The sequence below is a fragment of the Bos mutus genome, chromosome 26 (genome assembly GCF_027580195.1).
Source record: "Bos mutus isolate GX-2022 chromosome 26, NWIPB_WYAK_1.1, whole genome shotgun sequence".
NCBI classification, from domain to species: domain Eukaryota; kingdom Metazoa; phylum Chordata; class Mammalia; order Artiodactyla; family Bovidae; genus Bos; species Bos mutus.
In genome coordinates this window covers 49,142,861-49,214,949 of record NC_091642.1, presented here as the reverse complement: position 1 = coordinate 49,214,949, position 72,089 = coordinate 49,142,861, and the positions used below count along the sequence as shown (strand labels likewise).

The window sequence follows — 72,089 nt, the reverse complement described above, 5'->3', positions numbered from 1 at the left end:
TCCTGGGCAACGGGTCCCCGTACTGGACAGCATGCCTGGTACAGACAGTTAAATTTGTTGAGCCAGACCGCTTTGGCCCTGTCCTGGGAAATTACACAGGCATCTCCCAGTGTGTCTCATCAGCGGACTCTCCCACACTAGCCCACCAGCCAGAGGACGAGGCTAAGGAGTCAGTGTATTCAGGGGAATTAGCAATCCTGTTTAGGATCCAGAAGGACCCTGGCAGCCTGATTTGTCCTCCACAAGGCTCCACTTGTGCCCACTCTATCACTACATGGTCCAGACAGGGATATTGGATGCTAAATTGTCAAGGTAAGTGCATGCGCTCTCTCTTCCATGCACCTTCCCGGGTTGTCATATCTGTCTGTCAGATAACCACACCTCCTTGCCCACCAGTCAGTCTTCATGAGGCTAATGTTTCACTCCTCAAACCCCATGTGCCATTGATGAGGTTGGAATGATGGTAAACATCAGATGACTTGGTATGGTGGTTCTGTCCTTAAGAGATTTGGGGTGATCTAAAAAACCAAAACTATTTTTAAGACCTGTTTTAGATTCACAATGAAGTAGAGTGGAAAATAAAGAGTTCCAATATGCCCTCTACCCACACAGAAACACAAACTCTTCCACTGCCTTTTATTTTATTCCATTTTTGCAGCAGTAAAATGGTAGAAATTTGCATAGAAATCCTGAGAAACTATACAAAAATTATTGCATCATTAGAAGAAATATCAGGCTATAAAAATCCAATGAAACTCTGTGGTGACTAACTTGAACAGAGAAAAATGAAGTAGAAAAGAAATGAGCAAGACACTAAAGGACTATTGATTTATTTTTTGTTGATATATCATTGATATACAATGTTGTGTTCATTTCTGGTATAGAGCAAAGTGATTCAGTTATACACACACATATATATTATTTTACATATTCTTTCCATTATGGTTTATCACAGAATATTTAATATAGTTCCTGTGCTATGCAATAGGATGCAGTTGTTTATCCAATCTATATATGATAGTTTGCATCTGCTAATCTCAAACGGCCAATTCATTCCTCCCCACCCTGTTCCCTATGTTTGAAGACATTAAAGGACTGTATAAACAGAATTACTGGATGCAAACACTTTTAAATCACAGGGAAAAAATATAAAAATAGGAAAAATTTTACAATTATGTGCACTGAAATGAACTTGGATGTGCTTTTTCAGCTGCAAGTAGCTTTCTTTTCATTTGTTTAATTATATCCCTCACAGTCGAAAGGCAATAGTCCCAAAATTGATTTTTAACACCTGTAACAAGCTATGGGTACATGTTTTGATTAAGTATCCTTTGGCAGATTCAGGCTGCAGTATTTAGTCAGATAACATGTTGCTCTGAAGATTTTGATCATTGGGTGGTTTGATCATAAGGTTTTTGTTTATTAAAAATAAGTATTTTTAGTGTTTTATTAATAACTAACAACACTTAGAATATTGTTTTTTAGTAAACAGAAACAAATTTCCAATAACTACATAAATATGTCAAATTATAATCTATAAATTAATTCTATACCTAAGGAATTTATACATTAATTTATAACTAGTTTAATATCAAATGTGTGACCAGAGTCTTAAATTGAATGTTCATGAGGTTGTATCCTTGTAGAGTTGCAATCTTTAGAGATGTTATGAAATAAAAACACTAGCCTTGATTTCTTACACTATTCAGTTCAGTTGCTCAGTCGTGTCTGATTCTTTGCAACCCCATGAACCACAGCACGCCAGGCCTCCCTGTCCATCACCAACTCCCGGAGTCTACTCAAACTCATATCCACTGAGTCGATGATGCCATGCAGCCATCTCATCCTCTGTCGTCCCCTTCTCCTCCTACCCCCAATCCCTCCCAGCATCAGGGTCTTTTTCCAATGAGTCAACTCTTCACATCAGGTGGCCAAAGTATTGGAGTTTCAGCTTTAGCATCAGTCCTTCCAATGAACACCCAGGACTGATCTCCTTTAGGATGGACTGATTGGATCTCCGTGCAGTCCGAGGGACTTGTAAGAGTCTTCTCCAACATCACAGTTCAAAAGCATGGATTCTTGGGTGCTCAGCTTTCTTCACAGTCCAACTCTCACATCCATACATGACCACTGGAAAAACCATAGCCTTGACTAGACGGACCTTTGTTGGCAAAGTAATGTCTCTGCTTTTGAATATGCTATCTAGGTTGGTCATAACTTTCCTTCCAAGGAGTAAGCATCTTTTAATTTCATGGCTGCAATCACTATCTGCAGTGATTTTGGAGCCCGAAAAAATAAAGTCTGACACTGTTTCCACTGTTTCCCCATCTATTTGGCATGAACTGATGGGACCAGATGCCATGATCTTAGTTTTCTGAATGTTGAGCTTTAAGCCAACTTTTTCACTCTGCTCTTTCACTTTCATCAAGAGGCTCTTTAGTTCTTCACTTTCTGCCATAATTGTGGTATCATCTGCATATCTGAGGTTATTGATATTTCTCCAGACAATCTTTATTCCAGCTTGTGCTTCTTCCAGCCCAGAATTTCTCATGATGTACTCTGCATAGAAGTTAAATAAGCAGGGTGACAATATACAGACTTGACATCCTCCTTTTTCTATTTGGAACCAGTCTATTGTCCCATGTCCAGTTCTAACTGTTGCTTCCTGACCTGCATATAGGTTTCTCAAGAGGAAGGTCTCTATTAACTTAGGACAAATGAAGTTTTGGAATCTAAAGGCTACCATTTTTTTTTCCCCCAGTTGAAATGAGAAAATATCAATTGATTTATATTTAAATTTAAGTAGATGGTAATTGAATTTTGGCTAACTGCTTTATTGATAAAAGCTAATTACATATGCTGTTAGATATACAAGCATATTCTAACTCTATCCTTTGTTTCTTTTATTTCTTTTATTAGACAGAAATGACAACGGTATACTAAAGAAACCCCTGCAAAAATCTCAGTGGCTTCATACAAGTTTGTTTGTTTGTTTTCTTACTATATTTCGGAGAAGGCAATGACAACCCAATCCAGTACTCTTGTCTGGAAAATCCCATGGATGGAGGAACCTGGTAAGCTGAAGTCCATGGGGTCACGAAGAGTTGGACACGACTGAAGAGACTTAGCAGCAGCAGCAGCAGCAACACTACATTTGGAACATGAGTCAGCAGGGGGCTCTGCTCATCTCCAGTTTAATTAGGAAGAAAAATGTCAATGTCACCAAAGCAAGAGCAGATGCCCATAATTGTTCCACACAGGGGTTCACTGCTGAGTGTAATCTTGGTGCTCTGAGACTAATGAAAGGGTCAAATCAGTTGTGTGAAATGATTAGTGCAGTTGAATTTGGACTAAAAGTTGAATTAACTCAGAGGAGGAGGATTGATATTGGGCAGTCAGAATAAGACAGGACTTATTGGACTACCTGGCTGATGAGGAATGAGAATACCCACAGGAACCCTGAGCATCTGGGACACTGGAACAAGTAAGGTGTAGTCATCTGGGTGGTGTTGACAGAAGTCAAGTAGAAGAACAAGCCACACTAAATCTGACAAATACAAATTGTGCAATTCCCAAAGTGCAGCTTATGCAATTGAAGATTTGCTGTTCAAATGGTGTATTTGAAAGGGGTACTTAGTAATCAACTAGTACATAATACTCTGTGTGGGATATTTTAGCTTTTCAGGATATAGTCATTAAGGCAAAGGATGTTTTTCTGTTTGTTTTGGTTTTGCATGAGTTTCTTTTTGTTTTTGCATGAGTTTCTTACTGGAGCTCATTAAATTTGACTCAAGCAGAAACATAGCCTTAAGGTGAATAAGGAACTTCCTTGGGAGGTGAATAGGAGTTGAGTCTTTCAAATTACTGGGGATGTGCTCATGGGAATGGCATTTGTTTGGATCTAAAACACTAGATATATGTCAGAGAGTGTTTTGCCTATGTTCTCCTCTAGGAGTTTTATAGTTTCTGGTCTTACGTTTAGATCTTTAATCCATTTTGAGTTTATTTTTGTGTATGGTGTTAGAAAGTGGTCTAGTTTCATTCTTTTACAAGTGGTTGACCAGATTTCCCAGCTCCACTTGTTAAAGAGATTGTCTTTAATCCATTGTATATTCTTGCCTCCTTTGTCAAAGATAAGGTGTCCATATGTGCGTGGATTTATCTCTGGGCTTTCTATTTTGTTCCATTGATCTATATTTCTGTCTTTGTGCCAGTACCATACTGTCTTGATAACTGTGGCTTTGTAGTAGAGCCTGAAGTCAGGTAGGTTGATTCCTCCAGTTCCATTCTTCTTTCTCAAGATCGCTTTGGCTATTCGAGGTTTTTTTGTTTTTCCATACAAATTGTGAAATTATTTGTTCTAGCTCTGTGAAGAATACTGTTGGTAGCTTGATAGGGATTGCGTTGAATCTATAAATTGCTTTGGGTAGTATACTCATTTTCACTATATTGATTCTTCCAATCCATGAACATGGTATATTTCTCCATCTATTAGTGTCCTCTTTGATTTCTTTCACCAGTGTTTTATAGTTTTCTATATATAGGTCTTTAGTTTCTTTAGGTAGATATATTCCTAAGTATTTTATTCTTTTCGTTGCAATGGTGAATGGAATTGTTTCCTTAATTTCTCTTTCTGTTTTCTCATTATTAGTGTATAGGAATGCAAGGGATTTCTGTGTGTTGATTTTATATCCTGCAATTTTACTATAGCCATTGATTATTTCTAGTAATTTTCTGGTGGAATCTTTAGGGTTTTCTATGTAGAGGATCATGTCATCTGCAAATAGTGAGAGTTTTACTTCTTCTTTTCCAATTTGGATTCCTTTTATTTCTTTTTCTGCTCTGATTGCTGTGGCTAAAACTTCCAAAACTATGTTGAATAGTAATGGTGAAAGTGGGCACCCTTGTCTTGTTCCTGACTTTAGAGGAAATGCTTTCAATTTTTCACCATTGAGGATAATGTTTGCTGTGGGTTTGTCATATATAGCTTTTATTATGTTGAGGTATGTTCCTTCTATTCCTGCTTTCTGGAGAGTTTTTATCATAAATGGATGTTGAATTTTGTCAAAGGCTTTCTCTGCATCTATTGAGATAATCATATGGTTGTTTTTTTTTTTTTTTTAATTTTACTTTATTTTTAAACTTTACATAATGGTATTAGTTTTGCCAAACATCAAAATGAATCCATCACAGGTATACATGTGCTCCCCATCCTGAACCCTCCTCCCTCTTCCCTCCCCATAGCATCCCTCTGGGTCGTCCGAGTACACCAGCCCCAAGCATCCAGTATCGTGCATCGAACCCGGACTGGCATCTCGTTTCATACATGATATTTTACATGTTTCAATGCCATTCTTCCAAATCTTCCCACCCTCTCCCTCTCCCACAGAGTCCATAAGACTGTTCCATACATCAGTGTCTCTTTTGCTGTCTCGAACACAGGGTTATTGTTATCATCTTTCTAAATTCCATATATATGCGTTAGTATACTGTATTGCTGTTTTTCCTTCTGGCTTACTTCACTCTGTATAATAGGCTCCAGTTTCAATTTGTTAATGTGGTGTATTACATTGATTGATTTGCGGATATTGAAGAATCATTGCATCCCTGGGATAAAGCCCACTTGATCATGGTGTATGATCATTTTAATGTGTTGTTGGATTCTTATTGCTAGAATTTTGTTAAGGATTTTTGCATCTATGTTCATCAGTGATATTGGCCTGTAGTTTTCTTTTTTTGTGGCATCTTTGTCAGGTTTTGGTATTAGGGTGATGGTGGCCTCATAGAATGAGTTTGGAAGTTTACCTTCCTCTCCAATTTTTTGGAAGAGTTTGAGCAGGATAGGTGTCAGCTCTTCTCTAAATTTTTGGTAGAATTCAGCTGTGAAGCCGTCTGGACCTGGGCTTTTGTTTGCTGGAAGATTTTTTATTACAGTTTCAATTTCCATGCTTGTGATGGGTCTGTTAAGATTTTCTATTTCTTCCTGGTCGAGTTTTGGAAAGTTGTACTTTTCTAAGAATTTGTCCATTTCTTCCACGTTGTCCATTTTATTGGCATATAATTGTTGATAGTAGTCTCTTATGATCCTTTGTATTTCTGTGTTGTCTGTTGTGATCTCTCCATTTTCATTTCTAATTTTGTTGATTTGAATTCTCTCCCTTTATTTATTGATGAGTCTGGCTAATGGTTTGTCAATTTTATTTATCCTTTCAAAGAACCAACTTTTGGCTTTGTTGATTTTTGCTATGGTCTCTTTTGTTTCTTTTGCATTTATTTCTGCTCTAATTTTTAAGATTTCTTTCCTTCTACTAACCCTGGGGTTCAGGGTTAGTAGAAGGAAAGAAATCTTAAAAATTAGAGCAGGATCCTCTATGACCCACCTCCCAGAATATTGGAAATAAAATCAAAAATAAACAAATGGGACCTAATTAACCTTAAAAGCTTCTGCACATCAAAGGAAACTATTAGCAAGGTGAAAAGACAGCCTTCAGAATGGGAGAAAATAATAGCAAATGAAGCAACTGACAAACAACTAATCTCAAAAATATACAAGCAACTCCTCCAGCTCAACTCCAGAAAAATAAACGACCCAATCAAAAAATGGGCCAAAGAACTAAATAGACATTTCTCCAAAGAAGACATATAGATGGCTAACAAACACATGAAAAGATGCTCAACATCACTCATTATCAGAGAAATGCAAATCAAAACCACTATGAGGTACCATTTCACACCAGTCAGAATGGCTGCAATCCAAAAGTCTACAAATAATAAATGCTGGAGAGGGTGTGGAGAAAAGGGAACCCTCTTACACTGTTGGTGGGAATGCAAACTAGTACAGCCACTATGGAGAACAGTGTGGAGATTCCTTAAAAAACTGGAAACAGAGCTGCCTTATGATCCAGCAATCCCACTGCTGGGCATACACACTGAGGAAACCAGAAGGGAAAGAGACACGTGTACCCCAATGTTCATCGCAGCACTGTTTATAATAGCCAGGACATGGAAGCAACCTAGATGCCCATCAGCAGATGAATGGATAAGAAAGCAGTGGTACATATACACAATGGAGTATTACTCAGCCATTAAAAAGAATACATTTGAATCAGTTCTAATGAGGTGGATGAAACTGGAGCCTATTGTACAGAGTGAAGTAAGCCAGAAGGAAAAACATAAATACAGTATACTAACGCATATATATGGAATTTAGAAAGATGGTAACAATAACCTGGTGTACGAGACAGCAAAAGAGACACTGATGATAGAACAGTCTTATGGACTCTGTGGGAGAGGGAGAGGGTGGGAAGATTTGGGAGAATGACATTGAAACATGTAAAATATCATATAAGAAACGAGTTGCCAGTCCAGGTTCGATGCACGATACTGGATGCTTGGGGCTAGTGCACTGGGACGACCCAGAGGGATGGTATGGGGAGGGAGGAGGGAGGACGGTTCAGGATGGGGAACACATGTATACCTGTGGCAGATTCATTTCGATATTTGGCAAAACTAATACAATTATGTAAAGTTTAAAAATAAAATAAAATTAAAAAAAATAAAAAGAAAAAAAAAACCCTTTGATTTTCAAATATCTAGCTATAGGGAAAATTTTAGTTTTCTCCTCTTATAAAACAAATAATAGACTAGGTCCAGGTTTTCTAGCCTCATTTCTTTTTTTAATTAGCAAAGGTTGAATTTTACCAAATGCCTTTTCAGCTTGTATTGAGAGTATCGTTTGTTGTTGCTTTAAACTATTAAAATGGTACTTCAGGATCAAAAAAAAAAAAAACACTAGATAAAATTGAGAGACTTAGTAAGGTGAAGTGGAGTTGAAGGCATAAATTTATCTTATAGAAGACGCATTTTGTTAATATCTGAATTGATACTTAAAAACAAATGAGAGACATCTCTGACAGACTGGGTCAAAGCAATTACTTCAGTTAAGGTGAGACATTACACAGTCTATCTTTTCAAATTGTAAGTTTTTGTTGTTTGTTTTTTTCCTCTTTGGTTTGTCTTATTACATATGAAAGTGAATAAAGAGCTTTGTATTATATACATATTATATAGCATTATATAAGAACACTAAGTGTGAAAATGGTGGCTTACTGTTGTTTTTTCCAACTGTCTATGCCTAAACTTGTGTAAGTACTAATTTTTTCAAACCATGTGATAATCAATTGGAAACAGAAGAGAGGATAGCAGAACCATTGGAGAACATTCACTTTCTCTTGAGAGAATAGAACACAACTTTCACTTTACAGTACTGATGGAAACAACACCAGTATTGCTCTTTTGCAACTTGTAAAATGGAGGCTTTAATTCTTAAGAAATGTTTTAAATATCCTACTATTTAAGTGTCCTGTTTCTCACAAAACTGGGGATTTCCTTAGTTATATTAAACTGTTTGAAAAGTTCTACCAGTAATGTTTTAACAGATAGTTAAATCTATTTTATTTTCAAACATGGAGCACAAATCATTTTCATGTTATTTAAACATTTAATAAATACCAAAAACCTCCATATCTATGACTAATATGTTTTTGGGGAAGGCCAGTGTTACATGAAATAACTTGCACCTGTGCTGTCAACTGAGACCATTTCTTGTTTAACTCTATGAAGATTGGAGAAACATGATTCCATGACCCAGAGACCTCATTGCAGGCTCATTTACTGCCTCCATCCAGACAAATGATTCAATCAATCTTTTAAGAAACTGCAGAGAACGGTTCCAAAATTATAGTCCTTCATGCATGAAAAACCTGAGTATTTTCAGCATCATATATTTCAGTTTTTCAGAGAATACGAATGTGATGGTAAAGAAGAATTGTAAAACTGGCAGTAAAATAAAGTTATTTCCAATAATTTTAAGTCTGTGTTGTAGGGACTTTATACTTTTTTCATTGTTATGACTAGTATTATCTCACCACTTAGAACAGAAATTGAAATATGAGAAAAAGAGTATAGGGAGAATAAGAAGGTAATGGATGTGAAGGAGATAGGCACAACTGTTGAATTGGGATTTGTCTAGAGTTCCATTATATGTAATGCTTTCAGTTGTAACTGAAAGCTAGGTTCTGCTGCTCTCTATTCAAAAGCTGTTATAGAGGCAAAGTTGGTGGAAAGAAATGTTTGCCTTACTTTAGATGCCAGCAACATGGCAAAGGATAGGGGTTGGCAAGCAGGGTGGACTCCTGTTCAAAGGCCAACTCCTTCTCCCCAGATAATCAGTGGGCAAAATCTTTTATGGATGGAGAGGGGGAGCTACATTCAGAAACAACATAGTCAACTCTGACAGTCGTCTTGAAATTGGTCATATGGTGGTCTGATCAGCATCATCTTGATTGTTTTAAATTCAGTTAATCTTTAGTTCCAGAATCAGTTTGTTCCCATTTCTTTGAGGCCAGTTCTCAGAATTGTGGCAGCTTATGTCATGGCTACAGTCTGGTCATCTTGTAGTTAACTTCTTTCATGTGGTAAGGGTCCAGTATTTACAAAGCTCACAGGACATGGCTCAGAATGTATCTATGCCTCTGAAGAGGAACTAAAACGGCCTTGACTATGCTTAATGACTAAATACTATTATTTAGAATTCTTGGACTCTTTTTCTTTGATTCTGCATTTTCTCATGTTTCCAATTAAACTTATTCAGCTAAAGTTTGTCCACAGATAAAAGTCAGGCAGAGGACTAAGGGTGGGGGGAAGGACCATTTTATCTGGATATCATCTATATATTTTGAAGAATAACTTCAGGACACATCTTCCAGGAAGCCTTTTATGAACTTCAAGACTGCGTTAGGGTTGTGATTATGTAAAACCATAAGTATTTTGTATTTCCCCATACTGCACAGCTCTTCACACTCTATGGTATGTTATGATTTCTTGCTTTACAGATGTGTGCTTCCTTAGACAGGAATTGTGTCTGACTCACTAGTGCTAACTTCATGGTAGTTTTGTAATAATTGATTAATGAAAGAATGATTATCGTTCAACCTGGAAAAACTGATTCAACTATATGTATATTCAACTGCAGTATATTTGGCTTTAGTGTGTATGTGTTTACAATTTTTTAAATTTATTTTTTAATTGGAGTATAATCGCTTTACAATGTTGTGTTAGCACAACGACATGAATCAGCTAGGTGTATACCCTCTGTCTTGAGCCTCCCTCCTACCCCACCCCATCCCACCACTCCAGATCACCACTGAGTACAAGCTGAGCTCCTTGTGCCATACAGCAGTTTCCCACTAGCTCTTTTACATATGGTGGTGTGTATATGTGAATGCTACTGTCTTAATTCAGCCCACTCTCTTCAACCTCCACTCCAGTCCACAAGATCATACTCAGTGTCTATGTCTGCACCTCTATTACTGCCCTGTAGATAGGTTCATAAGTACCATTGTTCTAGATTCATTATATATGCATTAATATACAATATTTTGCTCTTTCGGAATTCACTCTCTATGAGTGACTCTAGGTTCATCCACATCACTACAAATGATGCAATTTCATTCCTTTCTACAGCTGTGTAATATTTCATTGTCTATATGCACCACATCTTTATCCATTCATCTGTTAATGGATATTTAAGTGGCCTCCATGTACTGGCTATTGGAAATAGCGCTGTATGGTTTTCTCAGGGTATATGCCCAGGAATGCTATCACTGTTTAATACATGGTGGTTCTAGTTTAAGGTTTTAAGGAGCCTCCATTCTGTTCTCCACAGTGACTATATCAATTTATATTCCCACCAGCAGTGCAAGAGAGTTCCCTTTTCTCCACACGCTCTCCAGCATTTATTTGTAGATTCTTTGATCAGTATTTGAGTTCTAATTCTTAGATCTAATTCTTAGAAGTTGAATTAGGTATAACTGCTACTATAACAAAGAGAACCAATAGAAGTTACTAGTAAAAAGCAAATACAGTCCTACCTCAATATACCAAAATCTGTGGATGCTCAAGTCTCACAGTTGGCCCTCAGTATCATGGATCTTCATCCAGATATTCAATCAACAGCAAATTGTAAGGAGGCACAACCTGTGGATAGCCAGGGCCACTGTACATTATTTTCTTTCCCTCACAGTCTTCCTAGAATGGTACAGGAAAGTTTTCTTCCACTAAGTCATTCAGGGGATCAGGTTTCTTTCAAGTCAGCGCACTATTCTAGAGTATGATCTGTTTTTTGGTTCAACTGAGACATGTGTGGGATGGGATGTGGTTGGGGAGAGATGAATGCAGTGAAGCACATGTGCAATGCTTTAAAGCCAAGGTCTGATTATATTTAACACTTAGAATCAAGGGGAATTGAAAAATGTAGCTAGTCCCCAACTTCTTGGTTTTCAGGAAGAAGGGGAGAATGGACTTTTGATAACTTAAAAACTATACCAGCTTTTAGAAAAGACCCTAATGCTGGGAAAGATCAAAGGCAGGAGGAGAAGGGAATGACAGAGGATGAGATGGTTGGATGGCATCACTGACTTGATGGACATGAGTTTGAGCAAGCTCCAGGAATTGGTATGGACAGGGAAGCTTGGTGTGCTGCAGTCCATGGGGTTGCAAAGAGTCAGACACGACTGAACTGAACTGATACCAGTTTTGACTTTCAATAATTAGGAGTGAAATGGTCATATGGCTTAAAGATGCAATTTGAATCATCATTGTACTTTTTTTTTATAACATAGCTATCATTAAATTAAAAAATATATAATTCATGGTTAAATATTTTAATAACACACCCATATGGTAGAATGCTAAGTAGTTTTTAAAATTCTTTTGTAAATGAATAGTTAATGTAATGGAAACCGGTATAGCATATGTAGCTATTTTAAACTAGCAAGATATGGGAAAAAGTTATACAATAAAATAACTAATGTTTATAAAAATATTGTTTGGATAAGTAAAGCAAAGAAATTAGAAAAAATTCAAAATGTTAGTGTCATCTTTTTTTGAGGCTTAAGCGATTTTATTTTGTATAGACTTATTAAACTTAACTGAATATTTTTTCAAATATTTTATTAGTCTTTAAGACATGGCAATGATTATAACCCTATAGCAGCAGAGAGTTTATTTTTATAAGTAAGAAACTTTTTATGAATTTGTCAAGAAATAACCTTGTCTTCATCTACTTGTAAGATCTAGTATGTTGGATGGAGCACTAAGTGTGGAAACAGATCTCATTTTGAACCTTGACTCTGTTACTTGATAGCTATACATTTTTTTGAAAAAAATTCCTTAACCTCACTAATGGCCAATTTTCACATGAGATCAATTCAGTGGGGCTAAAAGTTTGTACCCTATGGAGTTCTTAAGAGCACTAAGTAAGATAATAGGTATGAAATAATTTTATAAATGGTTAATCATTATGTTAGATATTGACACTAATACTCTTAGAAATTAAACTGAAGCAAGTATTTAAATGGCAATGGATTCTGAATTTGACTGATTCATATTGGCTTACATGCCTTGATTAACTATAAGGCAATAAATAACATTATTCTGCTAGATTCAAATAACTACAAGATAACTTGCTTAGGCTGATGGTGGGATCTTTTCAACCTCTTCCAGTAACATTTTTGTGTCCAACTTCAAAGAAATGACTAATGGTCCTAAAGTTCACTTTTCATATAAAAATTAATATTATTCTGAAAAGATTTTCTATATATGGTTTTAAGGTAAACTTTAAAAAAAATTGTAAATAACATGAAAGCAAACTAAAGTGGCATAAGTCATTTTGCCCTCTTGGAAAATTCGTAACAGCATCATGTTTTTAATTAAAATATAATTCACATGTAATGAATTGCACAGAAAGTATGAAATCTGATAAGATTTACAAATGCATAGAGCCATGTGACCCACATCTTATAAAGTAAAGAATATTTTCATTTTCATTATTTCAAAAAGTTCCTGTGCCACCTTCTAGTCAATATATGCATTTGTAGTCACTGTAATTTTTCTCATTATAATAGATGATTTTACTTGATAAAAATTAAATCATACAATATGTACTTTTTGTGTCTAGCTTCTTATGCTTAACAATGTTTTGGTGATTCATCAATATAGTTTTATAAATGTGTTTATTCACTGTTATCTTTGGTAGAATGTTCCATAGTTATTTGCCTTTTTTTTTCTATTTATATTTCCATATTTTCTAAATCTCCTCCACTGAATATATATTTATTTGAGTAATAAGCAAAATTCAATGAACATTAACATGTAAGAATTTTATAATGACTCAGAAAAAGTTAAATTTATCCATACTTTATTTCAGCTGTTCATTCTGATAGAAATAGTGATCTAGTTGATCAATAACCAGTTAGACAAATGGTCTCTCAAAGAAAATAACCCAGAAAACTTGGCATGTAGAAAGGAATGGTAATTGTGACTTATGGTCCTCTTTCAAGATGTAAGAGCTGTTCTAACAGTAAAGCAAATGCATATTGTAACATTTTTGTATAAAATCTTATCACACAGCTCATAAAAGCACATAAATTTCTTATTTCCCCAAATCACTGAAGCAAAATGTCTGAAATGAGTGCAGCATTTAAAAGATAAGCCCACTTTTCTTATCTAAACAGTTCAATAGGTTAAAAAAAAAAAAAAAAAAAGCTCAGCGATTCATTATTTATCTGCCCTGAGTTTGATTCCAGATTACTACTGGTCACAACTAAATTAAAAAAAAGAGAGCACATTTTTATCATGGGAACTGCTCACATTTTCCCAATAATGGGATATTTTACTTTTAGAGGACATTTTTTCTGCATAATTATGATAAGTAGCCATTTTAACACATTTACATTTTTTAATCAAGTTCATTTTCATTTATAAACCAAAATTTAAAAAAAATTTAAAGGGAAGCTTTGATATCATCATCAGTATTCTCTTCTTTTATTGCCAGGTTGTGATATATGTCCATTGGGAATGTATATAGAAACATGGGGTATATGTAGAAATACATATGGCAGTCACCTTATAATTAAGATAATCTGATCTGTAACTCAGTTACTTATTGGCACTTCTCTTGTTAAAGGAAACTGTCCTTTAACCTGTGGGTATAACTGGAAGATTTGTTGTGGATTCTTTCTTGCCCATGTAATCCCTGGAATATCCTCATGGTGCACTGCCACTGGGCATTAGCTGTGGTTCACCTCCAATAGTGCTGATCACCCCCCAGGGATCTGAGTCATTACTTAACTAAATACTGTAGGTAACTGCCTGTTCTTTGCCAGATCCAGGAGATAGTGTGGACCAGCCTTTCCCATAGTGTTGGTTCCTGATTGCTTTAGTCTCCCAGAACCAATTTTGGTGGTGGTGTTTATTCGCTCAGTTTTGTTTGACTCTTTGGAACCCCATGGACTGTGGGACACTAGGCTTCCCTGTCCTTCACTATCTTTTGGAATTTGCTTAGACTCATGTCCATTGAGTTGATGATGCCATCCAACCATCTCATCTTCTTTTGCCCCCTTCTCCTCCTGCCCACAATCTTTTCTAACATCAGGGTCTTTTCCAGTGAGTTGGCTCTTCACATCAGGTAGTCAAAATATTGGAGTTTCAGCTTCAGCATCAGTCCTTCCAATGAATGAATATTTGGGGTTGATTTCCATTAGGATTGACTAGTTTGATCCCTTTGTTGTCCAAGGGATGCTCAGGAGTCCTCCCCAGCACCACAGTTCGAAGGCATCAATTCTTTGAAGTTGATGGACCATAAAATAAAGCTGAGTCTTTATTGTGGTCCAACTCTCACATCCGTAATTGACTACTATAAAAAACTATGACTTTGACTGGATGAACCTTTGCCGGTAAAGTGATGTCTCCGCTTTTCAATACGCTGTCTCAGTTTGTCATTTGCTTCCAGGGAGCAAATGTCTTTTTAATTTCGTGGCTGCAGTCACCATCCACAGTGATTTTGGAGCCCAAGAAAATAACATCTATCACTATTCCCATCTTTTTCCCCGTTAATTTGCCATGAAGTGATGGGACCAGATGCCATGATCTTTGTTTTTTGAATGTCGAGTTTTAAGCCAGCTTTTTCACTCTCCTCTTTCACCTTCATCGAGAGGCTCTTAAGTTCCTCTTCACTTTCTGCAATAAAGGTGGTGTCATTTGCATATCTGAGGTTATTGATATTTTTCTCAGCAATCTTAATTCCAGCTTGAGCTTCATCAAGCCTGGCATTTCTTATAATGTACACAACATGTAAGTTAATAAGCAGACTAACAATACACAGCCTTGATAGACTCCTTTTACGATTTTGAACCAGTCCATTGTGCCATGTTCTGTCCTCATTGTTGTTTCTTCTTGTCCTACTTACAGGTTTCTCAGGAGGCAGGTAAGGCGGTCTGGTATTCCCACCTCTTTAAGCATTTTCCAGTTTGCTGTTATCCACACAGTCAAAGGCTTTAGCACAGTCAATGAAGCAGAATTAGATGGTTTTTTTTTTCCTGGAATTCTCTTGTTTTTTCTATGATTCACAGATGTCAGCAGTTTAATATCTGGTCCCTCTAACTTTTATAAATCCAGCTTGAACATCTGGAATTTCTCAGTTAACGTACTCTTGAAGCCTAGCTTGCAGGATTTTGAATATTAAGTTGCTAGCATGTGAAGTGAGTGAAATTGTATGGTAATTTGAACATTCTTTGGCACTGCCCTCCTTGGGATCAAAATGAAAACTGATATTTTACAGTCTGTGGCTACTGCAGTTTTCCAAATTTGCTGGCATATTGAGTGCAGCACTTTCACAGCATCATCTCTTAGGATTTGAAATAACTCAGCTGGAATTCCATCCCTTCCACTAGCTTTGTTTGTAGTAATGGAGGAGAAGGGGACGACCAAGGATGAGGTGGTTTGATGGCATCACTGACTCAATGGACATGAGTTTGGGTAAACTCTGGAGTTGGTGATGGACAGGGAGGCCTGGTGTGCTGCAGTTCATGGGGTTGCAAAGAGTCAGACACGACTAAGCAACTGAACTGAAACTGAATGCTTCCTAAGGCTCACTTGACTTTGCACTCCAGAATGTCTGGCTCTAGGTGAGTGATCACACTGCTATGGTTATCTGGTCATTACAACCTTTTTTGTATAGTTCTTCCATATATTCTTGCCAACTCTTCTTAATCTCTTCTGCTTCTATTAGATCCATACTATTTCTGTGTTTTATTGTGCCCATCTTTACATGAAATGTTCCCTTGGTATTTCTACTTTTCTTAAAGAGATATCTAGTCTTTCCCATTCTATTGTTTTCTTCTATTTCTTTGCATTGTTCATTTAAGAAAGCTTTTTTTTTTTTTTTTTATCTCTTCTTTGGAAGAGATCTGTTCTTTGGAACTCTGAATTCAGATGGGTATATCTTTTTTTTTTTTCTCTCTCTCTCTTTTGCCTTTGCTTCTCTTCTTTTCTCAGATATTTGTAAGGCCTCCTCAGATAACCATTTTGCCTTGTTGCCTTTCTTTTTCTCGGGGATGGTTTTGGTCACTGCCTCCTGTACAGTGTTATGAACCTCCATCCATAGTTCTTCAGGTACTCTAGCATATCTAATCCCTTGAATCCATTTGTAACCTCCACTGTATAATCATTTAGATCATACCTTTGTTGGAACCCACCAAAAAAGATACCCCACATCCAGGGACAAAGGAGAAGCCTTAATAAGGTGGTAAGAGTTAAAATCAAACTCCATTCAAGCCATAGACTCTTGGAGGGCAGAAATAAAACCTTGTGCACATCAGGGCCCAGGGGAAAGAGCAGTAACCCATCAAGAGACTGAGCCAGATCTGTCTGTGAGTGTTTGATGGTCTCCCATGGTGACATGGGTCAGCAGTGGCCTGCCATGGGGACAGGGGCACTAGCAGTAGCAGTTCTGGGAGGCATGGCATGTGGCATAAGTCCTCTTGGAGGAGGTCACCATTAGATCTACCATAGAACTGCCAGGTGAATGACCCACAAACTGGAGAACGATTATACCAAGGAAGTTCTTGCAATGTTGCAAAGGTTCTAAGCTCCACATCAGACTTCCCAACTTGAGGATCCAGTAAAGGGACTGGGAATCCCCAGAAAATCTGACTTTGAATGTCCGCAGAATTTGATTACAGAATTTTCACAAGACTGGGGAAACAGAGACTCTTGCAGGGCACAAACAAAACCTTGTATGCACCAGGACCCAGGGGAAAGGAACAGGGATCCCACAAGAGACTGAGACTTGCCTGTGAGTATTTGGGAGTCTCTGGTCGTGAAGGCATGTCAACAGTGGCCTGCTGTGAGGTAAGGTGCACTGGCAGCAGCAGTCCTGGGAGGTTGATGCACTGACATGAGTCATCTTGGAGGACTTTAGCCTTACCATAGAGCCTGCAGACTCCAGGACTGGGCTGCTTCAGGCCAAACCATAGGGAGGGAACACAGCCCACCCATCAGCAGAAAATTGGATTAAAGTTTTACAGAGCAAGACCCAGTTTTCCCCACAGTCAGTCTTTTCCATTAGGAAGCTTGTACAACTTTTGGGATGCACTAAATCCTGGCTTTAGTTTTGTCTCAGTGTTTGCACAAACTTGCTATATGGCTTAGCTTCTGCATATGTATTTTAACATCATAGAAATGTTACTGATGACACATACACATGATGAGGGCTGTGAAGGATACGAGAAGCCCCTCATGTTTATGCATACTTTCAGTTGGGTGTTCAGAAAGAAAATCCAGCATAGAAGATACTCCAGAATTACTGGTTACAGCTAGAGAGTTACTGGACCTCTTTTATTATTATTCTTCAGCCATAGACAAACTGCATGATATGCAGGAAATTTCAGAACTGCCTTGATATTCAAATTATTTGAATTAACTGTAGTTACATGTAAAAAAAAAAACTGCTTGAGAGAGATAGTTTTAATATTGTGCTTTGCAGTTAACATTACTTGTATAGCTATGAACTAATTGATTTACTAATATCAGGATAGAATAATCACCATTTTTACCAGAACTTGATGAAATTTCTTGAAGGAAGGTATTTGTTACAAAATGCTTGCTTGATCCTCCTACTGTTCTACTCTAGGAAAAAAATGGTCGTTGGGTCTATGTACCATGAAAGCTGAATTGCAAGTGGAAATTTGAAGACAATTTAATTAATACTTAGGCTTATATCTCCATTGCTGCATTTTTCTGCTTGAGTTTTAAGAAGTTTTTCTTAAATTTTTAAAAAATCAAGGGGCTGCAAATATATTAGAAATAAAAATAAATTCTTAAATTTGCTTCTAAAAGTAGTGTTTGCTTCTTCAAGCAGAGCACAAAACTTTGGGAACTGCATCAATAAAACCTCAACAACCCTGTATTAGGGTTCTCCAGAAACAGAACCAATAGATCTGTATATAACTCTGTCTGTATCTGTGTCTCTATTTATGTCTATATTCCCTCTCTGTAAATATCTATATGTGGATTTATTGTAAAGAATTGACTTATGATAATGGAGTAGGGAAAATTCCAAGGGCTGCAGTGTGAATAAAAAATTTGGAGACCTGGTAAAGCTGATGGTTCGGTTTCAGTCCAAGCCTGAAGACCAAAGAACCAGGATAGACAGTGGTGGTATTTCTGCTCAGAGACTGGCAGGCTTAAGATCCAGGAACTGCCAACTGTTCAAATCCATGGGCAGGAAAAAAGTTGACATCCCAGTTTGCAGGCAGTCAGGTAAAAGGAATTCAGTGTTACTTGGGGAGGGTCAGCCTTTTTATTCTATTCAGGCCTTCAACTGATTGAGGCCCACCCACATTAGGGAGGGCAATCTGCATCACCTAAACTTCCAATTGAAATATTAACCTTATCCAAAAACATCGTCACAGAAACATCCAGAATAATCTTTGCCAAACATCTGAGGACCCCATGCCTCAGTCAAGTTGATGCATAAAATTAATCAGCATGATCATCATCAGCATTTGGTTCAGGTGGTGAAGAGGAGATACTAGAGGAAAGGAATTTAAGAATTTAGTGCTAACAGCAGCAGCAGCAACAGGAAACAACAGAGGCAGAACTGATATATTTTTCTTTTTCTACCGACTGGTTGGAAGTACTCATTGACTTAGTGTTGTTCAGGGGCTGCAGAAGCAATTAGCTGGTAGTTGTACTGAAGCTTTTTCCCATTTCTCTTTAGCGCTAAATTTTTAAAATCTGAGTGTTATATTTTAAAACAATCAATTGTGTTTTAATGGTAATAGTATAGAATAGCAAATAGGCATATCATTTCACAGTTTGGGAATATAAATTAAAATTTACAGTTGATACTTGAACAACAGGGGTTTTGTTGTGTGGGTCCACTTATATGCTGATTTTTTAAAACAAATTTATTGGAAAATACTTTGGAATTTTTCACAATTTAAAAAACTCACTGATAAACTATGTAGCCTAGAAATATCAAAATAAGTCACGAAAAAGTTATAAGTACATAAAATATATGTAGATACTAGTCTTTTATTTACTGCCATTAAATACACATAAATTTATAATAAAAAGTTAAAAATTTTACATACACTTACAGACCATACATGGTATCATTTGCAGTTGAGAAGCATAAATAAATGTTAAAATGAAGTATTAAATATAACTGCATAAAATGTTCTGTGGTATACACTGTACTACTGTAATTTTGCTGCCACCTTCTCTTACTACTGTGGTGAACTACTGTGGTGTTGCTAGTATTCACTTGATGCTGATAATCACTCCATGAACAGTTCCTCATGTGTCTCGAGTAAATTGTGTATCACTGTAAAAAGTGATCTCTTGAAGATCTCTTGTCCTTTTCATCATGTTTAGTGCAATAGCGTAAACCTGGAATAATATCTTGGGGCCCATGTAAAGTGCCACTAGGAATGCTAGAAGTGCTCCCAAGAAGCAGAGAAAAGTCATGACATTACAAGAAGTTGAACTGCTTGATACGTACCACAGACTGAGATGTGTGCCTGCAGTTGCCTACTGTTTCAAGATAAATGAATCTAGAGAAATGATCACTGTAAATAAATAAATAAATAAATTCATGAAGCTGTTGCTGCAGCTTTGCCAGCGGGTGCAAAAACTTTACACTCGTTGCAAAACATTCTTTTCTCTTGTATTAAAACTGCAGCTTAGCTTTTATGTGGGTGGTATAGGAATGCTGTAATAAAAGAATACCTATAGACTCTAAAATGATTCATGAAAAAGTGGAGTCATTATATAGCAACTTAAAGCAAAAGGTGAAAGGTCTAAAGCTGGGAAATCTAATGCAAGCAAAGGGTGGTTTGCTAATTTTACAAAGCGGTTTGGCTTAAATGTCAGGGTAGTAGGAGAAGCAGCTTCTGCTGACTGAGGCAGCAGATGAGTTCCCAGATGCCATTAATAAAATCGTTGAGAAAGAATATCCGCCTGAACAGGTTTTTAATTCAACAAAAGTAACCCATTCTGGAGGGGGAAAAAAATGAGACAAAGGACATATATTAGTAAGGAAGAGAAGTGACCACCACAATTTAAGGCAGGAAGGAATAGGCTAACTGTACTGCTGCTGCTGCTAAGTCACTTCAGTTGTGTCCGACTCTATGTTACCCCATAGATGGCAGCCCACCAGGCTCCCCCGTTCCTGGGATTCTCCAGGCAAGAACACTGGAGTGGGTTGCCATTTCCTTCTCCAATGTGTGAAAGTGAAAAGTGAAAGTGAAGTCGTTCAGTCGTGTCCGACTCTTATTGACCCCTTGGACTGCAGCTATTTCATGCTAATTCGTTAGGTTTATGGTCCGGACTGCCCGTATATGTAAAGCTGCTAACCCCTGAGGCTTGAGGGGGAAAGAAACATCAGCTGCTGGTCTTTTGATTGTTCAAGAAAGCCTGGATAATAAGAACTTTTATTTTATTATTGCTATTTTTCTTCTGAATTGGTTCTATTGATGCTTTGTTCCTGAAGTCAGGAAGTACCATATCTATAAAGGACTGCCTTTTAAGAATATATATATATATATATTAGACCACCTAGAACCCCAAGAGTTCAACACTGAAAATACTGAAGTGATCTGCAAGCCCCCAAACACAATGTATCTAATTCTAGCCTAAGCACCTTTAAGGTTTACTACACACAGTACTGTTTGGAAAGGATTGTCAATGCTATGGATGAACACCTTGATAGGGAGGACATCTTGAAAGTCTGGAGGGATTACTTCCTCACTGAAGATGCCCTTGTTGTTATACAAAAAACTGTAAAAGTCATGGAACCCCAGACAAGTTTTCAAGCCTGTTGGAAAAAAACTGTGTCCAGAAGTTGTGCATGACTTCACAGGATTTACAACAGAGTCAATCAAGGAAATCATGAAAGAGTTTGTTGCTACGGTAAAAAAGGGGAGCCTGTGTGTGAAAGTTTTCAAGATATGCATCTTGGATAAATTCAAGAAGTAATAAGCACTATACCAGAGGAATTAACAGCAGGACTTGGTGGAGATGAGAACTTCCAAATCCAAACCAGAGGCAGATGATGATGAAGAAGATGTAGACAAAAAACAGTGCCAGAAAACAAATTGACATTAGAGAATCTGGCAGAAGTGTTCTGATTATTCAGGAATGCTTTGACTTCTTTAATGACATGGACTCTACTATGAAACTAAAGGAAATGGTGGAATAAGGATTGGTAAGTATCATGTGGAAACATTTTGAGAGTAATAAAAAACAGCAAAGTCAGTAAAATACAGTATGGATGTGTTTCTTTAAAATGATATTGAGTATGCTGGCCTCTTCTAGCTCTCTTTCTGCCTTCTTCATCTCTTCTGCCTTGACCACCCCTTTTCTACCTCCTCTTCAGCCTACTCAAAATGAAGATGATGGGAATAAAACCTTTCAAGGTTATATGCTTCCACTTAATGAATCATAAATAATTATAATGCATACAGTTAATAAGCTTGTCTTCATATGAAAAGCCAATAACTTTGTGGTGAGAATTGTGTAAGATGTTTTGTGTCTTGTTATCATTATCACCTAAGTATTCATTATGTACAACATGATGTGCAAGACTTGTATTGTTGTGGATAGTCTATGCCTTACTTAGGCATAAGGTGAATGATATTTAATATAAAATCAATGGTGTGTTTTCTCTACCATTTCACTACTTTGCTTTCAAAGAGCTACATTACTGTATAGTATGCCCACTTCTCTCTGCCCCTCTCTCTTGCAATTGGAGAACTGTATATCAGCCTATCATTACTGATGTATTATCTTTTTTTTAAGGGCTTCCCTGAGGACTCAGATGGTAAAGAATCTGCCTGAATGCAGGAGACTGGGTTTTGACCCCTGGGTCAGGAAGATCCTCTGGAGAAGGTAATGGATACCCACTCCAGTATTCTTGCCTGGAGAATTATGTTTTAAATGCTGTATTATACTGCCATTGAATTTTTTGATTCATTAATTAGTGTGTAGGCTAGATTGCCATGAACCAATCATACTGGTTACAGTAGGCTACCATAAAGCAGTCATATTACTGCTTTTTTGTTATCACTGCATGAATTGTTATGCCTGTAAGTAATGTGAGAAAGAAATCCATATATATCTTTTTATTTCTGATGTCCGGTGTTAGCAATGTGTATAATATCTACATTGTCTTGTATCATATGACAATATTGATGTAGGTACTGACAGATGATTCATCTTGTAAACAGATGATGTAAACTTATAGTTGTGTTAGATAGTTAGAATAGGAAAAAGGAGTCCAGAATGGCAGTGGCTAAAAGACAAGGATGGAGAAGGCAATGGCACCCCACTCCAGTACTCTTGCCTGGAAAACCCCATGGATTGGGGAGCCTGGTGGGCTGCAGTCCCCGGGGTCTCGAAGAGTCGGACATGACTGAGGGACTTCACTTTCACTTTTCAATTTGATGCATTAGAGACGGAAATGGCAACTCACTCCAGTGTTCTTGCCTAGAGAATCCCAGGAATGGGGGATCCTGGTGGGCTGCAGTCTATGGGGTTGCACAGAGTCAGAAGGGAAAAGCCTGCAAAAATAGAACAAAGGAAGGTCGGAGGATGGGAGTGAGGACCTCAGGTAGAACAAACAGCACTCCTGGCTAGACCAATTTACATAGGGCAGGCCCAGGGTGAGGAAAGAACATATAAAAAGAGGAGCCAAAGGGCTGGGGGTCTCTCTCCTGTGTGCTCGCTCGCTCTCTTTTCTTCGAGTCTTTTGGGTCAGCATGCCCTCACACCTCAAGGATGTATTTTCCTTTATTTTCTAAATAAACTGAACTGTAACACAGACCTGTAACACTGTCTGAGAGCTGTGACACACCGAGGGCTTTAACATCCATCGCTTCAAACTTTTGTTGTGATGAGACAGAACTGAGAAAATAACACCCCCCTGGGGTTGCTAAGAGTCGGACACAACTGAGCGACTTCACTTTCACTTTTCACTTTCATGCACTGGAGAAGGAAATGGCAACCCACTCCAGTGTTCTTGCCTGGAGAATCCCGGGGGCGGGGGCGGGGGGGGCCTGGTGGGCTGCTGTCTATGGGATTGCACAGAGTCGGACACAACTGAAGTGACTTAGCAGCAGCAATAGTTAGATAAATATAGTACAGTATTATAAATGTATTTTCTCTTCCTTATAATTTTCTTAATACCATTTTAGTTTTTTCTAGTTTATCTTGTAAGAATCCAATGTACAGTATTTGTAACATATGGAACATGTATTGATCAGCTATTTATGTTATCAGTGAGACTTTCAGTCAACAGTAGGTTATTGGTAGTTAAATTTGGGGAAGTTATATGCAGAATTTTGACAGCACAGAGAGTCAGCATCCCTAATCTCTATGGTGTTCAAGAGTCAACTGTACTCTTATATCAGAAGTTATTTTGTGGTGAAGATATTCAGCTTCAGTCTTTGCTTGATTGAAGTTTGATTAAATACTCTATCACTCAGTATTTGACTAAAATGTACTTTTGTTGTACTTGTATACTCTTTTTTTAAAAATGAAGATTAAGGCAATCCCAGACGGGCATTACCTTATGAGAATTTCTAGTAAAAGTCCCAGAAAACTGGGTCTTTCCTTTGGAGCTGGAAACACAGTCTCCAGGGCACTGCCCTCCCTCCTGACCCAGCTCTGTTGCCCCCAGGTTACACAGGTCTCCTGAGTAGGCCTCAACATGTAACTCCACTCTGCTCAACATGTAACTCCAGTTCTCTCCACAGTGAGAAACCTGCTCTGGAAGGAAACTTCCATCCTTTCCCTGACAATTCTACAATTCTGGGCTACACAGACTTAACATATTTTCAGCATTCATGCTGTCTGGCCACATATTTTACAGGCACTGGGGGTTAGAAGAAAGTGAAGGTGAGGTGAGAACGGTGGGTTCCTGTAACCATCTCTTCCAAGGACAAACATTATTTTTTCAAGTTATTTCATATTGAGAGTTATGAAGGTGTTCTTTGCATTGAGACTGTGAGGGTCTCTACTGTATGCTTGAAGTCACTGGATTCCCACTGTTGATCTGAGGGGCTCTGTTTTCTTTACTCTGTTTTCAAGGCCACAGTGAATCATAAAAGGGGTATATTAGTCATTAATGTCCACTTTTACTGGAATCTAAAGGTGGTATTACATTACGTTCTTTTGAGTCAAAGCTTCCAATTGATAGAAATAAGGGAGAGTGGTGATGACTCATGGCTAAGTCACTGTATAGACTATCATTTTTTGGTCACATGGCAAATAATTAACTATGGAGGAAAAGAGAGAGATTAGCCTACTCCAAGTGAGTCTGATTGGGTCATCAGAGAAGGCTGTAGCTAGAGAATCCCTTTCAGGGTGGGATACGGACAGCCTGAGCAAGGACTGGACCTTGTGTGGTTAGTGAAGGCCTGGTTTTCAAGGTTCAGCAAAGATAGAAGGAGGACCTTTCAGGACTCTGGTTCTGCATGTGGGGAGCTTGAAAGTCACTATTCTGTCCCAACAAGCAAAAAGCTGAAAGGACTGAAAGTCACTACTCTGTCCTAACAAGAGTAGTGTTAGGGCTAGACATTGTGTGGTTAGTGAAGGCCTGTTTTTCAAGGTTCAGCAAATATGGACGGAGTAGCTTTCAGGTCTGTGGTTCTGCATGTGAGGAGCTTGAAAGTCACTACTCTGTTCAAACAAGTAAAAAGCTGAACACACTTAAAGTCACTATTATGTCCTAACAGGTAAAAAGCTGAACAAGTTGAAAAGTCAGAAAGTCTGCCTAGATCCTGAAAAAAAGTGAAATCCCAAAGCAAGCCAGTGACCCCAAAATTTGGGAGACTGACAGGTAAATCACAACCCACCAGAGCAGAAAGCTCTACAGGAACCAGTGCCAGGATAGTAAAACCTGACTGGTAATTAACAAATTGCTTGAAGCTCAGTGAGGGAAAGTCTGAAATAAAATCTCCAGGAGAACCCAGTTGTGGGAGAATCTCAATTTTTAAGTGTTTTATTTATTAAAACTCTACTAGGCTCTGATGATGATGAATATCAGAGAACTCTTCCCTTATACCTACAGCAGGGGGAGGGTAAAAGGAATTGTTTTGAAACAATCCAGAACATCTCTGGATTGTGACTCCAAGCATACAGCAGAGACCCTCACAGTCTCAACGCAAAGAACACCTTCATAACTCTCAATATAAAATAACTTGATTTGGGAGAATGGCATTGAAACATGAATATCATGTAAGAAACGAGTTGCCAGTCCAGGTTCGATGCACGATACTGGATGCTTGGGGCTAGTGCACTGGGACGACCCAGAGCGATGGTATGGGGAGGGAGGAGGGAGGAGGGTTCAGGATGGGGAACACATGTATACCTGTGGTGGATTCATTTCGGTATTTGGCAAAACTAATACAATTATGTAAAGTTTAAAAATAAAATAAAATTAGAAAAAAAAAATAACTTGAAACAAGGTCTGCCCTTCAGAAAAACTATTAAACCAAAGCCTAACCTGCTGGAGTTTCATCAGAGTGTAAATAACTTGTGTGCATGGTGTGTTTTCAGTCGTGTCTGACTCTCTGCTACCCCATGGACTGTAAGCTACTAGGCTCCTCTGCCCATGGAGTTTTCCAGGCAAGAATACTGGAGTAGGTTGCCATTTCCTACTCCAGGAGATCTTCCTGACCCAGGAATCAAACCTATGTCTCCTGTATTTGCAGGTGGATTCTTTATCAGTGCGGCCCCCAGGGGAACAGAAATACCTAACTCTAGCTCTCGCTATTCTGTCTCACTTAAGGGTGGTGGAGATAGGCTGAGAAGCATATTTGAAGTTCATAGTCCAAAGACAGGCTTTATGAAAAACCGAGTCCTAATCACAGGACTATAGAATAGTCAACTTCCCACACACCTCAACACTGTAAGACTATAGGCTTATTTATAGCACTTCCTTTTACCTAGTACATCAAGTCTTGCTATTAATAAGAAAAAAATAAGATATACTAAAATGCCAAAAATGCAGGTTGAAGAGACAGAGAAAGCATTAGAACCATACTTAGATGTGGCAGAAATACCGGAATTATCAGACTAGGAATTTAGAACAACAACCTAGATAGCATATTAAAAAGCAGAGATATTACTTTGCCAACAAAGGTCCATCTAGTTGAGGCTATGGTTTTTCCAGTGGTCATGTATGTATGTGAGAGTTGGACTATGAAGAAAGTTGAGTGCTGAAGAATTGATGCTTTTGAACTGTGGTGCTGGAGAAGACTCTTGTGAGTCCCTTGGACTGCAAGGAGATCCAACCAGTCCATCCTAAATGAGACCAGTCCTGGGTGTTCATTGGAAGGACTGATGCTGAGTCTGAAACTCCAGTACTTTGGCCACCTCATGCAAAGAGTTGAGTCACTGGAAAAGACCCTGATCTGCTTGAGGGCAGGAGGAGAAGGGTACGACAGAGGATGAGATGGCTGGATGGCATCACCAACTCGATGCACATGAGTTGGGTGAACTCCTGGAGTTGGTGATGGACAGGGAGGCCTGGCATGCTGCAATTCGTGGGCTCAAAGAGTCAGACATGGCTGAGTGACTGAACTGAACTGACGATTCATATGTAAAGGACTCTAATGGATAAAGTGGACAGCATGAAAAAACAGACTGGTAATGCAAACAGATACATGGAAATACTAAGAAAGAACCAAAAAGATGTGCCAGAGATAAAAACATGAACAGAAATGAAGAATGCCTTTGAGGGGCTCATTAGTAGATTGGATGTGGTTGAGGAAAGAATCTCAATAGAAACCTTCAAAGCTAAAAAGCAATCAGGGGGAAAAAAAAAAAAACTAAGTAAACAAGAATATCCAAGAAATGTGGGACAGCTACAAAAGGTACAACATATACATAAGACAAATACCACCTAGAGAATAAAGAAAGAAAGAAAATGAAGAACTGTTTGAAACAATTATGTCTGAGAATTTTCCTAAATTAATATCACCAACAAGTCCATTCTGAAGGAGATCAGCCCTGGGACTTCTTTGGAGGGAATGATGCTGAAGCTGACACTCCAGTACTTTGGCCACCTCATGGGAAGAGTTGACTCATTGGAAAAGACTCTGCTGCTGGGAGGGGTTGTGGGCAGGAGGAGAAGGGGACAACAGAGGATGAGATCGCTGGATGGCATCACTGACTCGATGGACATGAGTCTGAGTGAGCTCCAGGAGTTGGTGATGGACAGGGAGGCCTGGCGTGCTGTGATTCATGGGATCCCAAAGAGTCGGACACAACTTAGCGACTGAACTGAACTAAACCAGTCTACAGATCCAGGAGCCTCAGAGAACATCAAGTAGGAGGAATCCGCCCCCGCCCCTCAACCAAAAAAAAGCTACACTTTGATGTATCATTTTCAAACTACAAAAATCAAAGATAAAGAAAAGATTCTGAAAGAAGCCAGAACAAATGCTGTTGAAAAAATGTCATGGCTAGATTTGCTCAACATAGGCATAGGTTTACTCATTTAAAAGAGTATGGTGTTCCTCAACTCTTGGTGATGTTTGTCCTTTTTAATGTAGTAGATCAGTGATTAAATTGGGGTCTTTGGAGCATCAGAGTTTAGAATAAAGGTCTTTTAGTGGAAGAGAAAGGGTGTTAGTAGTGGGTTTTATGTGATTCCTTCTCCTAAGAGAAGGACTAGACCAGAGACGGGACATTGACATTGGTGAGAATGACATAACTGTATTTGGAGTCCTAAGTTTGTCTCATATGATGGAAGCAAGTAGCTAAAGGTCTACCAATCTTTCTCCTTACTAACTAAGGTTCAGAGAAAGCTGAGATACATTAGAATGAACCTTAAGTCATTTTCAAGGTTGACTCTGAAAGCAAGCTTTAAAAATTCTGAGGATGCATGTCCAGGGTGATTCTGCATGAGAGAGTAAATAATAGGGCTGACCTTTATGTCCTCCTTGCCATTACTTCAACAAGAATTTGTTTTGTTTTGTTTTGTTTTGTTTTTTTAATGTTTTATACATTGGATTCTTTACATGTTTTGCTTGAAGAAAATATTCTTGAGCTAAAAATATGTTTGAAATCATTAAGCCTAGACTTCTTTTCAAAGAAATTTCTTCCTAAATTTCTTTTGACTTGACTTCTATAATTTTAAAATGCTAGAATTAAAACAACATACATTTGTTTGGGAAGATATGAGGATTGGGTGAGGGGGGTATAGAGCAGAAATTCTCTGCTCAGATGCTTTAGTTCAATCAGATTGCTTTCCTAATATCAATTTTAGGTCCACATGAGTGGGGGCGAGCTTTTTGGAGAAAAGAGATTCCTATCACTGTGGAGTGCATTGGAGCTGAATCTGGCCTCTATACCTTGACACTAAATTAATCTTCAGAAACATAATTTCAGGTGAAGTAGAAAAGAGTAGCTTTATTGCTTTGCCAGGCAAAGGGAGCCACAGCAGGTTAATGCTTTTATACTGTTTGTCCCAACTTGGAGTGCTAAGTGAGAAGTTTTACAGCAGTGCTTCAAAGAGGGCATAATTAGCTTATGGACATTCTTCTGATTGATTGGTAGTGAGGTAAGTGGGGGTCAGCATCATCAACCTTCTGAGGGCATGTCTGTGGGCAGCCTGCTGTTACTTTCTCCCACCTATTGGGGATTTAAATATCTGCAAAATAGCTAAAAAATATTGTTATATATATCCCTTGAGGAGGAACCAGTACCTTGTCCCAAGGCTGCACTATTGTTTATTTTGACTGTTCCTCCCTTGTCTCCACACCCCCTCCCTTCCCTAATTAGCAGCTATTTGAATCTGATCATAGGAAATCAGGAAAGGTCATGGAGACTGAATGAAGCCTTTGTGCCCAGGAGCCCCACAGGGTCCTGCTAGATATCGGTATGACATTAGAAAATAGGGAAGCCCAAGGCACTTGCACTGAGCACAGTTTTGATACCCAAAGGGCAATTTGAAGGCATTTAATTCTTGCAAGTGATTGAGAAGTTAGTAATAATACACAAGTTAAAGGGAATAAAAATTAACTTTAATATTGGGCTTTGTATTGGTTGTTTTCCTTTTTTTTTTTTTTTTTTTTGGTATGCCTAGAGTGGCAGATTTTGAATGAGAAACACAGGGCTATATGTCAGGACTAGGTTCAAGACTAACTGGAAGAGCAATTGAGTGTTTGTGCTACGAAATGTTTGCCTATGCTCATGTGCAACATAAAGAAAGTTATGACTCATGTCCTGAGTTAAAACCATCTGACCAAGTACTTGAGTACAAATTAATTTCCATATTCTATCCTTAGCATTTTTGGAATTTCTTTGGGAAAAAACAAAGACATTATAGGGCTTCCAAGGTGGCAACTAGTGGCAAAGAATCTGCCTGCAATGCATGAGATCCCAGAGATACAAATTCCATCACTGGTTCAGGAAGATCCCCTAGAGGAAGAAATGGCCACCCACTCCAGTATTTTTGCCTGGAAAATTCCATGGATATAGGAGCTGATGGACTATAGCCATGGGGTTGCAAAGAGTCAGACATGACAAAGCATGCACACACACAGATGTTATAAATAAACTAAAATCCCCATGCATATTGCAAAATTGTTGGTTGTAAAAAATAATTATGACCTAATCTCTGTAATATGTATCAGTAGTGTTTGATACATCAGAAAAAATAAACTGGTTAAATTGATTGATTTCTAATTTACTTTCTGTTAGAATTTAGGTTGTACCTGGAAATGAGATTTTGACCCTTTCAGGGTATATGCTACAGAGTGAATATTAGAAGAATATTGATTAATAGAACAACATTTTTTTCCATGCATTCTCTTAACTTATTCAACCTTGGGCAATGTTGAATCCTTGTGCTCAAAGCCATTGTATGCAGATTAGGATAGCAATGCCCACTCTCTGACATACTTCTTAGTTGCTACATATTTATGAAAATCTTTTCTGTTAATATGTTATAATTAAATTCAGTTTCCAACATACATCATCTGTTTAAGGCACAAATTCCGTATTCTATAAATTCATATTGACTTAACTCTTTTTTTAACTTTTAAAAATGTTGTATTGTAGTATAGTCAACCAACAAAGTTGTGATAGTTTCAGGTGCACAGCAGAGCAACTCAGACACACACACACACACACACACACACTCTCCAAACTTCCCCCCATCCAGGCTACCACCTAACATTGAGCAGATTTCCATGTGTTATACAGTCGGTCCTTGGTAGTTATCCATTTAAAATATAATAGTGTATACATATCTATCCCAAACTCCCTAACTATCCCTTCCCAGCTGGTAAACCTAAGTTTATTTCTGTGTGAGTCTGTTTTATAAATAAGTTCATTTGTATCATTTCTTTTTAGATTCCACATAAAAGCAGTATCACATGATATTTCCCATTTTCTGTATAGACTTAGCTCTTGAAGGACTGGCAGGCCAGTGTGGAGTAAACTAAATTTTCTCACACACAGAGGGCAATTATATAACCTCTCTACCAAGGTCTGACAATTAGACTGAATGTGAATGCTGAACTTTGCCCCTAAGAAGTGTATCATCTGAAGAGAAAGCCACTCTGAAAGAGGAGCCATGCAAGAGACACAGTTTATTTAAGCAATTATTTTGGAAAGCCTGTTCATCTCTATCAGGCTGATAAATTTTATCTGACTCATCAAATCAGCAAATGTCTCACCTCTCCAGGAAGCATCACCTTTGCTGAAGCACATGAATGTTTTCTCTCCATCTTTGAGCTCTGTTTCCCCATGAGTGGAATCTTAAAGATACTGAAGCAGTTGAAGCATATCTTTGGCTCCTTCAGCTGATGTGAGATTTTTGTGTAAATTTGAAGATTCAGATTCTTCAGGTGACTCTAACAAATTCTTTTAAACTACATCAAGGAAGAAAAAAAGCTGAGTTTTAACACTTGTCAATCCAATATCCTGCAGGAAAACTTTATCTGTAAAATAATCTATCAGCTTTTTGTTCCTTGGTAAGAAAAAGAAAAACACAGTTCATAGTCTTTACTGAGCACTCTCCACATACCATTTTGCTGTATATGAATCTTAGGTACAGTAATGACATTACTGTTTCTTATAAAAATTGTTTTTAAAGATGAAAATTCCATATTAAGATTTAGGTAAGGAGGCTAAATAAAAACCCCTTCAAGTGAACTTTTTAGTTGGAAGAATTTCTGCTCCAGGCAGGTAAGCTACAGCCCTAGAACTACTTTGGGATTCTGGGACATGTAGTCCAGAAATTCCATGGACTGGATAATAATTTTCAAGAAAATGAGTATGGCCTTTGTAGCCTGGGACTTAAGTAATAATAGCCTCCAGATTCTGAGTGTTTCTTTGTATATTAATATTATGTATAAAGCACTGTGCTATCTGCTTTCCATGTAATCCTCACAAGAATTCCAAATATGAGATTTAAGAGTGTATTTGCATTCTCCAAAGAAACAGAATCAGTAAGATCTATTTGTTGTTGTTCAGTTGCTCAGTCATCTCCATCTCTTTGAGACCCCATGGACTGCATCATTCCAGGCTTCCTGTCCTTAACTATCTCCTGGAGTTTGCGCAAACTCATGTCCATTGAGTCAATGATGCCATCCAACTATTTCATCCTCCGTTGCCCCCTTCTCTTCCTACCCTCAACCTTTTCCAGTATCAGGGTGAGTTTCCCAGTTTCCAATGAGTTGGCTCTTCACATCATGTGACCAAAGTATTGGAGCTTCAACTTTAGTGTCAGTGCTCCCAATGAATATTCAAGGTTGACTTCCTTTAGGATTGACTGGTTGGATCTCCTTACAGTCCAAGAGACTCTCAAGAGTCTTCTCCATCACCACAGTTCAAAAGAATCAGTTCTTCAGCACTCAGTCTTCTTTATGGTTCAACTGTCACATCCATACATGACTACTGGAAAAATCATAGCTTTGAATAGATGGCCTTTGTCAGCAAAGTAATGTCACTGCTTTTTAATATGAAGTCTATGTTTGTCATAGCCTTTCTTCCAAAGAGCAAGCATCTTTTAATTTCATGGCTGCAGTCACCATCTGCAGTGATTTTTGCATCTCATTAATGTAAAGCATTTTATAGAGGGTCATATATGAGACAAAATTCAAAGCCATTGTCCCATGTCACTAATTAAGAGTAACTGAACCATTGCAAATTAAAAGGACATTTTGAGTAAAGGAATATTTGGAAAAAAATTGGGTTCTATAAATTTCTTTCACATCTCTACTTCTATTCAAATCTTCCTATTTAGGCCTTTTTTAATAAAAGATGTTAGGAATGGTTGATAATCTGTACATGAAAACATAAGTCTAAGAATATTGCTGTCACATTTCCAGTATACTGTACATTTTAAGAAATGAAAATAGACAGATTTTAGAAGTGTCAGTTCAGTTCAGTCTCTCAGTCATGTCCGACACTTGGCAACCCCATGAATCACAGCACACCAGGCCTCCCTGTCCATCATCAACTCCCAGAGTTCACTCAAACTCATGTCCATTGAGTCGGTGATGCCATCCAGCCATCTCATCCTCTGTCATCCCCTTCTCCTGCCCCCAATCCCTCCCAGCATCAGGGTCTTTTCCAATGAGTCAACTCTTTGCATCAGGTGGCCAAAGTATTGGAGTTTCAGCTTCAGCATCAGTCCTTCCAATGAACACCTAGGACTGATCTCCTTTAGGATGGACTGGTTGGATATCCTTGCAGTCCAAGGGACTCGCAAGAGTCTTCCCCAATACCACAGTTCAAAACCATCAATTCTTCAGCATTCAACTTTCTTCACAGTCCAACTCTTACACCCATACATGACCACAGGAAAAACCATAGCCTTGACTAGATGGACCTTTGTTGGCAAAGTAATATCTCTGCTTTTCAATATGCTATCTAGGTTGGTAATAACTTTCCTTCCAAGGAGTAAGTGTCTTTTAATTTCATGGCTGCAATCACAATCTGCAGTGATTTGGGAGCCCCCAAAAATAAAGTCTGACACTATTTCCACTGTTTCCCCATCTATTTCCCATGAAGTGATGGGACCAGATGCCATGATCTTAATTTTCTGACTGTTGAGCTTTAAGCCAACTTTTTCACTCTTCTCTTTCACTTTCATCAAGAGGCTTTTTAGTTCCTCTTCACTTTCTGCCATAAGGGTGGTGTCATCTGCGTATCTGAGGTTATTGATATTTCTGCTGGCAATCTTGATTCCAGCTTGTGCTTCTTCCTGCCCAGCATTTCTCATGATGTACTCTGCATAGAAATTAAATAAGCAGGGTGACAATATACAGCCTTGATGTACTCCTTTTCCTATTTGGAACCAGTCTGTTGTTCCATGTCCAGTTCTAACTGTTGCTTCCTGATCTGCCTACAGATTTCTCAAGAGTCAGGTCAGGTGGTCTGGTATTCCTATCTCTTTCAGAATTTTCCAGAGTTTATTGTGATCCACACAGTCAAAGGCTTTGGCATAGTCAATAAAGCAGAAATAGATGTTTTTCTGGAACTCTCTTGCTTTTTCGATGATCCAGCGAATGTTGGCAATGTGATCTCTGGTTCCTTTGCCTTTTCTAAAACCAGCTTGAACATCTGGAAGTTCACAGTTCACGTATTGCTGAAGCCTGGGTTGCAGAATGTTAAGCATTACTTTACTAGCGTGTGAGATGAGTGCAATTGTGCTGTAGTTTGAACATTCTTTGGCATTGCCTTTCTTTGGGATTGGAATGAAAACTGAATTTTTCCAGTCCTGTGGCCACTGCTGAATTTTCCAAATGTGCTGGCATATTAAGTGAAGCACTTTCACAGCATCATCTTCCAGGATTTCAAATAGCTCAACTGGAATTCCGTCACTTCCACTAGCTTTGTTTGTAGTGATACTTTCCAAGGCCCACTTCACTTCACATTCCAGGATGTCTGGCTCTAGGTGAGTGATTACACCATCATGAATATCTGGGTCGTGAAGCTCTTTTTTGTATAGTTCTTCTGTGTATTCTTGCCACCTCTTCTTAATATCTTCTGCTTCTGTTAGGTCCATACCATTTCTGTCCTTTATCAAGCCCATCTTTGTGTGAAATATTCCCTTGGTATCTCTAATTTTCTTGAAGAGATCTCTAGTCTCTCCCATTCTGTTGTTTTCCTCTATTTCTTTGCATTAATTGCTGAGGAAGGCTTTCTTGTCTCTCCTTGTTATTCTTTGGAACTCTGCATTCAGATGCTTATATCTTTCCTTTTCTCCTTTGCTTTTCGCTTCTCTTCTTTTCACAGCTATTGGACTCTGCTAATTTTTACCAGTCCCAAATTATGCCTGTGAATGCCAGTTATTTGACTGTGTGTCAGGTCATATATTTTTTTAGATCAGCTTTGTCTTTTGGTGAGAATAGAAATGGAAGTGAACATCCAACATGGCTGCTAAAACTGCTTTGACTGTGTGTCTGTATTGTTTGTTTTTATTTGCTAAAGAGAATAGAATATGTAATGAGATAGTAATGTTTGCTTCTTATTTTTTTCCAAAGATTTTTTTTAAATGCTTGAACATTATTTGTCCTAAAAAAAAAAAAAAAAAAAAAAACCTTGCCCTGAATATGCTTGATAATACTCTTTTCTCAATAATTTTTTGTTTTCCATTGCCAAGAAAAAAATAAACCACCTACTATGTACAATATCATCAGTTCCATTCTGGCAAAATCAAACTGATGACATTTGACTTCATGTAGCTAATTGCAAGTAAAAGATAGGATCTTTAAACAGAGGAAGATTCTTATTATTTATATGCTTTAATATATTTTGGTTTCTCTGTATGAAAATTCTTTCCTTTCTCTGTCATTGTTGCCACAGGAATATACTCTGAAATTCTCCATGTGGAGGGGAATATTGAAAGACTTGGACTGATCAGTTTTGGAAGTTGTGCTTGTGTTTTTATTGTTCAGTCACTCAGTTGTGTGTGACTCTTTACGGCATCAATTGCAGCATGCCAGGCTTTTCTGTCTTTCAGTATCTCCCAGGGTTTGCCCAAACTCATGTCCATGGAATTAGCAGAGCCATCCACCACCTTATCCTCTGTTACCCTCTTCTTCTCCTGCCCTCAATATTTCCCAGCATTAGGGTCTTTTCCAATGAGTCAGTCTTTACATCAGGTGGCTGAAGTATTGGAGCTTCAGCTTCAGCATCAGTCTTTCCAATAAATATTCAGGGTTGATTTCCTTTAGGATTGATTGCTTTGAACTCCTTGCTGCCCTAGGGACTCTCGAGAATCTTTTCCAGCACCACAGTTCAAAAGCATCAATTCTTCGGTGTTCAGCCTTCTTTAGTGTCCAACTCTCACATTTGTTGACTACTGGAAAAAACATAGCTTTAACTATACAATTTTTGTCAGCAAAGTGATGTCTCTGCTTTTAAACATGCTGTCTAGGTTTGTTATAGCTTTTCTTCTAAGGATCAAGTGTCTTTTAATTTCATGGCTGCAGTCACTGTTTACAGTCATTTTGGAGCCCAAGAAAATAATGTCTGTCACTGTTTCCATTGTTTCCCCATCTATTTGCCATGAAGTGATGGGACCAGATGCCATGATCTTAGTTTTTTGAATGTTGAGTTTTAAGCCAAGTTTTTCACTCTCCTCTTTCACCTTCACCGAGAAGCTCTTTAGTCCCTTTTCACTTTCTGTCATTAAGGTAGTGTCATCTCCAGATCATGATATTTCTCTCAGCAATCTTGATTCCAGATTGAGCTTCATCTAGCCTGGCATGTCACATGATGTACTCTACATATAAGTTGAATAAGCAGGGTGACAATATACAGCCTTGCCATCCTCCTTTCCCAATTTTGAACCAGTCTGTTGTTCCATGTTCTGCATCCAGGTTTCTCAAGAGTCAGTAAGGTGGTCTGGTATTATCATTTCTAAGAATTTTCCAGTTTGTTATGATCCACACAGTCAAAAAGCTTAATGTAGCCAATGAAACAGAAGTGGATGGTTTTCTGGAATTCTCTTGCTTTTTCCATGATCCAGTGGATTTTGGCAATTTAATATCTGGTTCCTCTGCCTTTTCTAAATTCAACTTGCACATCTGGAAGTTCTTGGTTCACATGCTGTTGAAGCCTAGCTTGAAGGATTTTGAACACTACTTTGCTAGCATGTGAAATAAGTGCAATTGTCCTTACTTCTCCATTAACTACTTTACATTGTTCTATTAAAGAATTTATTCTGTTTAAACAACAAGAACAACAAAAGACCCGAGAAGGTTTTAAAAGTAACAACAGAACTCTCTTTCCTTTTCTATCTGCAATGTAAATTGAGTTTGCATAAAGGAGACTGATATGAAAGCGAAGTTTAAATGTTCTTTAACAATCATTTTGGAATAGCTGGCATTTTTTCTTTTTCTTTTCTTTTTTTTTGGTACAGTGTTCTTATACAAAATCCACATGAAGTGTATTGGGAAAAACAGCATCTGTAGAGTATATGTCTCTTCAGGGTTAATGTAAGTAGTCTCAAAATTATTTTTTAAAATTAGTATATAGGATAGAGCATGCTTTGAGTGAGTGCATGTGCGTGTGTGTGTGTGTGTGTGTGTGTGTGTGTGTGTGTGTGTGTGTGTTTTTAAAGAGAAGTCAATGGGAAGGGTAGAGAAAGAAGGCAAAGTGTATGAGTTAGGAGACCAAGTCCCAAGTGCCTCGCAGTCAGGTAGAGATTAAAACACAGAATTCACTTTGTTGCAAATAAAGCCAGACTGGGCTGTGCAGTTAGATCTATAGAATATATGCTTCCCCACCCAGCCAGTTGGAAGATCACAGGCTGCTCATTTTCTGATACAGAAGAAACTGTTCGTTTTTGTTATAAACAAACATTATGAGTTTAAGAATTTGTTGTTGTTATTGGGTTGAACAAGCCAGGAAGAGAGGTTCCTCACCAGTAACCAATTAACCGACACTTTGATCTTGGACTTTCCTTTCTCCAGAACTGTGAGAAATAAATTTCTATTGTTTAAGCCACTCAGGCTAAGGTGCTTTGTTATATCAGCACAAGTTGACTAGTATTAATACAATATATTTGTAAGCCAGATCAGGCTGTGAGTGTTGCCTTAGGGTCTGAATCAGATATCTCTCTTGAGGTAAGGTTTCTAGAATTATGGGTCTGACCCCAGCATTGACACTACCTGGGTTTGTGACATTGAGCAAGTAACTTCATGTCTCTAGCCTTTGTTTTCCTATTTGAAAATGAGAGTCTGATTAAGTTTTCTTCTAAGAAAAATAAGTGTATGTCATCTTGGTAAAGGGAAGCTTACCCTTTTACCAAGGGCTGACAAAATGATTAAAACATTTTCTAATTTGATGTCTAAAGATTTACTGTGTATTGATATAATCTTAAATCTTAATAATATCTTGATAAATGAACGTAAAAAGTAATTAGCATCTGTGTATTTAACACCTATTAGTTTATTCCACCCATTTCAAAATTATTTAAATCAGAACTCATTAGGAGCATCTCAAAACATGATCTTAATGCTGCCTCACATAATTTTAATGAATAATTGTCTTTAAAATAAATTTTATATGCTCCTTACTTGTGTGTGTGTTAAGTCACTTCAGTCATGTCCAACTCTTTGCAACCCTATGGACTGTAGCCCACCAGGCTCCTCTGCCCATGAGTTTCTCCAGGCAAGAATAATGGAGTGGATTGTCCTGCCTTCTTCCAGGGGATCCTCCTGACCCAGGGATTGAATCAGCATCTCTTATGTCTGCTGCATTGGCAAGCAGGTTTTTACCACTAGCACCACATGGGGAGCCCATATCCCCTTACTCATTTATCTTATTTATACATGCAAAAATTGGTACTAAAACTTTTGTTTAAACCATATTTAGAGGCTAACACATTTCTCATTGGTCTCTTCGTTGCTTCAAGCACTGTTGAATGGACGATGGCTACAGAGAATAAAAACTGAATTCTGCCTGAGTGAGAATAGCAACTTTTCTCTCTCAAGGCTGACAGATTTTTGTGTTGGTTTTGATCAATGGATGACAGAGTGCTCTTATTAACATTTTGTGGGTGGCCAGGAGAGCAATTTTTCCCTGACAGAAATAATGTGCTGTCTTAATTAAATAATCATCCATACTTATAAAAAATCAAACATATATTATCATCAAAAAATATATTGACTGACTCTGACATTTACAGGGAACTTCCTTTTACATCATAGATGGCTTGGCACTGATGCTTTTTTAAACATTGTCACTTTATTTCAGTAATGGAGTAGAGCCTCCGTAGGGTTTCAATCACTAGTTCATCAATGGTGAGTGTTAGAAGAAAAATAAAATCCAGATTTAAAAACCTGACAGCATTTTGGTGCTGAAACTCTCTAAGTTTCCAGGCCCCCAAAAAATCAATACAGAAAGATATATTTTTTTTCTAACAATTGTGGAGAGATATAGGTTTCAGTACATATCGTGTAAATTTTTTATAACAATTTTATTGAAATATAATTGGCATACCTTAAAAATTCACTGATTTAATGTGTCCCAGTTAATGGTTTTTAGTATATTCACAGATATGGGTGAACATTACCACAGTTAACTTTAATCACCCTAAAAAGAAACCCTGTATCATTTAGCTAGGGCTTCCCTGGTATCATCACCCTATTCCTCATTCTCTACTCCTTTCTAGCCCTGGAAACACTATTGTCTGTCTCTATAGATTTGCCCATTCTAGATGTTTCATATAAATGTAATCGTATAATATGCCATCTTTTGTGAGAGGCTTCTTTCATTTAACATAATCTTTCTGAGGTTTCTGGGTAATCATCTAACAACTATTATGTAGTCAATTAGCACTCAAGTTTGGTTGTGTCTCAAACTTACCTATGTGGCTTTCAAGAAATAATGGTACCTGGGTCTAACCTAAATACAGAGAGTTAAAATTCCTGCAGGTGGGTAATGGGCATGGGCCTGTTAGTTTTGAAAAACTGAAGAACTCTATTCTTGGAGTGACATTTGTAATTTCTTAAGCCTAAAGGAAGAAAAGCTTTCAGAATCAGCCTCACATGTGTTAATACCCTACGCCCTGCCATTTCAGAAGCACTGAAAGAATCCAAGGTTTGCCAAACCCTTTATCTCCTTCACCTTAAAGGGAATTTTGAGAGTCTCCCCACTGGTCACTATTTTGTGTGACAGAATCCTAAGGTTTGCAACAGTTACATGGGATGTAACCCATTAACAGCCCTTAGCTTCTTAATCAAGTAGTTTCTTACATTATCAAAAGCAATCAGTAAAGCACCAAGTTTGACACATGGAGGAGAATTTGGGAAGTTAAATGCTTTTGAGAGAGACAAATTTGAGAATTGTGTGGCACAGAAATGCACAGGTTATCCAAATAATGTTTAGAGACAGTAGAAAGGTAGAAATTTCATCAAAAAGCAAAAAATCTCTGATTAGGCGATTTAACATAATTCCTAAAGCAGACTTTATTTCATTATTTTTCCTTGGGCTGGCCAGGCTCATTGCTTAGTATGAAGGAGGCAAATGTAATGATATTTTATTCTCCAAAGGCAAAAATAGAGAAGCTGAAATTTGATGAGATGTTCTCAGGTCAGGTGTTCTCTGTGTGTGGGTTTTGGGGTTTGACAGAGTTGATGCTGAGTGGAGCCTGTTTATCTCTACAACAGAAATGATGGGTTAAAAGGAGGAAAGTTCTATCAATTAGCTAAATTTGTGTGAAACTGATCTGCTTGACTGTTATTTTTTCTACTGGTTTGATCTGTTATTTTAGTGTTATATAGGCATAGGTTGAATTACCAGTCAGTTTAAGACAGTTGTGTCCAATAACTAGCCATTTCAATGAAAAAAAAAATCAATTGAACTTTCATATGGTGATGAGGAGTACAAAAGCTCTCCAACTAAATGTAACTTTAAAATTGTATGCTGTCGTTTCATAGCTAGCCAAAGCCTGTGGGCCTCAATTACTGAAAAATACCCAGATGGAGCAAATTTTTCCATTTTGGGGAAAACCTCTTTCCTGTTAGCTCTGAATTAGCTACCTATCCCCTGTTTTTTCATTAAATTTCACTAAAATCTTTTTTCTGTAAAGGTATCTAGTAATGCATTTTTATTACACCCCAGGAAAGCACTGACCAAAATAATTTCTTGCTCATGACATTTGGTATTCCTTTGGTTGTCCATTTGGTTAATCAATTTTCAAAACACATCATTTTTAAAACAGCCTTGTGTGATTACCCAGTTTTTACCATGATCATCTAGTTCCTCATGAATTATTATTAATACATTTCAGCACAATAAAAATTAAGACAACATGAATGGACAAGGTCTTCATCCAAGGCAGATCAGTGTATGTTTAGGTAATCCAAGTTTTGTATAACACACTTCTGTAGGGTACATAACTGGAGAGAGAAAATGCTTAGGGCTATTTCATCTCTGATTGATATTCTATTGTAACCAAGCAGGACCCCATAGGGCCTTCAGGGTTGGGGAGGCCCTTTCCCCCCTACCCTCTGCTTAACTCCTCTCTGAAGTACTTAGGTAACAGTAATCTAATGCACATTCCTGAGTTGTTCTGCAGAGGTGAAAACCACCACCAAGTGGGAGAAATTAACTACTTGATGATCATGAACAAACAACCCCCAGACCTACACAGCATGTCAAGGATTGATAAAGTTAACCCCTGTAACATCGCTCTGTTACCTCATCATCAACCAATCAGAGAATTGTGCAGGAAGTGATCCCATAAAAAACATTTTTTGGGGGGGGCAGGAACCATTATCTCCTTGCATGGCTCTACAATAAATATTTCTCTGCTCCAAACTCTGACATTTTGGTTTGTTTGGCCTGTGTGTCAGACACACAAACTTGCACTAAAACTAGCATTCACAAGTTATCTAAAATAAGCTGGTAAACCAACTTACATTTCCCAAATAAAAATTTTTCAATACAGGCCTCTATGGAGAGTGCAATTATTTCTCAAGGCAAATGTCATAAATATTGCAGTGGAGCAAAATATCCTCTTGAAGATTAGCTCAGGGATAGAGTTTTGGCAACATGTATTTTTTTTTTTAATCACATTGAATTGTCTTATTTCTTATACTCAAAGAGAACAAGATTCAAGATTTCTGCTATTTGCATTGGAAAAAGAATATCACTCACATGCTCACTGACTGGCACAAGAATAACAAAGTGCTGACTCAAGAAACTGGCTTCAAGGCATACAGAAAGTCCTTCCAGCCTTGGTGTTGTGCTATGGGGGGGGGGAAAGAGATTTATAAACTCTGGAGTAAGGTTCTGCCTACCTGAGGCTGCTGCTTTGCGGAGACCCCAGGAGAAGTCACTGTCACCATGTCCGACCAGGAAGCAAAACCTTCAACCGAGGACTTGGGGGATAAGAAAGAAGGAGAATATAGTAAACTCAAAGTCACCAGACAGGATAGCAGTGAGAGTCACTTCAAAGTGAAAATGGTGATACATCTCAAGAAACTCAAAGAATCAGATTGTCAAAGACAGGAAGTTCCCATGAATTCACTCAGGTTTCTCCTTGAAGGTCAGAAAATTGTTGATAATCACACTCCCAAAGAACTGTGAATGGAAGAAAAAGATATGATCAGAATTTATCAGAAATAAACAGGGGGTCATTCAATGGTTTAGGTATTCTTTTATTTTTTCTTTTCTCTTAACCCTCTTTTATTTTTAAAAATAGCTTTTTTTGTAATGTGGTATTCAAAACCGAATTGAAAACCGGCACCCCAACTCTTTAAAAATATCTGGAAACTTGAATTCTAGAGCCCATTATTCATCATTGTTTGTTTTCATTGTGCTGATTTTTGGTGATCAAATCTCAGCTCCCTTCATATCACTCTGTCCTTTTAAAAAATTACATGTGTGCATAGAGAGGCCACCTTTTCCAGGACTATGCATTTGCAGACTTGTGATAAATAAGGTTGAGTAATGTGAGTGTTCCTAATGACTCTCCAGTTGGCCCTGAAGTTATAGCATGTGTTGCTTCACTCCTGAGCTATAACTTTCAGTGGGAGATGGGAGTTTTTCAGAAAACGGAACTATGGAAAATGACCTTTCCTTAACTTGAAGCTACTTTTCAAATCTGAGAGTCTGGACCACAAGAAGAGGAATTTCAAGTTGGAGGCAAAGTGACAGAGGTATTCAGAATAATGACTAACACCAGAGATGGCTTCACTGAAGAGGAAGCATTTTAAGATAAAAGAAAAAGATCTTGCAGAAGATCCCCCCAAAAATCTAGTTTTCATTTGCAGTTAAAGTTATTTATGCAGAAGTGTATACAGCAGAACAGTGTTCTTTTTGACTTTATTTGTACTTTTTGGCCTGGGATATGGGTTTTAAATGGACATTGTCTGTATCAGCTTCATTAAAATAAAATATTTGTTAAAAAAAAATGACTGGCTTTTTAAATTTAATCAGTCTCAGCTCTGTGTTTGTTGGTAGAACATAATAAATAAATGTCTAAAATTATCACAGGGTTAGCAGTCTTTGGCTAATGATGTAGTATGCATAGGATTATATATATTATATATACTTGTATTTTAATTTAAAATCAAACTTTTACATGATTCAAGGAAAAAAAGAACAGATTTCTCCTAGTTTTCAGTGACTATGTGGCTGTAATTAAATAAGATCATGTGGGGTTACATCATAACGATTGGATGAGTTTTGCTTTGCTTTAAACCTTCACAGTCAGATTCCTCTGCTAATCAAAAGGTGCTCATAGATTAGCTAACTGAAATGCTACATTTGATTTTTTTTTTTTTAATGTTAAGGTATTTGAATACCGCCTCTATGGTTTTGCCTGATAAATGTGAATAGCCTTTATCTGCTTTACCAACACATTCATTTACCTATTTTGAAATAAAAATGCCATTGGAGTGCCCTGGATACCATATAAATGCCTTGCTTATCATGACTTATCCAGGTAATTGAATCAATTGTTTATCTTTTTTGAGCTGTAGTAATCAGGCCAATAGGCAATTTGGAAAAGAGAAAATTACTAACTTTTGACTGGGAACTAGAAAAAATTGATGATAAATACTGAATATATATTTTTCTGTTTAGTCTCCATTAAATTATAACACAAATATATTCTGAGAATTAACTTGTTGTTCATTTTTTAAGTGAAATAGGGTGCTTTTTTCTCATCCTATTGTTAATTACATTGTTTGTAAACTGAGGTTCTATGTGTCAAAATTCTGTAGATGCAATTTGTTCAAAATTGATAGCCCTCTCAACATATTTTTAAATTACTACTTATTACCAATACTTGGGACTTTTCTGGTGGCTCAAACAGTAAAGCATCTGCCTACAATGCAGGATACCCAGGTTCGATCCCTGGGTCAGGAAGATCTCCTGGAGAAGGAAATGGCAACCCACTCCAGTACTCTTGCCTGGAAAATTCCATGGACGCAGGAGCCTGGTGGGCTACAGTCCATAGGGTCGCAAAGAGTGAGACACGACTGAGTGACTTCAATGTCAATGTCCCAATACTTAAAAAGTTTAGATATTTCTTATAAATTTTCATATTTCAGGTTTCTCTTGATTTTTTGTTTTTAATATTTGGGATAAATAAGGGATTAATTTGGGATAAATTAGCCCTGTTTGTGTTAAAACGATTAAAGCTGAGTAGCAGCTGCCATATTTAGACGTGGGATGATTTCAATCTAAGTTTTCGATGTGTGCGTGTGTATGTGTGTGTGTACTCAGTCATGTTCAGCTCTCTGTGACCCTATGGACTGTAGCCAACCAGACTCCTCTGTCCACGAAATTTTCCAGGCAAGAACACTGGAGTGGGTTTCCATTTCCTACTCCAGGGGATCTTCCCAACCCAGGGATCAAACCTGCGTCTCCTGCAATGGCAGGCAGGTTCTTTATCCTTGAGCCACCTGGGAAACCGAAGTGTTCAATAATCTCTTTTGTTTCCCTTTCCTCTGCCCCTTGAACTGAGAGTAAGAGATTTCCATTTTTGTTTTTTTCTGCAGCCAAAGAGAAACAAATAAGCAAACAAACAACAACAACAAAAACCTATTTGTGGATGTGATATTTAACTCTTTTGAACAAATGTAAATCCAAGGACAATAGTCCAGTTCATAGTGAAGTCTTCTTTCCTGAGGGTGGGTGGAGAAAGTGAGGTCAGGAGAGCATCAGAGAAGTCCTTACCCCACCTCCAGGGTGAGTGGCTAAATATCTGTTTTGCATGTGAGCCTAGGTCACTCACGGCTTTTGTGAATGCCTCTGATGTTGTCTCTGGAGTTTTTTTGAGGCTAAACTCACAGCCTCATTACAATTAAAGCAAAAGTGAATCCATTGTTTATTTTTGGCTGGAATTTTGTTCAACTATTTTTATTTTGAAAAAATTTAGGGTACAATTTAAGAGTATAGGTCTTGGGATCAAATTGACTAGGTCTACTAGGCTAGATTTGTGAGTAGTTAGTTCAGTTGACACTGAAAATAATGCTTAATCTTTCTGGATCTTAGCTTCCTTCTTTATAAAATAACACTGTCCACAAAAAGGGTTATAGTGAGGAATATGACACATAAACTAGATGAGAAATACAACACACACAGTACATAATGTGCCACAGAGTAAGATTTCAGTCAAATCTAAATGTTCTTCACTCTCCAAATCCCAGCAGCAAATCAATTTTCCAAATTATATGATGTTATATTAACTAGAAAATAGTAAACCTTTAATATTAATTACAACTAAAATGGTAGATATTGGTCTATTTACTGATCACTTACTATATGCTAGCAACTTTTTGTGCATTATTTTATTAAATCCTCACAGTAACACTTTGCATTAGTCAAGGTTCTTCAAAGAAACAGAACAAATGGGGTCTATAAATAGAGAAAATGAAAGAGATTGAAATAAACAGAAATATTTACATGAATGAATTGGCTTACAAGATTATAGAGGCTAGGCAAGTTCCAAATCTGCACAGTAAACTGGTAGGCTTGAGACTCAGGAAAAAGTTACAGCTGGGTCCAAAGACAGTCTTACAGAAAAAAAATTCCCTCTTCTTCCTGGAAGGTCAGTCATTTTCTATTAAATTTTTCAACTGATTCACCAGTTCAGTTCAGTTTAGTCACTCAGTCGTGTCCGACTCTTTGCGACCCCATGAATCACAGCACGCCAGGCCTCCCTGTCCATCACCAACTCCAGGAGTTCACCCAGACTCACGTCCATCAAGTCAGTGATGCCATCCAGCCATCTCATCCTCTGCCGTTCCCTACTGCTCCTGCCCCAATCCCTCCCAGAATCAGAATCTTTTCCAATGAGTCAACTCTTCACATGAGGTGGCCAAAGTACTGGAGTTTCAGCTTCAGCATCATTCCTACCAAAGACATCCCAGGGCTGATCTCCTTCAGAATGGACTGCTTGGATCTCCTTGCAGTCCAAGGGACTCTCAAGAGTCTTCTCCAACACCACAGTTCAAAAGCATCAATTCTTCGGTGCTCAGCCTTCTTCACAGTCCAACTCTCACATCCATACATGACCACTGGAAAAACCATAGCCTTGACTAGATGAACCTTTGTTGGCAAAGTAATGTCTCTGCTTTTGCATATGCTATCTAGGTTGGTCATAACTTTCCTTTCAAGAAGTAAATGTCTTTTAATTCCATGGCTGCAGTCACCATGTGCAGTGATTTTGGAGCCCCCCAAAATAAACTGACACTGTTTCCACTGTTTCTCCATCTATTTCCCATGAAGTGATGGGACCAGATGCCATGATCTTCGTTTTCTGAATGTTGAGCTTTAAGCCAACCTTTTTGCTCTCCTCTTTCACTTTCATCAAGAGGCTTTTTAGTTCCTTTTCACTTTCTGCCATAAGGGTGGTGTCATCTGCATATCTGAGGTTATTGATATTTCTCCAGACAATCTTGATTCCAGCTTGTGCTTCTTCCAGCCCAGCGTTTCTCATGATGTACTCTGCATATAAGTTAAGTAAGCAGGGTGACAATACACAGCCTTGACATACTCCTTTTCCTATTTGGAACCAGCCCGTGGTTCCATGTTCAGTTCTAACTGTTGCTTCCTGACCTGCATACAGGTTTCTCAAGAGGCAGGTCATGTGGTCTGGTATTCCCATCTCTTTCAGAATTTTCCAGAGTTTATTGTGATTCACACAGTCAAAGGTTTTGGCATAGTCAATAAGGAAGAAATAGATGTTTTTCTGGAACTCTTTTGCCTTTTCAATGGTTCAGCAGATGTTGGCAGTTTTATGTCTGGTTCCTCTGCCTTTTCTTTTTTCTTTTGTTTTTTATTTTTTTATTTCTAAAACCAGCTTGAACATCTGGAAGTTCACGGTTCATGTATTTTTGAAGCCTGGCTTGGAGAAATTTGAGCATTATTTTGCTAGCATGTGATATGAGTGCAATCATGTGGTAGTTTGGGCATTCTTTGGCATTGCCTTTCTTTGGGATTGGAATGAAAACTGAGCTTTTCCAGTCCTGTGCCCACTGCTGAGTTTTCCAAATGTGCTGGCATATTGAGTGCAGCACTTTCACAGCATCATCTTTCAGGATTTGAAATAGCTCAACTGGAATTCCATCACCACTAGCTTTGTTCGTATACAATGGAAGTGAGAAATAGATTTAAGGGCCTAGATCTGATAGATTGAGTGCCTGATGAACTACGGAATGAGGTTCGTGACATTGTACAGGAGACAGGGATCAAGACCATCCCCATGGAAAAGAAATCCAAGAAAGCAAAATGGCTGTCTGGGGAGGCCTTACAAATAGCTGTGAAAAGAAGAGAAACGAAAAGCAATGGAGAAAAGGAAAGATATAAGCATCTGAATGCAGAGTTCCAAAGAATAGCAAGAAGAGATAAGAAAGCCTTCTTCAGTGATCAATGCAAAGAAATAGAAGAAAACAACAGAATGGGAAAGACTAGAGATCTCTTCAAGAAAATTAGAGATACCAATGGAACATTTCATGCAAAGATGGGCTCGATAAAGGACAGAAGCTGTATGGACCTAACAGAAGCAGAAGATATTAAGAAGAGATGGCAAGAATACACAGAAGAACTGTACAAAAAAGATCTTCATGACCCAGATAATCACGATGGTGTGATCACTGACCTAGAGCCAGACATCCTGGAATGTGAAGTCAACTGATTCACTAAGATGCATCTAAATTATGGAGTGAAATTTACTTTGTACAAACTTCGCTGACTTAAATGTTAATTTCACCTGAAATATACTGTCACAGTAAAGTCTAAAATAATGTTATACCAAATATCTAGATACTATAGCCTAGCCAAGTTTATACGTATAGCTGATCATTACATACTATGAAATATGTGGTTACATTATTTCAGTATTATAGTAGGTAAATTAAGGCTCAGAAAGTTTGTTGTCAATTTGGAAGACTGATAGAAAAATGTTGAATCTATGACTTCAACCTGGATCTGGTTTTTTTTTTTTTTTTTGGAGCCCACATTCTTAACCATTTCATATCATGTATTATATGATCAATAATCATTTTATGATATATAATTTATTATATGATATAATGCAACATAAATTTGGTACAGTATGAATCCTTTATTAAGGCAATACCTATTTCTTCACAGAAGTTAAATTCATAATGTAAATAATATCCTCTCATTTTGTTAATTCTGTTAAGGCCCTCATTATTCTTTTCTCTTCTTCCTCCTTTACCTCCCCCTTCTCTTCTTTTATCTCCTTCTCCTATTTTTCTTCCTCTTTATTCTTTTTCTTTTTCTTGGAAAGAAAAGCATTAGCTTGCACTTAATATTAAAAAATAACAAATAATGATTAATACCACTTACTAAATGTTTGCTACTGTGTGGATCACAATAAACTGTGGAAAATTCTGAAAGAGTTGGGAATACCAGACCACCTGACCTGCCTCATCAGAAATGCAGGTCAGGAAGCAACTGTTAGAACTGGGACATGGAACAACAGGCTGGTTCCAAATAGTAAAAGGAGTACATCAAGGCTGTATATCGTCACCCTGCTTATTTAACTTTTATGCAGTGTACATCATGAGAAATGCTGTGCTGGAGGAAGCACAAGCTGGAATCAAAATTGCTGGGAGAAATATCAATAACCTCAGATATGCAGATGACACCACCCTTATGGCAGAAAGTGAAGAGGAACTAAAGAGCCTGTTGATGAAAGTGAAAGAGGAGAATAAAAAACTTGGTTTAAAGCTCAACATTCAGAAAACTAAGATCATGGCATCTGGTCCCATCACTTCATGGGAAATAGATGGGGAAACAGTGGCTGACTTTATTTTTTTGGACTCCAAAATCACTGCAGATGGTGAAGTTAAAAGACACTTAGACCTTGGAAGGAAAGTTATGACCAACCTAGACAGAATATTAGAAAGCAGGGACATTACTTTGCCAACAAAGGTCTGTCTAGTCAAGGCTATGGTTTTTCCAGTGGTCAAGTATGGATGTGAGAGTTGGACTATAAATAAAGCTGAGCACTGAAGAATTGATGCTTTTGAACTGTGGTGTTGGAGAAGACTCTTGAGAGTCCCTTGGATGGCAAGGAGATCCAATCAGTCCATCCTAAAGGAGATCAGTCCTGGGTGTTCATTGGAAGGACTGATGTTGAAGCTGAAACTCAATACTTTGGCCACCTGATGCAAAGAGCTGACTCTTTTGAAAAGGCCCTGATGCTGGGAAAGATTGGGGGCAGGAGGAGAAGGGGACAACAGAAGATGAGATTGTTGCATGGCATCACGAACTCAAAGGACATGAGTTTGTGTAGACTCCAGGAGTTGGTGGTGGACAGGGAGGGCTGGCATGCTGTGGTCAATGGGGCCTCAAAGAGTCAGACACGACTGAGTGACCGAACTGAACTAAACTGATAGCCCAAATAATAGTGAGGTAAATAAAAAGCATCATTACCATTTAACTCCCACAAAAAAAAAAACAAAAAACATTATATAAGTATTGTTATCTTCATTTTAAAAGGCAGAGACTAAAAATTAGAGAGGTTAAGCAAGCTCTTCATGTTCACACAGCTGTCAAATGATGAGACAGAGTTTGAATCCATGTTTTGCTGGGTTCAGTGCCAATGATTTTTCCATATATCTATACACCTAATTATTGAGGAGAAATGTAGACCAAAAGGTAATTGGAGAAGAAAGACAAAGAACATCAAAGAATATAAGAAAGAAGGAGAAAAAAAAAAATGTAGGAATTTACTACCAAGTAACACACAAAAAATAGAGGTAGGAGAAGTTAGAAAAAGTCTCATTTGTGATCAGGTTGTTTTGGCTAGATAATCCCTTCAGTTCTTTGTTTTGCATAGAAGCAAATTCTTAATATTTCTGAATCATTTCTCAAATTTCAATGAAATTATAAAAAGATGGTAAATTTGTACCATTTTTCTTTCTCTTTTCAACCCTACAGTTGATTGCTACCTGGAATAGTTCTGAAGGAGAGTCATATATATAACTACACCAAAATGACTTCTTTAGAAACCATTACGGGCAACAGAAAGGGGCTATGAAAGGGACAAATTCAATCTAATAGATGTCAGAATATAGGAGCAGAAACACATCCAACCTAAGAAGCTTACAACCTAGTAAAAAAATCAGTTACCCCTTGATATATCTTTGTTTAGGATGCTTCAGGATCAGTTTGATTCAGAGGACAGTGCCAGAATCTGCTTTTGAAAATAGTAACTTTTTAACATGATGTGTGTTTCTACATAGTTTTTTATGTTGTCTACATCAGTGGCTTTTAAAATTCTTTCAAAGTAGAAAGTCTTATACTGAAGGCAACACATAAAAGTAGTTGTTCCTACTTCCCCTGGCTTCCCTGCATGACCTCTGAGTCATTCACTAAAGATCTCTGGGATTTTGCATAATACGGGAGGAAACTACCATGCTTATTCATGCCATCACAGAAGCTATGGATGACTAGGTGGTTAATGGTTTAAGGGTCAGAAATCCCACATAACACACTTGAATATGAACCTGAGCTTTCAAACTCTAAACCAGAGGGAGAACATTGAGACTTCAGGCTTCAATGTGTTAGGTAGTTAGAATAGGAAAAAGGAATCCAGAATGGCAGTGGCTAAAAGAGAAGGAGGGGGAAAGCCCGTTAAAAAAGAACAAAGGAAGGTCTGAGGACTGGGGTGAGGACTTCAGGTAGAACAAACAGCATTCCTGGCTAGCCCAATTTACATAGGGAAGGCCCAGGGGAAGGAGAAAAAACATATAAAAAGAGGAGCCAAAAGACTGGGAGTCTTGCTTTCTGCTCGCTCCCTTTGTCTCTTGTCCATGGTCACTCTCGCTCTCTGTCTCTCCCTACTCCCCTCTCCCCTCTTCTTTAGGGTTGGCATTCTCTCACGCCTTAAGGATGTATTTTCCTTTATTTTCTAAATAAACTGAGCTGGAACACAGAGCTGTAATACTGTCTGAGAGCTGTGACACGCCGAGAGCTTTAACGTCCGTCGCTTCAAATTTTTGTTGTGATAAGACAGAACCGAGGAAATGACACACTTCTCTGACATCTATGGGGCCATGTCTCCAATTTAACCTGGCTGAAACAACCTTGGGGTGGCCTTCTCAAGGAGGAGGCCAAGGACAGGAGGAGCCAAATTTGGCAAAAGCTCCTGTGGTGGGAGTTGAACAGGAAGAAAACCCAGCACAGGGGAAGTGACAAGAAGCCCAGTAAGCTGGAAACTGGGACAGCAAAAGACAAACTCAGCAGAAAGCTCATGCAGCTCAGTCTCAGATTCCAGAAGACCTCCAGTTAAGGTAGGATGTCCTCGCTCTTATGGCTGGATGGACATATGCCTAACAAAATTTTAATTCCATTACAATCTCTTGTCTCTTGTTTCCTTGAACCCTCCAAGAACAGGTGAGTGGCAATGGGTGCAACTGAGGGACTCTGGCAGGGCCTACTCCTCAGTGTGTCCCAAAGGCTCCACTATCTGCTGGGCCCCAGTAGCTGTTACCCGAGTCAGTGGAGATTCTTCTGTGCTTAAACTTCTTTGTGCCAAGGATCAGGTCAATGAAAACTGAGCGCAGGTCAGGTATTTAGCAGATTTTCCAGCAGGTTATGAAGGAGATTCCTTGGCATGCTTTTCCCGTTGCTTTTTTCTTTTCTTTTTTTTTACTTTACAATATTGTATTGGTTTTGCCATACATGAAGAAGGCTGAGCACCGAAGAATTGATGTTTTTGAACTGTGGTGTTGGAGAAGACTCTTGAGAGTCCCTTGGACTGCAAGGAGATCCAACCAGTCCTTTCTGAAGGCGATTAGCCCTGGGATTTCTTTGGAAGGAATGATGCTAAAGCTGAAACTCCAGTACTTTGGCCACCTCATGCAAAGAGTTGACTCATTGGAAAAACTCTGATGCTGGGAGGGATTGGGGGCAAGAGGAGAAGGGGATGACAGAGGATGAGATGGCTGGATGGCTTCACTGATTCGATGGATGTGAGTCTGAGTGAACTCCTGGAGTTGATGATGGACAGGGAGGCCTGGCGTGCTGCGATTCATGGGGTCGCAAAGAGTCGGACACGACTGAGCGACTGATCTGATCTGATCTGATCTGACATGAATCCACCATGGGTGTACATGTGTTCCCCATCCTGAACCCCCTTCCCACCTCTCAACTCTCATTGCTTTTTCCTCCTGTCCTCCAGCAACTCTCTCCTGGGATTTGAGCCTGGCCAAAACCCATGATGCCTGGCTTCAGGACTTAATGAAGCTCAGGCTCTGATGTCTCTTTGCAAAAATTCATTTGGAGATACAGCTTAAGAGGTGGATTTGTTAGGATTAAGAGAGAAGCACACTCCACAGGGTGTGGGCCATTGCAGAGGGCAAGTGGTGTAGCCATGGAATGTATTGTGTCTAGGTTTTGTGAGCTGGGTGAATTCATATGCTAATGAGTGGGATGATCATCTCAACCATTGGGGAACCACCCACTCCTCCATCTCTTGACAGTGCCCCACTCCATCTCTTGACAGTGCCTTGGAACTGTCCTGCCACCTGGGTGTGTAATTTAGTTTGCAGATTTGGGATTAAGGTTTAGTTGAATTTGGTTTGTCATCTTGGACCTATTTGATTTTAATTTATTTATGTTATGCCCTTGGGCTATGTCATTCTTTCAAAAGTTGTGCCCTGACCCCTTCCCTCCTATTTCATGCTCTTTTCCTGAGCCCCATCTGGCCTACAATGTTGCCTCTACATTCTTCTGGAGAGACAACCAGAAAACAGCTGGCCATTGGGAGGGAAATACTGTATAATATCCAATCCTTCTAGATATTCAGGCCTTCACCTTCCATGTTTCCTACAACATGTGCAACGTCAGCATCTCTCAATGAACCCTCTAAGGTGGGAGACAGGCACACAATGTCTGCTAGAAGTCCATCTGTTGGCATCTCTTCAAAGGCAATTGGGCTTCCAGGGAAAACATTTGCCACTTTGGGAGTTAGCCCCGCAGGCCATTTGGGCCCAAAGCCTTACTGCCCTTCTCCTAAAGTTACAAACATACCCCTGGGTCAAATCTCCACTCCAGTTTTATGGAACATTTGCTCTGCTTATCAATTTGTTCTTAAGTCAATTACTAACTCCTACAACCAGGACCCTGCCCCTTGTAGGCAACATTGCTCCACCCCGCTTATTATTAAAATACTCTTAAAGCCCCTAACAGGGCCAGATAACCCACTCCTTTGTCATTACTTCTGTTACTGCCTAAAATAGGTCTATGAAAATGAAATGTTTACCATTGGAAACACCCTAAGCTGCTCTTATGGAGGACTAGGGGAGGAAATCAGTGATTTATAATCCCTTAGAGCAGTAAGAGAATAAGGTTTATGACTGTTTCACCAGGTTCCCAGTTTCAGGGCACAGGCTTGGATTGCTTTATGTCATGATATCTACTCCCATCTGCAGTGAACAAACTGGCAATGAGTTAAGATTACAACCCCTTAATCCTACCCAGCACTGGTCACACTGGAGACCTTGGGGATGCCCAACTCCAGTCCGGGTGTCCCAGGAGGTCAACATGCCTTGATCTGCCTGGGATCTGGCCCTCAAAAGGTTGTCACACCTCAACCTGCTCAGGGATCTGCCAGTCCAGGGGACCCAGGAGGTCGACATGCCTCAACCTGCCCAAGGATTCAATCTCCAGGAGGCTGTCACACCTCAGCTTGCCTGAGGATCTGCACCCAAACCTGGGGTCACCTAGCTCTCAGATTGCAACAGTACTGAGTAGGATAAGTTTCAAAAAGAATCATCCCTAAGGAAGTCCACCCATAGAAATAGAAGGAAGCCTATTATTGGTGGGACTGTGCCCAGTCTCAGCAATAACTCAGGATCCCATTGAGAACCCCACTGCCTTTCTGAAAAGGCTAAAAGAGGCCCTCCAAAAGTTTAACAATCTGGACTTAGACTCTTACAAAGGACACACACAGACACACAGAAGTTGCTCAGTCATGTCAGACTCTTTGTGACCCCATGGATTGTAGCCTACTAGGCTCCTCAGTCCATGAGATTTTCCAGGCATGAATACTGGAGTGGGTTGCCATTTCCTTCTTACAAGGGATAAGTGATATTAAAGGACAAATTCCTGTCCCAATGTGCATCACACATCAGGATAAAGTTGTAACAGCTTCAGTAGCAGGACCCTGCTGCCTCTTTAGATGAGATGGTCCAGAAAGCCACTAATATCTTTTATAACAGAGAACAGGACAGGGAGGCCAAGGCCCAGGAAAGGCAGAAAAGGAAAGACACAAGGCATGCCCAGATACTGGCCACCTTCCAGGGAAGCTCTATGGCAAACCCTGAGTCCTTGAAGGACAAGGCACCAGGCAAATGCCTAATCTGTAGACAGGCGGGCTTTAGGCCAAAGAGTGTCCAAACCATGACAAGTCTCCTAAAATGGCTTGCTACAAATACCATCAATTGGGATATTGGGCAGCACTCTGCTCTTGGGACCCTAGAGCCTCAAGGTCAAGTGCCAAGCCTTCCCTCAAGATGGTTCAACAGGACTGAAGCAGCCCGTTCCAGCCAGCCTGCCTGTCACAGATAACTATCATGGGGCTGGAGCCAAGGGTGCAACTGGATGTGGCAGAAACCTTGGACCACTGGACAAAACCACAGGAGGGCTTGTCAGCAGATCCTCTGACCAATCCTGAGGAAATCTGGTACACTGATGGAAGCAGCTTTGTCTTGGATGAAAAAAAGAAGAACCAGATATGTGGTAGTCTCCAATTTTGAGACCATAGAGGCTAAACCTTTGCCACCAGCTACTTCAACCCAATTAGCTGAGCTCATAGCTCTGACTCAGGAGTGGCGGCTACACTTTGCTGGAGCAGCTGTGAATAGATACCCCACGTCCAAGATCAGGAGTGGCAGCTGCGCTTTGCTGGGCCGGCCATGCGGAGATACCCCACATCCAAGGTCAGAGAAACCCCAGTAAGACAGTAGGCGCTGGAATGGCTGGGAGGAGATATCCCACATCCAAGGGCAAAGGAGAAGTCCCAGCAAGATGGTAAGAAGGGCGAATTAATGTTCCGGCCAGAGATGTGCAGAGGGCTCAAACAAATCTTGCATATATCAGGACCCAGGGACCCCACAGAGACTGAGACAGAGTGTCCCCTGTGGAGATACAGGTTGGCAGTGGTCTGCCACAGGGACAGGGGCTCTGGGTGCAGCAGACTTGGGTATGGCATAAGCCCTCTTGGAGGAGGTCACCATTAACCCATCATAGAGCTGCCAGAACTTACACCGAACTGGGAAATAGACCCTTGGAGGGCACAACAGAACCTTGTGTACACCAGGACCCAGAAGAAAGGAGCCGTGACCCCAAAAGAGACTGTCCCAGACTTGCTTGTGTGTGTCCGGGAGTCTCTGGTGGAGGCATGGGTTGGTGGTGTCCTGCTGCAGGGTTGGAGGCACTGAGTGTAGCAGTACATGCATGGGATTTTTTGAGACAGGTCACCATTATCTTCATTAACTCCACCATAGTTTGACTGCCTGCAATGCAGGAGACACAGGTTCAATCCCTGGGTTGGGAAGATCCCCTGGAGGAGGAAATGGCAACCTACTCCAGTACTCTTGCCTGGAGAATCCCATGGACAGAGGAGCCTGATGGGCTACAGCCCACAGGATCCCAAAGAGTTGGACTGAGTGACTCCACTTTCAAATAGCAAGGAGGGAACACAGCTCCACCCATCAATAGAAAATTGTATTAAAGATTCACTGAGCATGGCCCTGCCCATCAGAACAACACCCAGTTTCCACCTCAGTCAGTCTATCCCATCAGGAAGCTTCCATAAGCCTCTTATCCTTCTCCATCAGAGGGCAAACAGTCTGAAAACTACAATCACAGAAAAATAACCAATCTAATCACATGGACCACAGCCTTGTCTAACTCAATGAAACTATGAGCCGTGCCCTGTAGGGCCACTCAAGATAGACAGATCATGGTGGAGAGTTCTGACAAAATGTGGTCAACTGGAGAAGGGAATGGCAAACCACTTGCCCTGAGAACCCATGAATGTTATGAAAAGGCAAAAAGATAGGAAACTGAAAGATGAACTCCCCAGGTCGGTAGGTGCCCAATATGCTACTGGAGATCAGTAGAGAAACAACCCCAGAAAGAATGGAGAGATGGAACCAAAATAAAAACAACACACAGCTGTGGATGTGACTGGTGATGGAAGCAAGGTCCAATGCTGTAAAGAACAATGTTGTCCAGGAACCAGGAATGTTAGATGAATCAAGGCAAATTGGAAGTGGTCGAACAGGAGATGGCAAGAATGAACGTTGACATTTTAGGAATCAGTGAACTAAAATGGACTGGAACGGGTACATTTAACTCAGATGATCTTTACTACTGTGGGCGAGAATCCCTTAGAAGAAATGGAGTAGCCATCATAGTCAACAAAAGAGTCTGAAATGCAGTACTTGGATGTAATCTCAAAAATGACAGAAGGATCTCTGCTCGTTTCCAAGGCAAACCACTAACATCATAGTAATCCAAGTCTATGCCCCACCCAGTAATGCTGAAGAAGCTAAAGTTGAATGATTCTATGAAGACCTACAAGAACTTCTAGAACTAACACCCCCAAAATATGTCCTTTTCATTATAAGGGAGAGGAATGCAAAAGTAGAAGTCAAGAAACACCTGGAGTAACAGGCAAATTTGGCTTTGAGTACAGAATGAAGCAGGTCAAAGGCTAATAGAGTTTTGCCCAAGAACTCACTGGTCATAGCAAACACCCTCTTCCAACAACACAAGAGAAGACTCTACACATGGACATCACCAGATGGTCAGCACCAAAATAATATTGATTATATTCTTTGCTGCAAAAGATGGGGAAGCTCTATAGAGTCAGCACAAACAAGGCCAGAAGCTGACTGTGGCTCAGATCATGAACTCCTTATTGCCAAATTCATAACTAAGGTGAAGAAAGTAGGGAAAACCACTAGACCATTCAGGTATGACCTAAATCAAATCCCTTATGATTATAAAATGAAAGTGATAAGTAGATTCAAGGGATTAGATCTGATAGACAGAGTGTCTGAAGAACTATGGATAGAGGTTCACGACACTGTGCAGGAGCCAGGGAGCAAGACCATCCCCAAGAAAAATAAATGCAAAAAAGCAAAATGGCTGTCTGTGGAGGCCTTACAAATTGCTGTGAAAAGAAGAGAAGTGAAAAGCAAAGGAGAAAAGGAAAGATATACCCATTTGAATGCAGAGTACCAAAGAATAGAAGGACAGATAAGAAAGCCTTCCTCTGTGATCAGCGCAAAGAAATAGAGGAAAACAATAGAATGGGAAAGACTAGAGATCTCAAGAAAATTAGAGATACCAAGGGAATACTTCATGCAAAGATGGGCTTGATAAAGGATGGAAATGGTACGGACCTAACAGAAGCAGAAGATATTAAGAAGAGGTGGCAAGAATACACAGAAGAATTGTACAAAAAAGATCTTCACAATCAAGATAATCACGATGGTGTGATCACTCACATAGAGCCAGACATCCTGGAATGTGAAGTCAAGTGGGCCTAAGGAAGTGTCACTAAAAACAAAGCTAGTGGAGGTGATGGAATTCCAGTGGAACTATTTCAAATCCTGGAAGATGATGCTGTGAAATGCTGCACTCAGTATGCCAGCAAATTTGGAAAACTCAGCAGTGGCCACAGGACTGGAAAAGGTCACTTTTCATTCCAATCCCAAAGAAAGGCAGTGCCAAATAATATTCAAACTACCACACAATTGCACTCATCTCACACGCTAGTAAATTAATGCTCAAAATTCTCCAAGCCAGGCTGCAGCAATATGTGAACCATGAACTTTGAGATGTTCAGGATGGTTTTCGAAAAGGCAGAGGAACCAGAGATCAAATTGCCAACATCTGCTGGATCATCGAAAAAACAAGAGAGTTCCAGAAAAACATCTATTTCTGCTTTATTGACTATGCCAAAGCCTTTGACTGTGTGGATCATAATAAACTATGGAAAATTCTGAAAGAGATGGGAATACCTGACCACCTGACCTGGCTTTTGAGAAATCTGTATGCAGGTCAAGAAGTAACAGTTAGAACTGGACATGGAACAACAGAGTTGTTCCAAATAAGAAAATAAATACATCAAGGCTGTATATTGTCACCCTGCTTATTTAACTTCTATGCAGAGTACATCATGAGAAACGCTGGCCTGGATGAAGCATAAGCTGGAATCAAGATTGCCAGGAGAAGTATCAATAACCTCAGATACACAGATGACACCACTCTTATGGCAGAAAGCAAAGAAGAACTAAAGAGCCTCTCGGTGAAAATGAAAGAGGAGAGTGAAAAAGTTGGCCTAAAGCTCAACATTCAGAAAACTAAGATCTTGGCATCTGGTCCCGTCCCTTCATGGCAAATAAATGAAGAAACAGTGGAAATAGTGGCAGACTTTATTTTGGGGGGCTCCCAAATCACTGCAGATGGTGACTGCAGCCATGAAATTAAAAGACCCCTTGGAGGGAAAGTTATGATCAACCTGGACAGCATGTTAAAAAGCAGAGACATTAATTTGTCAAAAAAGGTCCATCTAATTAAGGCTCTGGTTTTTCCAGTAGTCATGTATAGATGTGAGAGTTGGACCATAAAGAAAGCTCGACACCAAGAATTAATACTTTTGAACTGTGGTGTTGGAGAAGACTCTTGGGAGTCCCTTGGACTGCAAGAGATCCAACCAATCCATCCTAAAGGAAATCAGTCCTGACTATTCATTGGAAAGATTGATGTTGAAGCTGAAACTCCAGTACTTTGGCCACTTGATGTGAAGAGCTGACTCATTTTAAAAGACTCTGATGTTGGGAAAGATTGAAGCCAGGAGAAGGGGATGACAGAGGATGAGATGGTTGGATGACATCACCGACTCAATGGACATGAATTTGAGTAAACTCTGGGAGTGGTGATGGACAAGGAGGCCTGGTGTGCTGCAGTCCATGGGGTCGCAAAGAGTGGGACACGACTGAGCAACTGAACTGAACTGATAGCTCTGACTCGAACTTTAGCGCTGGGGACAGGAAAAAAGTGTAGCAATTTACACTGATTTCAAATATGCCTTTCTGTGCTACATGCACATGCTGCTATTTGGAAAGAGGCCACTTGACCACCCGCGGGTTCCCAATCAAATATGGTGATCAAGTCCTTAGACTCTTGGAGGCAGTCCATCTGCCCATTGAGATTTCTGTCTCCCATTGTAAAGAACACCATAAAGGGAACACCGGAAGTGGCACAAGGGAACCAAGCAGCTGATTAGGCAGCTAAGAGAGCAGCATTACAGAAAAATGACCTAATAGGGGTGGCCACCTCAGTTCCACAGACTAAGTTGCCAAAACTCCTTTTTATACTGAAGGTGAGACTCTTAAAGCTAAGACTGAGGGCTTTCAAAAAGATCACGTGGGGTTGTTCTAAAAGGAAGGACTCCTTTTTCTTCCTGGGAATCTCCAATGCAAGTTGATTAACTCCTTACATGACACTGCTCATTTAAGGGAAAAGGCTCTTCAAAGATTACTAGAAAGGTCTTTCAGAGGAACAGGCCTCCAAACTACTATAAGGCAAGTGGTCTCTTCTTGTCCCACTTACCAATTAAACAACCCCCAAGGAGCTCAAAGACCCTAACTGGCCCAGCCTTTCCAATGATGTGGGACCTACCCAGGAGAGGACTGGCAGATGGACTTCACCCAGATGCCAGTTTCTCAAGGGTATAAATATGTATTAGTCATAATAGATACATTCACAGGATGGATAGAAGGCTTTCCCACCTGGACTGAGAAGGCTGAGGAGGTGGAAAAAAAAAAAAAAAAAAAACTGCTCCTTGAAATCATTCCAAGATTTGGTCTGCCCAGGTCATTACAAAGTGACAATGGGACATCATTTACTTCTAAGGTCACCCAAGGGGTCTCTAAAGCATTGGGCATTACTTATTGTCTTCATTGTGCCTGGAGGCCTCAGGCTTCAGGAAAAGTAGAAAGAGCCAACCAATTCTTAAAATCAGTGATAAAAAAGATAACCCAGGAGATCTCACTGAGATGGAAGGAGGCTTTATCAATAGCTCTCCTCCACACTTGTATTGCTCCTAAGGAACAAGCTGGTCTTAGACCTTATGAGATGCTATATGGGAGACCCTAGGCTTAGAACCCCCTGGTCTTATACCATGGTCATTGATCAGTTCCAACAGGATATATGCTTGTGGGGTGTCAACCAGGACCCAAAAGATTCTAAGGAGTCACCATTATATGCTCCAGGGATGCAAGTCCTAATTAAAGTCTGGAAAGATGGGTCCCCAAAGGCTTAAGTTCAGCCTACATGGAAGGACCCCTACCCTTAATATTTTCTACCTCCACAGCAGTCAAGGTACCAGGACATGATTCCTATATTCACTACAGATGAGTCATGCCATGGAAGAAAACAGAAGAGGACACTCAATACACATGTGAGCCCCTGGGAGATCTCAGATACCTATTCAGAACTACAAATGAGTGCCCCTAATGAACACCCCCAAAATTAAGCTTCTGGGGATAAGATTTCTCAGGACAGCTCTCAAGAGCTAACACATCTTGGAAGGGGTTGTACTCCAAAACAGACAGGACATAAATCTTCTGATCCCTGAACAGGAAGGGACTTGATCCCCCTGGTGGTGGGAATTTCTCATGATGTACTCTGCATATAAGTTAAACAAGCAGGGTGACAATATACAGCCTTGATGTACTCCTTTTCCTATTTGGAACCAGTCTGTTGTTCCATGTCCAGTTCTAACTGTTGCTTCCTGACCCGCATATAGGTTTCTCAAGAGGCAGGTCAGGTGGTCTGGCATTCCCATCTCTTTCAGAATTTTCCAGAGTTTATTGTGATCCACACAGTCAAAGGCTTTGGCATAGTCAATAAAGCAGAAATAGATGTTTTTCTGGAACTCCCTTGCTTTTACATGATCCAGCAGATGTTGGCAATTTGATCTTTGGTTCCTCTGCCTTTTCTAAAACCAGCTTGAACATCTGGCAGTTCACAGTTCTCGTATTGCTGAAGCCTGACTTTACTAGCATTACTTTACTAGCGTGTGAGATGAGTGCAATCGTGCAGTAGTTTGAGCATTCTTTGGCATTGCCTTTCTTTGGGATTGGAATTAAAACTGACCTTTTCCAGTCCTGTGGCCACTGCTGAGTTTTCTAAATTTGCTGACATATTGAGTGTAGCACTTTCACAGCATCATTTTTCAGGATTTGAAATAGCTCAACTGGAATTCTATCACCTCCACTAGCTTTGTTTTTAGTGACACTTCCTAAGGCCCACTTGACTTCACATTCCAGGATGTCTGGCTCTAGGTGAGTGATCACACCATCGTGATTATCTGGGTCATGAAGATCTTTTTTGGTATGGTTCTTATATGTATTCCTGTCACCTCTTAATATCTTCTGCTTCTGTTAGGTCCATACCATTTTTGTCCTTTATTGTGTCCAGTTTTGCCTAAAAAGTTCCCTTGATATCTCTAATTTTCTTGAAGAGATCTCATCTTTCCTTTTAATTGTTTTTGTCTATTTATTTTCATTGATCACTGAGGAAGGCTTTCTTATCTCTCCTTGCTATTCTTTGGAACTCTGCATTCAAATGGGTATATCTTTCCTTCTCTCCTTTGCTTTTTGCTTCTCTTCATTTCACAGCTATTTGTAAGGCTTCTTCAGACAGAGGAGGTAATGCATCAAAGTTTTTAATGGCCTTCCCATTACTGAAGGAGCCTTAATGTCTTTGATGACAGTGAGATGCAAATCCATAATCTAAATATCAGTGGAATTTTCCACCTAGCATCCAGATCATCTTGTGTCTTAACTCTTTGCTTTCTGAATTTATCCGTAGTTTTTCTTCTTCTTCTTTTTTTTATGTAAACAAATAAACTATGAGTCCTATTTCACCCCAATGTCTTGCTAGCAGAAACAGAGGTACACCCTCGACTCACCTCTTTGTAATTTCACTCAGTTTACCATTTTATGAGCAAGTTACAATTTTCCCAATTGCTTTCATCCTAAGGGCTTTATTACCACAGTGAATTTTGAGTGAAGTGTGACTACTGCTTGCTAGTTATTCCGTTAAGAATTGGTTGTAGCTGATCAAATAGCAGTAGCAAGAAACATAAAGCTGTGCTTAAAATTGGTAAGTGTTTAGGATTTAGGAGGTAAGGCAAACATTTTAGTTGTCAAATAGATACCTAGAAATGGAGATGTCATTCACTAGCATGTTAATCAGTATAAATAGTTTTGTTATTGTATGAGTCTCCAGATACAAGGTTTTCCCAGGTGACGCTAGTGATGAAGAACCCTCCTGCCAGTGCAGGAGATGAAGAGATGAAGGTTCGATCCCACAGGTCGGAAAGATCCTCTGGAGAGGGGCATGGCAACCCACTCCAGTGTTCTTATCTGGAGAATCCCATAGACAGAGGACTCAGAGTAGGGTCCCGAAGAGTTGGACATGACTGAAGTGACTTAGTACACATACATGCACTAGAGATGCAAACAGGAATTTCACTTACCGATAAGATATTGTTCTGTGGCTGTTGAATACAGAACATTACTTGCAAATAAGACTGTGCTTTAGGCTTGGGTTCTTTCAGTTTTATAGGATGAGGAGTTAATGCAATTATATATCCTTCTTGTGGATGGCATTTATTAATGTTGTTTAAGATTTACCTTAGTGTGGATCAAATCAAGAACTTAAAAAAATAAAAGGTTAAAAATGGGCATCAGATTGATAATTTTTTTAAATATTCACTTATTCCATTTTCCAGAAGATAAACAGTAGGCTTGAGGGAGCTAAAGTCACTTTCTTAAGACTCTTACTAAAGTGGGTTTTCTTTCTTTTAATTTTTAAAAATTTGTTATTTGTTAAGTGGGGGCAGAGGTAATGTTTTATTCTGGGTAACAAAAAATAGCAGAGGCTGCAGAGAGCTGTTCATAGTTTGAATGTTAACATTCATCTTCACTCTTGTTTGTTCCAGTGAAATTCCTTGGGAAAAGCTTTCAAAGAAAAAACGTGTTTAGTTTTTACCAACCATTTTCATCTCTATAATAATTCCCTGGTTCTATGCATTAGTTGGAGATTAAAAAACTACTTGAGTGACATGGGATATTAAAAACTAGTTGGTACATTTCAACAAGCATTTATTTGTTAGAAAACAGAATGCATATTACAATAAACTTGACTTTCCGGGCTTTTGGTTTGAAATGCATCAACAGATGGCATTTTAAAAAAATATGATTGGAAAAAAAAGTTTTATTTTAACTTTTCCTACAGAAGTCCTCAGCTTAAATTTTCCTTCCTCAGAGTGACCCTTCTTATACTTTCATCAGAATTATCATATCTATTTTCTTCATTGCACTTATCATATACCTTAATTACCTGAGCATTTTTTCCTGGTTTATGTGCTGCTTTCTCCCACAGAGTATAAGCTCCAGGCTGGAATGAATGTTTCTCTCTGGTTCACCTTCTGATAGTTCCTTGGAGCCTCATGTGACACCTCATCCAGGGAGGTGCTCAGTGAACATGAATACATGAGTGAATGGCTTGGAAAGCATCACACCAATTGCAAAGCACTCCCTAATTGCTGGAGATGCTGTGGTTAGATCTATTGCTGTGTGCCAGAATCCACTGCATTCTCAGAGATGCCTAACTGTTGATTGATGGCTGTATTCTCTGCTCTCTCTACTGAAAGGACATCATGTAAAGCTGACAAAGGTCTGTATAGTGAAAGCTGTGGTTTTCCAGGAGTCACGTACAGATGTGAAAGTTGGACCACAGAGAAGGTTGAGAGCCTAAAAATTGATGCTTTTGAATTGTAGTGCTGGAGAAGACTTTTGAGAGTCCCTTGGACAGCACAGAAATCAAACCAGTGAATCCTAAAGGAAATCAACTATGAATATTCATTGGAAGGACTGATATGAAGGACAGGGAAGCCTGGTGTGCTGCAGTCCACAGGGTCACTAAAAGTGAGATGCAACTTATCAACTGAACAATAATATCACGGAAAGCAGAGGTCAGGTCCACTATTTGTGACTTTCCAAAAGCACCAACTCAGCTGTCCTCTTCTAAACTCCCACTCCCACCTTGAAGCTCTAAATAAATATGTCTTGGTTAAAGTAGGAAAGGAATTATCCATTTGTTCAGAAAATGTTATAAAGATAAAGTTAGAGCAATTACATTAATATCAAGACAACAACAATCAAGGAGGAAAAAGGAAAAATCAGTTAAAAGGAACATTTAATTATAATTAAAGGGGAAAAAGTCCATAAATCACAGTCTACCAAAACTATAGCATTAATAAAAGCAGAAAACTGAGGCCACACAAGAAAGCACATTATTGTAGACTATTCATATTTTTCACACTCAACATTTTATAACTAAGTGCATAAAAATTAACTAAACATTGAGTATCTATTCCTTAGCCCTAGTGGCTTACCATGACATATAAAGACTCCATCCTAATTCCTCATATCCATACCCACCTCTCTCTATCTTTCACCTTTATCTGATGTCACAAGCATGTCCAACACTCTGAGTTTCTTGAATATTGTGTCATTGTTTTCAACTTCTAATTTGCTCTCCCACCATTCTTTCTTTGCATATGTTTTTCTTTCTCTTTGGAATGCATCAAAGCTATTTTTCCCAAATATAAATAAGTTAAATTTATAAGTCAAAAATACTTACTTGAAATGGAGTCTCAAGTTTTATTGTTATTGTTGTTTCTTTGTTTACTTTTTAAAAGCAATCTAGCAGTCTACTAGACAGTAAATCACCATCTGGGAAAAGAATCATTTATTCAATCACTATAATAGTGTTTTGCTCTAGCTAAAAATAGACTTTTATTTTTACTTGTTCATTTTTCTCTATAAAAGTCTTTGTGATAAAACAACTTTAACTAGCAATAGGAAGATTATTTATTGTTTCTCATGTATGTTTCCACCCACTTATTTTTTCTCCCCACCCTTCAGGAGATTATATTATATCCTATTAATAAATTTAGGTATAATAAGCATAACTAATAGCTGGGTTTTTTTATTTCTATTTATCTAATCCCTTACCATATGTGGAAGTGCATAGGAAACAAAAGTTATCAAATTCTAAGAATAGAGTCATAAAATATTACAGCTATAAGAAAGCTTAGGAATCCTGTTAGCCATCATTTCATTTTGTGTATGAGAACATTGAGGACCAGAGAGTCAGAATGCTAGTTAGAGTCTACAGGATGAGTTAATGTCTTCCACACAGGTTTATTACAATCATTAGGTCTTGCCTGCAGAAAAAGAAATATTAATTATGAAATCCTTAGACATTAGAATTTAAGTCAAATGCTAAGATCCATTCTAGCTAATTTTGTCAGTGTCAGCTTTACATATTGCTGCTGTTGTTCAGTCACTAAGTCGTATCCTACTATTTGCAACTCCATGAACTAAAGCACGCCAGCCTTCCCTGTCCTTCACTATGTCACAGAGTTTGCACAAACTCATGTCCATTGAGTCACTGATGCCATCTATCTCTTCCTCTGTTGCCCTCTTCTCCTTTTGCCTTCAATCTTTCCCAGCATCAAGGTCTTTTCCAATGAGTGAGCTCTGGCTCTTCACATCAGGTGGCCAAAGTATTTCAGCTTTGGCAACAGTGACTATTCAGGATTGATTTCCTTTAGGATTGACTGATTTGATCTCCTTCCTTGATATAACTGTGTTGAAATACCTGTAGTCAGTGATGTATCCTATTCTCGAGAAGTTTAAAATGTGATTTTGAATAGTTTTCTGTACAAGCTGCAGTACAATTAGCAATCAATTAAAAAAAGAGAAAAAATGTAAGTAACCCCTTCTCTTTCTGTCTCTCTCTCCCCCTCCATTAGGGATATAAACAAAAGACAGAATATATAGAAGTAAAAATAATAAATTACATCATAATCGAAGTCCAAGAGCCATGTCACAGAGGAAATCTATTTTAAACACATTATTAAAATAGAACAGGAAAAACTAAACATTCAACTGCTACTGCTGCTGCTGCTAAGTCGCTTCAGTTGTGTCCAACTCTGTGCGACCCCATAGACGGCAGCCCACCAGGATCCCCCATCCCTGGGATTCTCCAGGCAAGAACACGGGAGTGGGTTGCCATTTCCTTCTCCAACACATGAAAGTGAAAAGTGAAGTTGCGAAGTCGCGAGTCGTGTCTGACTCTTAGCGACCCCATGGACTGCAGCCTACCAGGCTCCTCCGTCCATGGGATTTTCCAGGCAAGAGTACTGGAGTGGGGTGCCATTGCCTTCTCTGAACATTCAACTAGAGTAGATCCAGTTTCATTATGAATTGATTATAAGAAACTATACACATAATCATTTATTTTTAAAAGTTGCTGATATATTCAGTCAAGAGTACATTACTTAAAAGGCTTGTGGTCACACAGAATAGGGACAAAATCATCTCAGCACATTTTCTTTTCTTTGTCTCTGGCTTGCCTATAAGGCATGAAGATAGTGAAGACACAGTCTACACACATTGGATTCTACAAGTGTTGAGGAAAAACTATGAAATTCTCTCTGTTTAAATTCAGGCTGTATACTAGAATAGTCTTATACTATATCACTGCAGATGGTGATTGCAGCCATGAATTTAAAAGACGCTTATGCCTTGGAAGGAAAGTCATGACCAAGATAGATAGCATATTGAAAAGCAGAGACATTACTTTGCCAACAAAGGTCCATCTAGTCAAGGCTATGGTTTTTTCAGTGGTCATGTATGGATGTGAGAGTTGGACTGTGAAGAAAGCTGAGTGCTGAAGAATTGATGCTTTTGAACTGTGGTGTTGGAGAAGACTCTTGAGAGTCCCTTGGACTGCAAAGAGATCCAACCAGTCCATTCTGAAGCAGATCAGCCCTGGGTGTTCTTTGGAAGGAACAATGCTAAAGCTGAAACTGCAGTACTTGGGCCACCTCATGTGAAGAGTTGACTCATTTTAAAAGACTCTGATGCTGGGAGTGATTGTGGGCAGGAGGAGAAGGGGACAACAGAGGATGAGATGGCTGGATGGCATCACTGACTCGATGGACATGAGTTTGAGTGAACTCCGGGAGTTGGTGATGGACAGGGAGGCCTGGCGTGCTGAGGTTCATGGGGTCGCAAAGAGTCGAACATGACTGAGCGACTGAACTGAACTGAGCTGATAGCATTCAAGCATTCCTAAACAAAGTGTGCTTCTATTTTTCCAATGTCTCAGCAACTTCAGATTCTAGCAATAGAGAGAGAGAGAGAAGAAACAATAAAAATACAGATTATTTAGCAAAAAAAAAAAAAAAACAAAAAACAAAAACTGATATGTAATTATAAGAGCCTATATTTTTGTTTATTTTTTGAGCTAATATTTTTAAATTTTATTATTATTATTATTATTTTACTTTACAATATTGTATTGGTTTTGCCATACATCAACATGCATCCACCACAGGTGTACACGTATTCCCCATCCTGAACTCCCTCCCACCTCCCTCCCCATACCATCCCTCTGGGTCATCCCAGTGCCAATACAGTATACTAATGCATGTATATGGAACTGAGCTAATATTTTTAATGAACCACTAAAATGCACATATCACTAACCTATCCAATATGAAAATTACAAAGCTTGAAGGAAAAGAGGAAAGAACAATAGACACCCAAATAATTAAATTTCAATATATAAATAACTTTGGAAGTCTGGATAATGTAGATGATTTCTAAGAAAATATAAGTGAACATTATTAAATCTGCAATTGATAACCAGGGAATAATTTTAGAAATTTATGAAGATTTGCCTTTCATACTTGGAAAAAAATGAATCAACAACAACAACAAAATACAGACATAATTAAACAAATGTACACAATAGAATAAGACAGCTTCATAAAAAACCTTTGTACTTTACTCTTTTTTAAAAGGAAAAATGCCTTACATGGATTTCAAATACCAATTATGCCATTTACTAGAAAAGTTACCTTGGAACTTTATAGTGAACTTGAAGATGCATGTGGATAAACTATTAATAGAATTGCTGGTTATTCTTTCTTATTTAAGATTTTGCATGTTGTAGCCAACAAACATTGTTGTTGTTGTTTTCCTTTAAGCAGCACATTTTCTTTTTGGACTTCCCTAAAAAGCAGGATTATCCATTTTTCTCTTTTTCATGATGAAAATAATAAAATTATAATTTTTTCACTTTATTGGCTCAACTTTTCTTAAAACTCAGCTAGAAATTGTCTTATGGCATAGAGAAATAGACACTGTAGCTTTCTCCTTGAGTAAAATAGAGACTAATTATTATTAATTTGAATAACAAGAAAGATAAGCAGAAAAAGAACACATATTAAATCATTTAGAATATTTATAAGTTATGAGTGAAGTTAACTCTATCTTGAGAAAGAAGAATGGAACTGGAGGAATCAACCTGCCTGACTTCAGGCTCTACTACAAAGCCACAGTCATCAAGACAGTATGGTACTGGCACAAGGACAGAAATATTGATCAATGGAACAAAATAGAAAGCCCAGAGATAAATCCACACACATATGGACACCTTATCTTTGACAAAGGAGGCAAGAATATACAATGGATTAAAGACAATCTCGTTAACAAGTGGTGCTGGGAAAACTGGTCAACCACTTGTAAAAGAATGAAACTAGAATACTTTCTAACACCATACACAAAGATAAACTCAAAATGGATTACAGATCTAAACATAAGACCAGAAACTATAAAACTCCTAGAGGAGAACATAGGCAAAACACTCTCCGACATGTATCACAGCAGGATCCTCTATGACCCACCTCCAAGAATATTGGAAATAAAAGCAAAAATAAACAAATGGGACCTAATTAAACTTAAAAGCTTCTGCACAACAAAGGAAACTATAAGCAAGGTGAAAAGATAGCCGTCAGAATGGGAGAAAATAATAGCAAATGAAGCAACTGACAAACAACTAATCTCAAAAATATACAAGCAACTCCTGCAGCTCAATTCCTGAAAACTAAATGACCCAATCAGAAAATGGGCCAAAGAACTAAGTAGACATTTCTCCAAAGAAGACATACAGATGGCTAACAAACACATGAAAAGATGCTCAACATCACTCATTATCAGAGAAATGCAAATCAAAACCACTATGAGGTACCATTTCACGCCAGTCAGAATGGCTGCGATCCAAAAGTCTACAAGTAATAAATGCTGGAGAGGATGTGGAGAAAATGGAATCCTCTTACACTGTTGGTGGGAATGCAAACTAGTACAGCCACTATGGAGAACAGTGTGGAGATTCCTTAAAAAACTGGAAATAGAACTGCCTTATGATCCAGCAATCGCACTGCTGGGCATGCACACTGAGGAAACCAGAACTGAAAGAGACACGTGTACCCCAATGTTCATCGCAGCACTGTTTATAATAGCCAGGACATGGAAGCAATCTAGATGTACATCAGCAGATGAATGGATAAGAAAGCTGTGGTACATATACACAATGGAGTATTACTCAGCCATTAAAAAGAATACATTTGAATCAGTTCTAATGAGGTGGATGAAACTGGAGCCTATTATACAGACTGAAGTAAGCCAGAAAGAAAAACACCAATACAGTATACTAACACATATATATGAAATTTAGAAAGATGGTAACAATAACCCTGTATACGAGACAGCAAAAGAGACACTGATATATAGAACAGTCTTTTGGACTCTGTGGGAGAGGGAGAGGGTGGGATGATTTGGGAGAATGGCATTGAAATATGTATAATGTCATATATGAAAGGAGTCGCCAGTCCAGGTTCGATGCATGATACTGGATGCTTGGGGCTGGTGCACTGGGACGACCCAGAAGGATGGTATGGAGAGGGAGGAGGGTTCAGGATGGGGAACATATGTATGCCTGTGGCGGATTCATTTCGATATTTGGCAAAACCAATACAATATTGTAAATTTTAAAAATAAAATAAAATTTAAAATATAAAAAATAAATAAAACCATCAAGAACTACAATGACTTTAACTCACATAATGAATATATGATATTTTATATCATCTTACCAAAACGAATATATACAAGCACAAACATTTTTGAGTATAAAGGAAGATCTCTTGAAATCTTGTAGTAATATTGATATTGGCAAAGTTTATCCTTAATATCTTCTCTAATTTTCATTCTCTGCTCTCTTTCCAGTTACTCTTCTCTTTAGATGACTTCTCTGTCTACTCAGGATCTTCCAAAAACAGTGAAGATACAATAATAATGATGCCCTCTAACCAAAATCTTCTCAGGTACAAGAGATAAAAGTCCACTGTGGTTTGTGCAAATAAAGAGGAGTGGGTTTGATGTAAGAATAGGGAGACTTCACTAAACACAGCATTTGTAAGTAGATTTCATACAAATTTTGCTGAGACTTGTTAAACTATTGGTTGCCAAGGCAGACAGCCTTCCTGTGTCTCTCATTCTTTCTAAAATTCTAGGCTCTTACTTATATTCCATTTTCCTCACGTGGAAATTGGCATCTTCTACTTTAGTTATTCAAATGAACCAGAAACATGGAGATCTCAGAGTTCTACATAGACTTTCAGATCTAATACCTCCCGATCTAATACCTTCCAATCAGTGAGAACAGCTGAGATGTATCCAATGTAAAGACATTTTCCTCGGTTGCTAGCTAAGCAGTGGATTGCCTGGTTTCAGATCATGTATGCACTACTGTAAGCTTCCCTAATGGCTCAGTGGTAAAGAATCTGCCTTCCAATGCAGGAGACGTGAAATCGATCCCTGGATTGGAAAGCTCCCCTAGAGAAGGAAATGGCAACCTACTCCTGTCTATAGGAATTCCCATAGACAGAAGAGCCTGGCATGCTGCAGTCCATGGGATCCAAAAGAGTCAGACTAAACAACAACAACAACAATATGTACTACAGGACAAGTCAGCCATGTCCAGGTATGAGATCCTCTATATGTGTTACATCGTACCTACCTTTCAGTCTAATATAACAAGGGCATACAGAAGTATTAGGAACATGACTGGCAAAGAAGTTAAGTGCTTCTAAGAAGATAAGTATATTCAGTTCAGTTCAGTTGCTCAGTCGTATCCGACTCTTTGAGACCCCATGAATTGCAGCCAGGCTTCCCTGTCCATCACCCCGGAGTTCACCCAGACTCACGTCCATTGAGTCAGTGATGCCATCCAGCCATCTCATCCTCTGTCGTCCCCTTCTCCTCCTGCCCCCAATCCCTCCCAGCATCAGAGTCTTTTAAAATGAGTCAAATCTTCACATGAGGTGGCCAAAGTACTGGAGCTTCAGCTTTAGCATCATTCCTTCCAAAGAACACCCAGGACTGACCTTCTTTAGAATGGACTGATTGGATCTCCCTGCAGTCCAAGGGACTCTCAAGAGTCTTCTCCAACACCACAGTTCAAAAGCATCAATTCTTCAATGCTCAGCTTTCTTCACAGTCCAACTCTCACATCCATACATGACCACTGGAAAAACCATAGCCTTGACTAGATGAACCTTTGTTGGCAAAGTAATGTCTCTGCTTTTCAATATGCTATCTAGGTTGGTCATAACTTTCCTTCCAAGGAGTAAGGGTCTTTTAATTTCATGGCTGCAGTCACCATCTGCAGTGATTTTGGAGCCCAAAAAGTAAAGTCTACCACTGTTTCCACTGTTTCCCCATCTATTTCCCATGAAGTGATGGGACCAGATGCCATGATCTTAATTTTCGGAATGTTGAGCTTTAAGTCAACTTTTTCACTCTCCTCTTTCACTTTCATCAAGAGGCTTTTTAGTTCCTCTTCACTTTCTGCCATAAAGCTTGTGTCATCTGCATACCTGAGGTTATTGATATTTCTGCTGGCAATCTTGATTCCAGCTTGTGCTTCTTCCAGCCCAGCGTTTGTTATGATGTACTCTGCATATAAGTTAAATAAGCAGGGTGACAATATACAGCCTTGACGTACTCCTTATCCTATTTGGAACCAGTCTATTGTTCCATGTCCAGTTCTAACTGTTGCCTCCTGCCCTGGATATAGGTTTCTCAAGAGGCAGGTCAGGTGGTCTGGTATTCCCATCTCTTTCAGAATTTTCTACAGTTTATTGTGATCCACACAGTCAGAGGCTTTGGCATAGTCAATAAAGTAGAAATAGATGTTTTTCTGGA

At 38.9% G+C, this 72,089-nt stretch overlaps 1 protein-coding gene across 1 annotated transcript; it reads left to right on the top strand.

Moving 5' to 3' along the window:
• Positions 1 to 41,727: 41,727 nt before the first annotated feature.
• Positions 41,728 to 42,009, top strand: LOC102269940 (small ubiquitin-related modifier 1-like). Its single transcript, XM_070363818.1, has 2 exons — positions 41,728 to 41,896; positions 41,969 to 42,009. The coding sequence occupies exons 1-2, from the start codon at positions 41,728 to 41,730 to the stop codon at positions 42,007 to 42,009; spliced, it is 210 nt and encodes a 69-aa protein (XP_070219919.1).
• Positions 42,010 to 72,089: the final 30,080 nt, after the last annotated feature.

Excerpts from the sequence above, each read along its gene's own strand:
- LOC102269940 (XM_070363818.1), top strand. The coding sequence starts at position 41,728 with ATGTCCGACCAGGAAGCAAAACCTTCAACCGAGGACTTGGGGGATAAG. Across the intron at positions 41,897-41,968 it reads AGATTGTCAAAGACAGGAAG|GAATGGAAGAAAAAGATATG; the intron begins TTCCCATGAATT and ends CCAAAGAACTGT.